This window comes from Mixophyes fleayi, chromosome 4 (assembly GCF_038048845.1).
Source record: "Mixophyes fleayi isolate aMixFle1 chromosome 4, aMixFle1.hap1, whole genome shotgun sequence".
Taxonomy (NCBI): Eukaryota; Metazoa; Chordata; class Amphibia; order Anura; family Limnodynastidae; genus Mixophyes; species Mixophyes fleayi.
The window spans coordinates 134329134-134390081 of NC_134405.1; the positions used below are offsets into that span (position 1 = coordinate 134329134).

Here is a 60948-nt window from a genome sequence, read left to right on the forward strand (position 1 = left end):
GCTATTTCTTAACATAAACTCAAAAGTAGATTTTGCTTTAGTGGCACTGAGAATTATGTTCTTATGGCTTCCACCAAGCTAGGAAATGATTCAGCTCCATCTCAAATACTTCTTTAATGAATTCCTCAATCAAACTATAACCAATGATTGGTTCAACTCTTTGTTGTATTTGCCTTTTGAAGTTAACTGAAATACCATAAAAGGAATCTCTGCTTTGTTTGCAGTCTTCTACACAAAGTTCCAAGACCCAGCAGTTCCTCTGTTGATCTTAGCCCAATGTGTGCTACAAATTGATGTATCCAGAAGTGCAATGAGTACAATTGTAAAATATATCTGATGGAAATTATTAAATATTATTTTGCATATTTCTGTGAGAAGAGAAAACCCCAGGGCATTTTGTCCTGTGGGTTATCACTATGGATTTATCCTGGGACTTAGAAAAAGTTAAATTCAAGTACCAAAATATATACCTCTTTTATTTCTACACAAGTTAAATCTGGACAATATATGTGAGATACCCATCTGGAGTGATTGTAGCATACTTTTGATATTTTAAAAGGTCATGAGCCAAAATTTAGAATTGAGCTTAGATTTGCAAGAAAGGATAAATTGTGGATGATATTAATGTCATTACCAAACTAAATCTCCAAGATTAAATGTAGCCACTACTTTTGGAAGCTTTATCAACTACTTTACAAAATTATTTAGATCTACTTCTGACCTGTGTCTTCTTTCATCTCTGGTAACCACCACCTCTCACTCGCTCCTACAAGACTTGTCCTGTGTTGGTCCCCACTTATGGAATTCCCTACCATGCACAATCAGGCTTTCACACAGCCTTCGAATCTTTAGACATTCTCTAAAAACCCATCTCTTTTTAAAATTTACCTTATCCCTGATGATCATATTCACAATAATACATCTGTCCCAATCTCCACTCTAAGTCACACTCGCTCCTTTTTGTTTCAGCTGTGCTCTTCCACTTAGAATGTAAGCTCTCTAAGGAGCAGGGTTCTCCTTACCCTTTGTTTTCATGGCTGTATTTATTTTGTTTGCCTTGTATGTCCTTGTTTTATGCATGTCCTTGTTTTATGTACGTCCTGATTTCCATACTGTACGGCGCTGTGGAACACTGTGGCGCCATACAAATCTACGATAATAATTACATAAGTTTGAGAGTGCAGTATTTCAGCAAAAAATATATGAATAAATATATCACATGAGTCCCGTTTTGATTCTGAGTTCCCAGCTCATGAGCTGGTTCAGAGTTTTAAATTCTTTAAGGGTATCTTTCGAGCCACATAAGTTTGATAAGAAAGAGTCCCATGGCTCACAAGATACCATTGTTGGCATTGGTAATGGTTGCTTCATGAAAGTTTTGCAGTTAGGCTGTTATTATCCTTAATTTATAATGCGCCAAAAGGTCACTGCAGCGCCGTACAAAATACAAACAGTAGACCATATAGGGTGAAACAGCACAGAACAATAAGCGAATAATACAAATACTCCAAAAAGCTCCAAGTATAACTAGTAGACTGAAGTTTGAGCAGAAGAATAGGTATAGAGACAGGAGGGAAGAGGGCCCTGCTCGTAAGAGCTTATATCCTAAAGAGAGGGCAAACATACAGCAGGCACGATGAGGAGTCAATGGAGGGGATATAGTGCAAGTGGAGCTAGTAGGTGGACAGGCAAAGAGAGAGGCGAGTAGATCAAGCATAGAGAGATGGTTAGGTGGATGGTGGTAGGCTTTGAGAAACAGATGAGTTTTGAGTGCCCATTTGAAGGTGCACAGATTAGGGGATAGTCATATAGAGCGTGGAAGGTCGTTCCAGTGAAGGGGGAGCCCAGGAGAAATCTTGAATTCCGGAGTGGAATGAGGTGATCAGAGTGGAGGAGAGGTGACGGTCATTGGCTGATTGTAGGGAACGGGAAGGAGTGTGAATGGAGAGGAGGTTGGAGATATAAGGGGCAATGGAGTAGAAGAGGGCCTTGTTGTATATTTGGAAGCAGCAGGATTCGGCAAGAGATTGAATGTTGGGGGCAAAAAAGAGGGACGATGCCCAGGCAGCGGAGTTGGGGAACAGATGAGATGGTGGTGTTGTTAACAGTGATACAGAGATCAAGGTGGGGTGCAGATCTAGTAGTAGAAGAGACAATGAGTTCAGTTTTGGAAATGTTAATTTGAGAAAACTTGAGGACATCCAAGAGGTGATGGCAGTAAGGCAGTCAGATACACGAGAGAGGAGGGGGGAAGATCAGGAAAAGAGATGTAGAGTTGAATGTCATCAGTGCAAAGGTGATACTGAAGACCGAACGAAGTGATGAGATCACCCAGGCTGTAATGATTGGTTGTCATTGTAGCTCAATGAATATTTTAAAACTTCTTCAAGCTAGAAGTGGAGGTTTATTGAGAAAATTAACTTTTCCCTGGGCTCTCCTTTAATGAATCAAATAACATCCCATTAAATATAATGCTTTACAGAACTTTTATGTTGCTGATGAAGGTGGGTCATTTCCATTTCACAAACTAGAACTCATTTATTAACATTTGGCCTGATTCATTAAGGAAAGTAAAGCAAAAATTACCATGTTGCAATGCAAGGGATGTAAATTAGTTTATTATTTTGCACATAAGGAAAATACTGGCTGTTTTTGTGTATAGCACACATACTTGATAGCTTTATTTGTACATTGAAAATTAAAGTTAAGCTAGGACATGCTATACCCCAACTATAAATCTATCCCTATATTTTAAATCTCCCACTCCAATGCAACATGGTCTTGCCAAGTTTCAAAGTTATTCACTTTTTCTGCTTTACTTTCCTTAATGAATCAGTCCCATTGAGTTTAAGTGACCAATTTGCACTAAACCATAGTAACCAAACAGACACCTGTTATCAAGGACTGATCCTGAGTTGAATTTATGCCAGTTTGTGTAGCGTAAAATTCCAATTTGTATTCGCATGCCCACAAAACAAGCCTCATGCATATGCGTATATGAAGTTTTACTCACATTGGACACTTGAGCCTACTTGTGACTGGAGAGACAAGACTGGGGGAGGGAAGGAATGGTTTAACTTAAGAGAAAGAGTCCATAACTGTAAACAGATGTAGGCCCGTACAGAAACCCAGGTATGCATGTCAGTAGCTGTTTCAATTTCAGGTGCCTGGGGGCAGGTGCAAATACACGTTGATGATGATGACAGCCGCCAGAACTACCTAGCTACTTCTTATTGGATGATTGCGGATTCACCTCTGAACCTGATAGGTCCTTTCTTCATTGATCGTGCATATGTTATATAGTTTTATGATCATATTTTAGCAAGAAAGTGAAGGAGAGTTATATCTGCTGTGATCGAGAGGTTTTTTTGAAATTTTATTCCAACCCAATATCAAATTTGTATTTCGCTATCAAAAGAAAAGTTTTTAAAAATTGGTTGCAAGTGTATATACTGTATCTTGCAATTGGTTGCAAGATATATACCTGATGTAAACCTGGCACATATGCAGGCCTGGCGCTCCCATTAGGCAACCTTAGGCAGTTGCCTAGGGTGCCGGGACCTGCAGGGCGCCGCTGACTAGATTTTCTAATCAAGTCAGCGGTTCAGCGGCTTGGGAACGTAGTGCAGCGGCGGCGGGGTGCCGCCGCTGGTTTTTAATGTCCGCAGCGCATCTCACACATGATCACTGACTGACGTCAGTGATCATGTGATAGTCTGTCCGGCGGCGCCTCTGAAGTATCACTGTCACTGACAGACAGTGTGAATAAAGTTGTTCCCGATGTCCCCCTCCCCTCCCCTCTCAGCATGCATCGCGAGGAGCAGCTAGAGGAAGAAAAGGTAAGCAAAAATCAAATTATTTTTTAATTTAGTGTGGTCGGGGGTCGGGGACGCGGGGGGCGCGGGGGGCGTGGCGGCGAAATTTTGCCTAGGGCGCCGCGAACCCTAGCACCGGCCCTGCACATATGCTACTGGTGCAGAGCTAAACACATCTTGTGATTAGTCCAACTTTGCTTATATATGCAATAGCGTTTTATTGTGAACACATTTTATGTCTTTGTCTTAGATGCATATGTGTTTAAACTCTGCATCATTGTCTAACTGGCACTAGACAGATACAAGCCATTGCTGATTGGTTGCTCTGATTCATTACAAGACAATGTGAAATGTGAAAGGCAATATTAGTAAATGAGCCCTAGTTTCTGAAAACCGTATGCAGTTTTACTCCTTATCATACTGTCCTTACATCTATTTTGCTGGCTGAGCAAATAAGGCAAAATGGACAGGAATGGAATCCACTTAAGGAAAGAAGATCCTCATGAACTAAGCAATCAAAATGAATCAAGTTTGGGAGTTATTCCTTATTTCTTACTATGACATGCTGATTAATATATAAATTTTGGGGACAGGGGCAATACATGTTAGAGGGGTCTTTAATCTCAGGGGGCCGTGGGTATTATTGTTAGAACTTACATTATGGAGAAAATGTTGGTAAACTTAATTGTATTAATTAGGGATTGAGATATAACAGTTTTTCAGGGAAATGTGGGCCCTGGAACAAAACATATCAGGGGCCTATAATTCTTATGGGTATTCCTGGCTTCTTCTTGTGATATGAAACCAAGGATTTGTTAATTATAGCAAGGGAAAGTACAAAGGCATCTCTGGAGATGGAAATTGTCATTTTATACTTTAGTTCCATATGAAACAAAATGGTGTTAATAACTACAGCAGTGTTTCCTAACTCCGGTACACCAGCCCCACCTTCCCCCAACAGTCCAGGTTTTAAGGATAACTAAGCTTGAGTACATGTGACCTAAATAGTCACTCAGACATTTTTATTAAACCACCTGTGCTCAAGCATGGATGGATATCCTTAAAACCTGGACTGTTGGGGGGAGAACGAGGGGATGGACCTGAGGATTAAGTTGGATGGTTTAGCCCTGTACCATTATATTGAAAAGCTACAGGATGACTCTATCCCACCCACTTTAAAGTAGTTTGCACACAGTCATTGCTTAGAAGAAAAGGTTAATACACTAGGGGCTAGATTTACTAAGCTGCGGGTTTGCAAAAGTGGGGATGTTGCCTATAGCAACCAATCAGATTCTAGCTGTCATTTTGTAGAAGGTACTAAATAAAAGAAAGCTAGAATCTGATTGGTTGCTATAGGCAACATCCCCACTTTTTCAAACCCGCAGCTTAGTAAATCTAGCCCTAGGTGCTCACACCCCAGGGATATACATCTAAAACTTTAACTGCCTGCAAATATGCTATCAAAGCTTTGTTTGTGGGAAGAGTCGTAACTTTATTTTTCTAATTTTTCTAATGCTGTTGGTGAACCAAATTGCATTGTGGACAATCAGTGAGATTTGCTTTCTTTGTTAGCGGGGGATAGCTGAAAGTTTTGTGACAACATTCATCCTTTTCTCTGATGTGAAACTTCCTGTATAAGAAACAGAATTGTTGACATCTTTGGTCTTTCTGTGCTGATTTATTAAGACTTGGCACACAGTGAGTTCAGATTTATAAAATAAACACATCCCTTATGTACAGAAGACTTTTAGGAATAACTTTATGATGTTTACAGAGTTCCCAGAAACCAGCTGTTCCCAGAATGGGAGGAAAGAGTTTGTGCATCTTACAAGCTGCAAAATGGGAAGAGAGAAAAAGTGAGAAAACGGTGGAGTAGAAAAAAATGTGAGAAAGTAAGAAACTGAATTGAACATAGAAGTGAAGTAGAGGGAAGAGCAAGACAAAGGCAAATGTTGAGGAAAAACAGAGAATGAGTGAGCATTAAGAGGAAAAGACAGAGATTGTAATCTTTTGAGCAGGGCCCTCTTTCCTCAATGTAATACCCAGTCTTGTTGTATTACTGTGCTTGTTCCCAATTGTAAAGCACTGCAATAAAAATAATAATAATAATAATAATAATAATAATAATAATAATAATAATAATAATGAAGATTATCACAATATCACATTTTGACATAAACAGGGTACAATGATACTGGGTGAAGAGATGGAAAATCATACAAATGGATGAAAATGGTTAGTACTGTGTTCTCCAGCGGAGATTCTTTGGGTGTTAGAGATTTACATCTTTTTTGTTTTTGTTTTGCCAAATGTAAAGGTTTTTGTCCATTGAGTGGTGTTAATAGGCTCAATACTAAAGTGGACTGCGGTAGAATACTTGACTAGAGGTGTGATGAAGTTAATGTGAGTCCATCTAGCACTGTGGCTGTTATGAATTTGGCTGGACAAACCTTCAGAGTAATAAGCCTGTCCACCTCTGTGTACTTTACCTATTTTTTAATATTCAGTTTTTAAAAAGTGCTATTGGACCACTGGGTCTCCTATAACCTTCATTATAAGCTCATACCCAGGTTAATTATATTTCTCAGAAATGCCTGGGGTGGAGTGACACAAACAGTATTGTTGGTCTTGACATCTCATGCTTTGTCTGCATCTGAATAGGAGTAAAAAATAAATATACATCTGACAGAAAACATGGTGAGAAGAAAGAAAGAAAACAAGAAGGAAAAAAAAAAAAGAAGACAACACTGGCAATGGAAGATGATTAAAGACGGAAGGAGATTGTTAAGAGGAACGAGTTCTGAAGTTAAAGATGAAAAAGCATATTTAAAATAAAATAATGAAATGCTAATAAATAATAACATTAGGAAATGGACAGGATGAGGAAATAAAAGAGACATGGGGGTAAATGTATCAAGCTGAGAGTTTTCCGGCGAGTTTGAAAAGTGGAGATGTTGCCTATTGGCTTTTCAAACCCGCCGGAAAACTCTCAGCTTGATACATTTACCCCATGGTGTAACTTCATCAAGCTGCAGGTTTGAAAAAGAGGAGATATTACCTACAGCAACCAATCAGATTCTAGTTATCATTTATTTAGTACATTCTACAAAATGAGAGCTAGAATCTGATTGGTTGCTATAGGCAACATCTCCACTTTTTCAAACCCGCAGCTTGATAAATTTACCTAATAGACTCAATAGTCAATATTTCCACGTGGAGCATAAAACCCACACAATGAATTTACTACAAGTGCCACCTGCCCACCACTGCTGTTGTGGTGGAGTCACTGTCAGTATGCGTACTATCCATTTCCTAATGTCTTGTAATCCAGTGTCCCAGAAACAGCTCCTATTAGCGCAGGCCGTTTTCTTAGCAGATGCCTCTGAAAGACATGGCAATAGTATGTGTCCTTTTATACCAGAACAAGCACCCAGTGGGGAAACTGACATATGAGCTCAAGCTTTAAATAGTGTTAAAGGATTTAACTATTTCTTTGCTAAATAGTCAATGAATGCTGATGTTGGCTGTCACACAACGGAATTTGTGTCCTCATTACATTGTTTTGTCTGTGTTTGTTATTAACCAAACCAAATAATTACAATCATGAGGTACTATAGTATAAACCAGTACTATATATGTTATCTTAATCTTACAATTAGTTAATATGCCGCAATTCAGTCTATTAAATATATAGACATTAACCCGTGTAATTCAATTTGGGCTGTATTTATCTGCTCCTGAATTTAGCATTGACTTTTTTCCAGAATTCCTGAAATTATTAATTGATGTAATAGTCTTGTAGCTCAGGTTAATGCAGGAAATAAGGCATAAGTTCTGCATCTGATAAATGTTACCTGGGTGACATCTCTGTAAATGTAGCAACTGTGACCATTTAATGTATATTGAACATTTTCAGATACATGAAGGGATCTTCGGCAGTGGCTGACAGTTGCTCAAAACTAGTCATGAAATGTACTTTCTACAGATTTTTGTATGATAATTTTTGGAGTTGTGCACTGAACTCTACTAAAGATGTATTTGAAACCTTGTACAGGACTAGTATAGTACATAACAGGTTAAATACTCTATATTGCACTGTAATTTGGCTGGTCATATGAACATTGGCAATGGAGACAATCTGTGGATTCTTAGCAGTATATCATGGAATAGTAAATCACAGAGCAGTATATGGTAAGAGCAGGTTATAAGAGAGGAGGAACAGAATGGGATGTCTGGGCCTCCTCAGCAGATTCAGTCTAAGTGACGTATAGCGGGGCCATGATAGTGACGTGGGAAGGATTTTAGTCACAGGGTAAAAACCATCATGGCAACATTTCCTATGTGTAAAGTTAATATTGTTTTATCTGTAGACATCATAGCATATTAAATGAACTGCCAAGCAGGACTAACCCATTGACAACCCCCATAATGAAGTAATGAATTAATACACCAAAACTCAGGTCTCTAAGGCTATTTTAAACTCCTGTTTCCTGAGCTTTTATTGAAACATATGTCATGACACACAGGGATACAGAGAGGAGCAGGTGCAACAAGCACTCTAAAAATACTCACCAGGAGAGCAGCAGCTGGGCAAGTCCATTAACCTCTTCTTCCTCATATTAGTTCAACTATTTAACCCCTTAACTAAAATGTGCACTATTCACAAAAGTGTGAAATTAGAATGCACGGTTTATAGGAAATGAGTTATACCTCCTAGAAATGCTTTTTGGGATCCAAATACCCCAACATTCCCTAAAATCAAAACCATGCTTTTTTGGTCCAATGTATGGATTTGTATAGATAAACTTGTCTGTTGCCACTTTTAGAGCTTTGCAGTTATGTATAAGTTGTGTTTAATGATAATTTATATCCAAAAGTCTGCTGAGACATGGCTATGTAGTGAGACATGGCTATGTAGTGAGACATGGCTATGTAGTGAGACATGGCTATGTAGTGAGACATGGCTATGTAGTGAGACTGCCTCGGTTGACATATCAAGAGGCATGTCAAAGATTGCTCAAGTTATCACCTACTTCTCAAGTCAGCTTCCGTATCCATTGTACAGGTTGCAAAATATTTCAACTGTCTTAAGTTGATTGTATGATAAAATCCTCTATATCATCATGTATATGGTTAGGTCAGCTAGGGTACATTTATAAAAGTGTTATTTGAAAATGAGGCCGATATAAATGTCTGTAAATGCATTATACTATATATAGATTCTGTCACACAACTCCTCCAACATGACCCCTTGCACCCAGTACAAAATGCTCTGCTCCCGAACTTCTCGCTAAATCTACTACTGCAGTTACCTGGGCTAAATCCATCGACTGATGGAATTTAACAACACCTCTCATCAAATAATTCGTACAGCCCAATCAACTGCAGTTGTAAATTAAGTGGGAAGTCTGGGAGAAAAGTCAGCCATCACTTTACGGAACACGTCCACCACTTTACTTCATAGTTACAAATAAATAAGTGACACTGTCCAGGAGCAAATGCAGGATTTCTACAGAGCTTTCCAAATGTTTGTGGAACAAAGCAAAAACAAATTTGCTGCAATAAGCCTTTGTGTCAATTTAAGTCCCTGACTGTGTATTATGCACTTGTTTAAAGGCACTGTGAAATACTCGAATAAGTGCACAATATGTAAATAGTACCTATTGAAAATCAGAGGAAAAAAAAAGTAATGAATGCCGGTAAATCTCTACTTGAGATTGATTGTACAGTATTATAATATATGACCATTTTGTATTACGATGCACACAGAGTCAGGATTACAAAATTGAGATTCCTGGTCCAAACTTTAGTTTACTGAAAAAGTACATCAATGTGAAATATACCTGTGTGTGACTATGCACATTGAGCATGCTAATGGCATGCCGGAAACCTTGAGTGCACTCAGTAATCCTACATGTACCCAAGTGCATCACTGTAATATTACATTGACAATATCTGCTCTGCATGTCTGTGACTTTCATTAACCGAACCACACTGCCCATAACTCCATCCCTACAAGACACTCACTGGTGCTACCTATGTATGTGCCATGATCCCCCCAGATAGCTGGCAGTGGTGGTTCTGGTGCTACCTATGTATGTGCCATGATCCCTCCAGATAGCTGGCAGTGGTGGTTCTGGTGCTACCTATGTATGTGCCATGATCCCCCAGATAACTGGCAGTGGTGGTTCTGGTGCTACCTATGTATGTGCCATGATCCCCCAGATAACTGGCAGTGGTGGTTCTGGTGCTACCTATGTATGTGCCATGATCCCCCAGATAACTGGCAGTGGTGGTTCTGGTGCTACCTATGTATGTGCCATGATCCCCCAGATAACTGGCAGTGGTGGTTCTGGTGCTACCTATGTATGTGCCATGATCCCCCCAGATAGCTGGCAGTGGTGGTTCTGGTGCTACCTATGTATGTGCCATGATCCCCCCAGATAGCTGTCAGTGGTGGTTCTGTGCTACCTATGTATGTGCCATGATCCCCCCTAATTACTGGCAGTGGTGGTTCTGGTGCTACCTATGTATGTGCCATGATCCCCCAGATAACTGGCAGTGGTGGTTCTGGTGCTACCTATGTATGTGCCATGATCCCCCCAGATAGCTGGCAGTGGTGGTTCTGTGCTACCTATGTATGTGCCATGATCCCCCCAGATAGCTGGCAGTGGTGGTTCTGGTGCTACCTATGTATGTGCCATGATCCCCCCAGATAGCTGGCAGTGGTGGTTCTGTGCTACCTATGTATGTGCCATGATCCCCCCTGATAACTGGCAGTGGTGGTTCTGGTGCTACCTATGTATGTGCCATGATCCCCCCAGATAGCTGGCAGTGGTGGTTCTGGTGCTACCTATGTATGTGCCATGATTTCCCCCAGATAGCTGGCAGTGGTGGTTCTGGCCCAGGTCCAGGTTCAGGCAGTGAAGTGTGTGCTGCTGTTTTTTGTGCAGTGTCTCCACAGTCCACAGTTCAAGTAACACTTCTTTCTTCCCCAGTGCAGTGTGGAAACAGGTCTCTTGTGCTGTAATCACCTTTCCTGCACACTGACTGTGCCAGGGAACCTGAATACTTCTACACAATGGTTCCCTGTCATCAATTGACGAGTACTAGGGCTGTTGGTGCCAAATCCTTGCAGTGACAGCACAGATCACATTATTAGCGCACGTGCAGGAAGGTTCTAGGAAGGAGCGTGTCTGGTGTCTTATGGATGTTACACAAGAGCTGACAATCAATGTGGTAGGGGTATAGTCACTTTCACCCACAACCTTTATACAAGTGTTCCTGGTTCCTTTCTCTCTAGATATGTCGCATTATATAGGTACAAAGTGGTACTCGCTCAACATGTTGACCCAACAGTTTCGGATATGACCCAACATGTTGACCCAACAGTTTCGGATATGACCCAACATGTTGACCCAACAGTTTCGGATATGACACGACATGTTGACCCAACATTTTTATATAGGAGGACAAAGCCTGGTTCTTAATTGTAAACTATAAAGTTATACGCATGCAAACTTACTGTGCTTTTTGATAAAGACTTATCTACAAAAAGAAAAAAATATTGTTATGGAGTTTATGCATATTATGATCAGTATTTATTTTTTAATGATTACTTGTATGTTTTTGTATATGTTAATTAGTATAGCACCAACAGTGCAAAGGCCACTGATGTCCACGGTCCTAACATCCACCGTGTCCCATCTGTATAAAATATATAAAATAACATTATTAAAACTGAAACATGTATTTTGTTTGTATTGTTTGTCAGGTTATTTAGCATAAACATGAATAGGTAAATACACAGAAAAGGGGATATGCTAGAGGGAAACTCATAACAGAAAGAATGTGGTTAAAGTATCATTACCTATAAGCAAACCATAGTGGATCATTGATGTTTTATCCAGGCTGGCCTACTTCCCACTCCAAATGTAGTTGATAGCAGCTTCCTCTCCCACTCTGAACTCCAGCTGCCAATCTAAGTCCATGATTGGATGCTATCAGAAAATAATAGAGGCTACAGTATCCAGTTTTGCTTTGCTCGAAACTCCACTGCTGGGGTTCAGTGTAGGAGAGAATACTGAGCTGCTGTCAGCCGCTAACAGCACCATTAATATCCATCAGGAATGACCCCACACCACACCATACATTCGTGTCTTTCCCATATCCCCACGTAGCCAAACCTCATTTCAAACGTATGCCTCTTTTGACCTTCAAAAATCAAGAGTTTTGGAAGGCAGGTAATCATTTCTACAATGCACATGTGCAACGTATAAATTTATACTGTTAATAAAAAAAGTATATTTCTGTTTATTATAAGTATATTGGAGTTATACTATAGTTTAAGTATAGCAAGTTTATAAAAAAAAACAATATAAAATGCACTGTGCCTCGGATTCATGGCCTGGGACTGTGGTGCCAGGGCCTGTCAGTACCCCTGCCTCTTATGTCAAATTTTAAAATAAGTGGTGGCTGCAACACTCTGTATCTATCACTCTAATTCTCAGTTTCCCCTACAAAAATGTGTTTAAATATCAATGAGCAGAAGTATTGCCAAGTCCTGACACCAGGAACTCAGAGCCAAGCACAGTACCCTAGGGGGTAAATGTATCATACCCCGGTTTTGTCAACGCCCGCGAGTTTAATTTAAGCTGCGAAGACGCCGAACTCGCGGGAGATGACAAAACCGGGGTATGATACATTTACCCATAGGTCATTTTGAAAATTGATTTTACTTAAATTATTTTGCAATTCATATTTTGTAATTTATTTGATATACCTAATCAGTTGCATGACTCCAACACCAGTATCACTATAATAAACAGATATTTCCTTTTAAGGGCCACTGCAGCCTGTTAGCTGGGTTATAGGTGTTTTCTGCTAATGTATGATAAAGATCATTTACATTATGATACATCACTGTGGTACACACTCTGAAATATTTGGCAAATTTGATATCATAGCATGTGTTTGACAGTTTTAGGGGTAGATTTACTAAAACTTCCAAAAAGGGAGAGTGGAGGTGTTACCCGTACAAGCCAATCAGATTTTAGCTATCATTTATCTAGTACATTCAAGGAATGGTAGCTAGAAACTGATTGGTTGCCATGGCAACACCTCCACTTTTTCTTTTTAGAGGTTTTAGCAAATTTACCTTTTGTAACAATAGTCTAGTCTTGTCTATGCTCAAGGTATGAGTGACTGCAAATATAGTAAATCTGCTTATAGAGCCCAGACCCTTGTTTTAGGGAATTTAGTAGTGTATGTTATCAATGTATGTTGGAAAATACTGTCTAAAGTTTCCTGTCATGTAATTGAAAATCCTTTGTTCAGTACAGAACCACCCTCTGGGAGAGAGATTAATGTGACATCTTCCCATCAGTAAAGGCTGAGGTCCTACAACTTACCTCCACAAGTCTAACATGCGCTCAATTCTATATCTGGACGTGTTTTGGTGGAAATGCGTATATTCACCCACAAAAATTGACACACGAACATCTCTATATGATGCTCAATATGTTTAGTATTATGCCCAATAAGATGTAATATGATGAATGATAATGACCAGTACCCATTATACAGAATGCTACATATGCCTAGTGATAACACATCATTATGTAAAATGTGCCGCAACATGCCCAGCAAGATGTACATAGCAATATGTTCAATAAAATGAACAGACCTAGGACCAAAGAAGATGTAATAAGCCCAGTAATAATACGCACTAACCAGGGCCAGAGGTAGAACAGCTTCCCAAGGCTTCTTCCATAGACACTGAAGTGGGAGAGGCCACACTATGTTGGTGACTCCACCCAGGTACTTTGTATCTACCCCTCCCCTCCCCCTCTCTCAGTGTCCCTGTCAGTAACATATATGTGTGGCAATATTCCCGACAAGATGTAATGTACACAATCATACCACTCAGCAGGAATAATAATCATAGCAATAAAGCACACTAAAATGTTGTATGTACAGTAATATGCTCTACAAAATGTTACATGTATGGTAAATGCCCACCAGGCATTTTGTGTATTTACCCATGATCCTCACAATCCTTTTCTGACTTCAGAAACTGCCATGCTACCTTAGTTTTGTTTGTGTAGAAACTAAAATTGGCAGCCGGCCCCAATATAACCTCATACTACAGAACTTGAGATAAGCAACAAGCAACCCAGCCCATGATGTATGCTGGCAAGCTGGATGCAAGACCATAGAGAACAGACTAATGAGTGCTGACAGAAAGGTCTCATCAGAAGGAACGTGCAGTCTCTCAATACACGTGTTTTGATCAACCAAACCCTACTTGCCTCATTCATTTTATTCTGCAATAAAATGTGAAAATATAATTTACATATATTAACATTTGAGTCTATGATCCCATCCTATGAGCCGATATCTGTCTGTATTTGTACAACAGAATGGTGGTAACCTACAAAGCAAAAAATAGTATAGTGAAGTGCATTGTGTTAAGCTCTGTTGAGACCAGATTTGTGCGTCCTTGGTCATGACCAACAAATAATACATTTCATGTTTAATGTGCTGGTTTTGCATACCAATACATAAAGTTACCAAAACATGTACATTACTGTATATCAAGACGTAAACAGGTAAGTACGGAAACAATGATTCTCATTGGAGCTTATGGTTTGAAAGGGAAGCTAAAAATTCTACAGCAGAAATTAGATTTGATATTCCAAGGTGAATGAACTGGGTAACATTTTCTTGGCTATCACTGCAGCTCTGTCTACTCAGAAAATTATATATTTGTATATTTTATATTTTTATTTAGAAGAAGTTCAGATATACAGAAAAGAAAAAATAAAATGCAATAATAATTGTTTCATACTGAAAATCAGTTTTAAATATTATCCATAAACATATATATATATATATATATATATATATATATATATACAAGTTAACCCGTGCATGATACTCATGCATTCTAGTCAAATCAAGCTACTTAAGGTGTTAAAAAGGTTCTTGTTATGCAGTTGGGCCATAGCCCAGGCCTCCTCAGGGGAAGAGCGTTACTTCCCGACGTAAGCGCCCTTTTTTAACGTGGTTTTGTCCACATGTCACCACCTCATCATTCGTCTCCATCACCTCATCCTTCATTTTCATCGCCACATCTATCCAGATGTCTATCCAGACACAGGGATCTCTCTCAGCGGTCCTGAGTATCACACTCCTCTCACTCTGTCACCCCTGGCAACCACCAACCACTCCCCACTGTCACTTCTCCTTCAAGAAATATATATATATTTTTTTAAAATCTTTATAAACACTTTTAACAATTAACATATTAAATTAACAAATTAAAAACATCTTAGTATACCAAATTTCAGCCCTTTCTGAATTTTTTTTCCCACACACACTAAGAATTTAGTAGGTCAGTGTATAACTCCGCCCAGCAGGTGGCGCTGCAGCTTGGTTTTATTTTTTACACACACACACACACACACACACACACAGACTAACACACGCCACTAGACATTTATATTATATATATATATATATATATATATATATATATATTTATTTATTATATGTGTATATATATATATATATATATATATATATATATATATTTATTATATGTGTATATATATATATATATATATATATATATTATATAGTGTTACTTTATCTTTTTGTGAACGAGGACAAGGAGGAGCGTCCATGTTTAGTCACTCTTCAAACCACATAAGGAATACAGAAATAACAAACGAAGAGAGAAAAAAAAACAAAAAAACATCTGGGCTTTCCCAAATATACATATTTCCAGCAATATTAAACAATGGGTTTTTAACACCATTTACTTTGTTGTCTTATGAAACATTATAATAGTCATAATAATAGTAGTGATGAGAATAACTATAAGAACAATAACTCCCAAAGGGAAGAATGGACAGAACATTAAAGTTTCTCCAACCCATATCATATTTGTATATTTAATCTCACTGCATGTTGACATTTTTTCAGACATGAAGCAACCCAGTAAAGTCACAGACTTATTTTACAAAGTAGACCAGAAAACAAACTAGTCTCCATACAGATCTATTCCAGCATATTGTCTATTGTCTTTTAATATCCAGTCATGACTGCTGCTTGCTAATTCCTAAATACTTTTGACAGAATAAAGTAATTGCCTAACAAAAAGCCACATATTCACCTGAAGCCATATTGCCTTGAGATAAATGCAGTCTAACCACAGCATTTTTTTTAACTGTAGGCTGCTAGGAGTCCCATAACTAAAATGTGCCCATACCGTTAGGATGCCAAATAAATGAAAACAACCATTCCCGCTTACATATTGCCCCATGATTAAAAATACAAATCAGGACAAAATAAGTCAAACCAACAATGGGACTAATTCGGAGTTAGACATAAGTCTGTTTTATTTACATAGAATTCCCATTCTGCACATGTGGACCATAAATGTGTACAAATACTGTACTTCCATGTACACATTTTTGAGAATCTATGACTTGCGTCTCCATGTGCCTGGAGAGGGAGAATGTGGGTGAGTGGAGATGGGCAAGTTTAGGCTGAGTACAGTAAGTTCCCATAGGAAATCCAGCCCAGTGCAGAACAGGCTGGGGCTGTCTCACACTATGACCCTGTGTTCTCTGTTATAGTGTGACCAGCTCAGCCTGGTGCTGGTTGCAGCTTTTTGTGGGAGGACCCCATGTTGTTTATCCCCCCCACAGTATCAGACGGGTGTTTAGCTCACTTTAACACTGCAAAGATTCACGCTGATAATCACAATCATCAGCATGGATCTTGCACCATGGGTTGAACAAACACAATAGATAACCTCCCAACACAGGGGCAAAGGCAGGATTTGTAGAGGGTGGTTTCCACACCACGCCGCCAGTGGGCAGGACCAGCATGCATGGGGGCGTAGCTATAATATTAGACAGTGCTTAGCTGCTCTCTAACTCTTCATATCCCTGTAATATACATGGGCAATGCTGCGTGCACTACTGTTAGGTCTCCCTTTTCAAGCAGAGCCGTGTGAAGCGGGGGCAGGGTCCAGACACCTCAATTATACAGTGCCTCAGGCTTGGAGGGGGGTGTCCAGGCAGTCGGACCCCCCCCTCCCTCGGTTTGCCTATGCGGCAGGCGTATTTGCGTCTACTTTCACCTCTGACTGTAAAGTAATTACATTTACATGCTCATTCTGTACTGGCCCTAGACCTGCCCACTCTTTCCCTCCCCAGTTCCGCCTTTCTAAACTCAAAGATTCATTAGTGTGAGCTGTGACCAAGCGTACATATTTTTTGTGCGCGTATACAGTACAGAAATGTGCATTTTAATCCAACTCCACATGACCTTCTATATGTTCATAGTGCACTGTGTAGATTCATCATGATGGCTTTCTATCAAAAGCACATATCTGCAGTATTTGTAGTGTATGCATATGTAACAAAATTGCACCAATGTGGTTTTTGTGGCAATACAACTAGATTGCTGCTGGACTTATGGGTCAAATTATGACTCCACACTCATGGCAATGGTTATTACTGTTAAATCTGCTTCTCCAGTTGTACAAAATCAAGGCTGATCCTATATCATTGGGCGGCATAAAGGTTCCAAATGACTTTACTAAAAAGTCTATTGTAAAGTACATCCAAAAGGAATGAAAAAAGTGCAGGATGTATTTACAAAAATGTACTGCTCTGCAAATACACTGACACAAACCAGTTTCCATTAGAGATCATACAGTTTTATTTTTGCCCACAGAAAATGTCAGGCAGTGAATTAAGCCCTAAATACCCTCAAACAAAGAAATTAGACTTAATATGGTGGTCTAAAAAATTAATTAAAGCTTGTAAAAAAAGACACCTGTAAGTGGAATTACATATTGGGAACAAATCATAGATGAATAGCAAATTCCATATTAAGAAAACAACGTCTCCAGCAAACTAATAGAACTTTTGTCAGATCCTATACAGATTATAAACCAGGAACATCCTACAACTATTCAGATGTTTATGCCTGGAAGAACTGTAGGGAAAAGGTATTTTATATGGCTTTTTTATTGTATCTTAGCTATGAAACTATCTTGGGAGACAATGCTTGATGAAGTAATATGCAATGGAACATGGAAATTAATTGTGGGTAATTTCGTAATAGGATACAGCTGTCTAAGGAATGTTAAGTAGGCATTCACAATGGTACATAGCACACATACCAGATCAGACAAACAGCATACAATTAGTAATAAAAGTCTCCCTGATTGGTTTCTGAACTGTCATTTAGTGGGTAACTTTTACCATATCTGGTGCTGTTGTCCAAAATTGCAAACCCATGTAAATAATGTTAAAAATTTGATACTTGACAGTACAAAGTATTAAAAATGTAGCTAAGGAATCAAATCATAAAATACATTCACTGGACTACTTGTAAATAAATTGCTTTAAACTTGGCATCTTACTAGTTGATTTTCTTTTTTTTAAAAAGACACATAAATAATAAGTTTGATAAAGAAAAAACATATGTACAAATAATACCATTTATAAAGGATAGCTCTACCCAAAACCTAGTTGTGGATGCAGTTCAAGGAGGAGCTAAAACATGTAAATTATACTCATCATCATCATCATCATCATCATCATCATCATCATCTATTTATACTCCACCATTCACTGAGTTTTTCCTGGGTCCGTGATGGTTGTAATAGTCCCATGATGCTTTGCTCTCTTCTCTTATTGCAAGCTAGGCAGATGTCAATGTCCTTCCCCCATAAGTTCAGTACTTTACCAATAATTTCAATGTGCATAAATACATTAGCAATAAAAGTATTCGCACCTTTTCTTATTTTATTCTCTTACATCATGGAATCAAAACGGATTTATTTGTAAATTTTCAGCACTGATGAACAGAAAATACTAATAAAAAAAATAAACTCTAAAGCTTTTTTCTTCATTTCAAGTAAAAACATACAATAGCTGATTACATAGTATATACATATTAATGTGTATTCATCCCCCTTGTTTTAAGACTTGGTATAAGCACCTTTTGCTGAAATTACACGTGCTAGTCTATTTAGGTCTCTCCCAACTTTACTCAACTGGACACTGCAAATGTTGTCCACTTCAGAATTGCTTGGATTGTGAACTGTCAAATTGTTCTATAGATTATTTATTGGATTAAGACCTGGACCACTCAAAGACACTGACATTTTTGGATTTAGGTCACTCGAGGTGGGCTTTTTCTGTAAGTTTTGGGCCATTGTGCTTTTTTATTCCATGCTGTAATAAATGTAAAACTGACAAAGGGAATGAATAATGGATATAGCCACTGTGGCTCAGTGGTTAGCACTTCTGCTTCACACCGCTGAGGTCATGAGTTCAATTCCTGACCATGGCCTTATCTGTGTGGAGTTTGTATGTTCTCCCCGTGTATGTGTGGGTTTCCTCTGGGTGCTCTGGTTTCCTCCCACACTCCAAGAACATACTTGTAGGTTAATTGGCTGCTATCAAAATTGACCCTAGTCTCTCGGTCTGTGTATATTAGGGAATTTAGACTGTAAGCTCCAATGGGGCAGGGACTGATGTGAGTGAGTTCTCTGTACAGTGCTGCAGAATCAGTGGCGCTATATAAATAAATGGTGATGACGATGATTTAAAAAAAAGAAATAAATTAAAATACTTTTCACTAGTTTGAAACGCGTTGGTGGAATCATGGTGAAAAGCAGCCTCTTGCTGAAGGTGTACATTGGAGATTTTTTTCCCGGGAAGTTACCATCCTCCTTCACCGCAACACTTACCTGGATGTTCAGTACACTTGGTGAACCCCAGTTCACCACTGGGAGCTTTATTTTAAAACTGTTTTTATGCTATAATTTGTGAGGGCAATACCTATTTGTTTTAATAAATTTGGATTAGTATTTAAGTAATACACTAGAGAAGCTTGTTTTTTCCCTTTTAATATGTAAGTGTAATTCTTTACAGTAAACATTGGCATTTGATTATACTACACTATATATATTTTAATGTGTTAAGCATCACTGATAATAAGAACCTTACCAGTAAGGGTCAATATTATAATGTTATTTTTCATTCTGAAGCCAATCTTGCACAAAAGTGTTACACCGTTCATTGCAGAATATGCATGAATCACTTTTAGTGTGTCACTGCTGGATATTTTTATTATTGTAGTGGTAAACTTATACACATGTATCTCTTCATTTTTTGGTTGGCTATACAAAACGTGAATTTCCAGATGGATACATAAAGGAATTGAAAAGATGATTTTCGCCAGAAAATAATTGGAATTTATTAGGAAGTATGATTGAGACTTGGGACCAGATTCAAATATGGAAATGCCAGCTTCCATTGCGTATCTTTCTGCTTGTTCACACTGCGCGTGCTCAGAAAGTGAACGTACACAACTGTGGATATTCTGATTAGGATTTGCCATTGCAGGGAAGATTAAAAAAAATATTATTTTTGTTCGTATCCATGTCAGGAAGTTGTTCCTGCTGTGATACTTAGGTTATTCAAGTTTAAATGATGCTTCATAGCATCTGCATTCATAACAAATAAAATAAAACATTTTTGTACAAGTTAAATGTAAGTGTCTGAGGGGTGTGTCAGTTGTCAAGTGGTCACATCTGCTATGCATTCAGATCTGGAAGCATCTTCAACGCTGCATTAGGCATACATACACAGTCACTTATGTGCAACTTTTTCAAACGCAAATTACGCTTACACTTGCGGTAACTCTGAATCAGGCCCTTGGAATTTATTGGATTTATGGGAAAAATGCAAAGATTCACTAGAAATATTTCTGACACTTTCACCTCATTAGACTCATACAATGTAGGGACTTATACTTAGTGATATTGGTTGGACATAATTTATTTTGGTGGTAGTGCCATTATTTATTCAATATTTGTTTTTATGTTTAGTGCCACAAGATAAATGCCTAGGCATATATAGAGTCATGGGCAAAAGTTTTGAGAATGACACAAATATTATTTTTCACAAAGTCTGCTGCCTCAGTTTTCAAGTTGGCAATTTGCATATACTTCAGAATGTCATGAAAAGTGATTAGATAAATTGCAATTAATTTCAAAGTCCATCTTTGCCATGACAATGAACTGTATCCCAAAAACAACATTTCCATTGCATTTCAGCCCTGCCGCAAAAGGACCAGCTGACATCAGGTCATTGATTCTCTCGTTAACACAGGTGAGAGTGTTGACGAGGACAAGGCTAGAGATCACTCTGTCATGCTGATTGAGCTAGAATAAAAAACTGGAAGCTTCAAAAGGAAGTGGTGATTGAAATCATTGTTCTTCCTAAGTTAACCATGGTTATCTGCAAGGAAACACATGCAATGATCATTGCTTTGCACAAAAAGGTCATCACAGGCAGGAAATTGCTACTAGTAAGATTGCACCTAAATCAACTATTTATTGGATCATCAAGAATTTCAAGGAGAGAGGTTCAATAGTTGTGAAAAAGGATGGCCTGGTGTCAAGAAGGTCAGCAAAGAAGTCACTTCTCTCCAGGAAAAACATCAGGGACAGACTGCTATTCTGCAAAAGGTACAGGGAATGGACTGCTGAGGACTTGGGTAAAGACATTTTCTCTGACAAATCCCCTTTCAAATTGTTTTGGGCATCTGGAAAATGCTTGTCCGGAGAAGAAAAGGTGAGCGCTACCATCAGTTCTGTGTTATGCCAACAGTAAAGCATCCTGAGACCATTCATGTGTGGGGTTGCTTCTCAGCCAAGGTAGTGGACTCGCTCACAGCTTTGCCTAAGAACACAGCCATCAATAAAGAATGGTACCAAAACATACACCAATAGCAACTTATCCCAACCATCCAAGCACTGTTTGGTGACGACCAATGCCTTTTCAAGCATGATGGAGCACCTTGCCATAAGGCAAAAGTGATAACCAAGTGGCTCGGGGATCAAAACAAATTTTGAGTCCATGGACAGGAAACTACCCAGGCCATTGAGAACTTGTGTTCAATCCTCAAGAGGCGAGTGGACAAACAAAAACCCACAAATTCCGACAAACTCCAAGCATTGATTAGGGCGCCCATCAGTCAGTATGTGGCCCAGAAGTTGATTGACAACTTGCCAGGGCGAATTGCAGAGGTCTTCAAAAAGAAGGGTCAACACTGCAAATATTGACTGTTTGCATAAACTTAATGTAATTGTCAATAAAAGCCTTTGATACTTATGAAATGCTTGCAATTTTACTTCAGTATACCATAGCAACATCTGACAAAAAGGTCTAAAAACACTGAAGCAGCAAACTTTGTGAAAACCAATAATTGTGTCATTCTCATAACTTTCGGCCATCATCATCATCACCATTTATTTATATAGTGCCACTGATTCCGCAGCGCTGTACAGAAAACTCACTCACATCAGTCCCTGCCCCATTGGAGCTTACAGTCTAAATTCCCTAACACACACACAGACAGACAGAGAGAGCAAGAGAGACTAGGGTCAATTTTGAAAGCAGCCAATTAACCTACCAGTATGTTTTTGTAGTGTGGAAGGAAACCGGAGCACCTGGAGGAAACCCACACAAACACGGGGAGAACATACAAACTCCACACAGATAAGGCCATGGTCAGGAATTGAACTCATGATCCCAGTGCTGTAAGACAGAAGTACTAACCACTTAGCCACTGTGACAGGTATATGCGGCTGTGTCCAGGTTTGGTTACTTTACACTGCCTACGATTGCCACCCCCTTCTTCTCCCATCCCGCCTCTCTAAGTGGTAGGTAAGAATAAGATGCGCCCCAATCTGCATATGGACATAGGTGAATGCATTTAGTAAAACGCATGCGGAGTACAAATATACATATTTTATGATACGCGCAGCCCCATTATCTTAATCCGCCTTTTTAACACACCACATGTTATTTTCTGGTGTAGTTGCATTTTAGAAAAGCAGTAATACATACATTTATTTTTGTGTTGCAGAACTGAAAAAATATAAAATGTAATATTTTTGTATATAGTTCCTCTTTTGTAGAGCACTATCTGTAACGCCTGTATTAATAGCTTATTATGTTTTCCTTAGTAAAGGCCTGCATAAAATATGTCATGTAAGTAAAAAAATAAAAAGGGGAAATATTTGGGCAGCCAGCCATTTTCTTTTAAAAGGTTGGCAATGCCTTAGAATAGTATCTAGTATTTGTAAATAAATACAAATAATCCATATATACACAAGCACATTTACTATGTATATAACTATTATATGTATGTACTAGTTATATTTATATAACTATGTATATTTACTATCTATATATCCTCTCACGTGCCTCCTCTTCTCCATCTCTGCCCTGATCCTGTAAGTGTTGCCCACTCTACTGGGCGCAGGCGTAGCCCCTTATTCACTCCCCCAACTCTCTCCTTCCCTTCCTATCTGTACATTGGTATTCACTTTTACCTCTTTGCCCTCTGCTGAACTGGTACTTCTTTATACATATTGCACTTCATCTATTTTTTTTGCACTTTGCTTTTGCTGCACTTTGTTTTGTACTACCTTGTATGCCTTGTATTGTATGCCATGTATTGTATGCTATGCATTGTCACCCTGTACTGTTTTTCTAACCTCTATGTACGGCGCTGCGGACCCTTTGTGGCGCCTCATAAATAAATAAATGATAATAATATAAATACATACACACATACATACACTCAGTGGCCACTTTCTTAGTTAAACTTTTCTTGTACTAGGTAGGACCTCCCTTTTTCCCCAGAACAGCCTGAATTCTTCATGACAAGGATTCAAAGGAGTGCTGGAAACATTTTTTACAGATTCTGGTCCATGTTGACATGATAGCATCACACAGTTTCTGCAGATTTGTTGGCTGCACATTCATATTGCAAATTTCCTGTTTCACCATATCCCAAAGGTTCTTTATTGCACCGAGATTTGGGGGTAAGTGTATTAAAGAGCGATATTTGCAAATCGCCGATATTTGGCGACTTTACAGCCAAATTTAAAACGGCAATGTGTTTAAAGGCAAATCTTGCCTTGAAATACATTGCCATTTTAAATTTAATTATCAAAGTCGCCGAATATCGTCGATTTGCAAAAATTGCTCCTTAATACATTTACCCCCTGGTGTCTGTGGAGGCTCTTCAGTACACTGAACTCATTGTTATGTTTGTGGAAACAGCTTGAGATGACGTGTGCTTTGTGATATGGCGCCTTATCCTGCTGGATGTAGCCATCAAAAGATTCGTAGACTGTGGCCATAAAGGGATACACACAGTGTGGGACTGGGGCATGAAGGGCCCACCGAGGGATTGCAAGGCTAGAGGCCAACCAGAGGGGGTGTGGCCAGCCATCATAGAGGCGAGACAAGACACTTAAGGGGGAGTGGTCAGCCCACGAAGGACCGCTAGCACCATAGTGTAGTATATAAAGAATGCAGTGTGTATATAAAGAGTACACAGTCTTGACCTGCCCCTTAGATGGGGGCAGAACAGTCACCAAAAATCTGGATTGTCCCACTAGACCAGGTTTAGCTAACCTGTGGCAGTCCAGGTGTTGTGAAACCACAAGCCCCAGCATGCTTTGCCAATATATAGCAGCTTATTGCTGGAAGGGTATGCTGGGACTTATAGTTTCACAACACCTGTAGTGCCACAGGTTAGCCAAGCCTGCACTAGACTCAGAACATTTGACAGACTGTCCTACCTGTTCTTGTCACTTTTACTACCTGTGGCTGCTGGTTTCTTTAGTTGCAGCTTGTCTGGATCCTGGAATGTTGAGGGTCCTATTTAGAAAAATGAATGGGTATATTTAGAAAATTCCAACCAGCCCTGGTGTTAAATCAATAGGACCCACAATTAATACTTAGGCCTTCCTCCAGCCCCAACATTAAAGTAATAGTATTCCCATTTAATAAACCTATTTACCTCCCTCCAGACAGCCCCTGCAATAAATTAATCGCATTTACGTATAATAAATATACCTGTTTTCCGCAACCATTACTGCCATTAAATAATTTATATTCACATTTAATTAATAGACCTCATGCTCCTCAAACTCAGCCCCACATTCAACTAGTAGCCCCCAAACCACCCCATCTTAAATTAATAGTCCTCACTATAAAATTAAATTGCCCCACCTTCACCCTACAAACAAAATAGCACCCATTATTTAGCCACCACCTACCACACACATTACATTGCCACAAACCCACTGTGCCATCACACACACATTACTGTGCCCCTTAATCACCATGCTGTGTCTCCTTATGATCACATTGCGCCCTGCATCCTGCTTCCCTCCCCCCCCCCCTTTTCCTGGCCCCCCTTCATCACCCTGTGCCATGCTGCTTTGGCCCCCTTCACACTCTGCCATGCTGCTTTGGCCCCCCTTCGCTCTCTGCCATGCTGCTTTGCTCCCCTTCACTCTCTGTCATGTTGCTTTGGCCCCCCCTTCACACTCTGCCATGCTGTCTTTGCCCATTTTCACTCTCTGCCATGCTGTCTGTGCTCCCCTTTCACTCTCTGACATGTTGTCTGTGCTTCTTTCTTCTCTTCTGTCTTCTTGCCAACTCCTCTCTGTGCTGATTCTCACTTAACGTCGGGCGTGATGACGTCACGCCCGACATTCAGTGCTAACAGAGCAGAGAGGAGTCGGGGAGTGCCGCGGTCTCGTATTTTTTTTTTACGTTTTCTGTTCCCCCCACCAAAGAAGAGGGGAGCGATCAGGGTTGCCCTGGAAACACATGATCGGCAGCAACACTGAAGTAGGCTGTGGCGTTTAAATGATTCTCAATTGGTATTAAAGGGCGTAATATGTGCCAAGCAATCATTCCGCACATTGCACCGCCACCAGCCAGCACCATTAACACCAGTCTGGATGGATCCTTGGTTTCATGTTGTTTATGCCAAACTCTGACCCTACCATCTGCATGTTGCAGCATAAATCAAGATTTGCCAGACCAGGTGATATTTCTTCATCCTTCAATTGTCGAGTTGTGGTGAGCCTGTGCCCACTGTAGCCTCAGTTTCCTGTTCTTAGCTGCCAGGAGTGGAAGCCGGTGTGGTCTTCTGCTAGTGTAACCTATCCACCCCACGGTTCGACATACTGTGCATTCAAAGATGCTCTTCTGCTTACCACATTTGTAACACATGGTTATAGGAGTTACTGTCACCTTCCTGTCAGCTTGAAACAGGCCACCTCTGACCTCCTTCATTAACAAAAACTTTCAACCACAGAGCTGCATCTGAAATGTTTTTTTATTTTGCTCGCATTCTCTGCCAACTCTAGATATTGTTTTGTGTGAAATTCCCAGGAGATCAGCAGTTTCTGAGATACTCAAAACTCTCCATCTGGCACCAACAATTACTCCACAGTCAAAGTCTTTTAGATCACATTTCTTCCCCATTGTGGTGTTTGGTCTGAACAACAACTGAACCCCTTGACCATGTCTGTGTGTTTTTATGCATTGAGATGCTGCCACATAATTGGCTGAAGAAGCAGTATGCAGCATCTATATGGTATTTAGTTTGGTATTTTACATGCACATATTTAATGTGTATATTATTTATATATATATATATATATATATATATATATATATATATATATATATATATATTCTACTATTATATGCTGGATCAACCAATAATTTCCTATATATCAATATTTTCTTACTGTACCATCTTTGTTGTTTCTGTGGTAGAGAATTTGACTGCAAGCTCCAATGGGGCAGGGACTGAAGTAAATGTGCAATTATTCTCTGTAAAACAATGTGTAATATGTCGGTGCCTTAACATTATTAACATTAATAATAATCATCATAATCACCAAGACCATGGATTTTGATCTGACTGCATTTATTGTTTTAAACTGGTGGTGTAAATAAAAATCATGTATGACAATTTACAACTATAAAGCAACTGTAGCTTCTTATTCACTTCTTGAATAAGAAGTATGCTTAGTATTATGCAGAGTATTGTGTTAGAGGATGTCTTGTTTCTTTGATATATTTAATTATTCTCATTTGTGAAGTGATGCAGTAGTTTTTGTGGAGAGATTGTAGGAGAATTGGGTGTTTTGATAATATGAAGTTTCGTTCCTATTGGTCCATTTTATCCCTTCATGTGGTGTATAGTCTATTTTATTTTGAACAAAGTGATATAGGATTTATTCTTGTTGCAATTTTTAATTAAAAAAAAATCAACCCTTGCAAAACTACAGCTACTTATTCAAATTGATCGAAATGTTATCTGTGCTCACTTTGACACCTGATTTCATGCCCAAAACAGTGTTGGGCCAGGTAAAAGACTAGTGGCTCGCATGTAACTGACCCCCCTTTGTTGATTCCCACTTTCAAATTGGTGGCCCAACGGCATTTAACCCTTGCAAAACTACAGCTACTTATTCAAAACGATAAAATATGGTGACTCTGCCCACTTTGCCCCCTGATTCTATGCCCAAACCCTTGTTGGGTCAGGCTAAATACTATTGCAGTTTGTATAAGTGACACCCTTTAGTGTTAATCTGATTTGAAGTCAGTGATCCAACTTGATTTAACCCTTTAAAAATAAGCTTTTCTGAATAAGATGCTGGAGCGTGAATAAGAAGTGAATAAGAAGCTAACCTCAGCCTCATACTGTCACCAGGGCCATCTTTTCCACTGGGCACGATGGGCAGGTGCCCGGGGGCCCCACGGGCAAGGGGGCCCCACAGGCAGGGCTCTTAATTAGAATAAATAATCCTGCAAAAAAAAAACCTGCAAGAAAAACCTTCAAGGGTCACTGAGCAAGTACATCTATCTATCTCTATATATCTATATCTGTATCTCTATACATCTATATCATATATATATATATATATATATATATATATATATATATATATATATATAGGGGCCCCGGTGCACTGCTTTGCCCGGGGGCCCATAATCTTCTTAAGATGGCCCTGACTGTCACCAGCAGCAGAATGAGCAGCCGAATGTCTTGCGTTATCAGGCAGTGTGTTAATAAACTTCACATAAAACATTACAATGTTTCTTCTCAGGGGTGTTTCGGTAATAAAGCAGTAGTCCAGTGTCTGCATTGAGGTGATGTGACTAGTCATGTGCTCTATATGTAAGAACAGCAATGCAAATATAGAAATATAGCATCGTCCGTATATGTGTGATTAGAAAGCAGTGTATACTGTTCTCGTTTTTAATCCCGAGACTCCTGGCAGGAACAAAATTGTTGCTTCAATGAGTTATCCTGAGACATCCCAGGCGAGAGAGACCTCCCCCCCTCCAGTCTCTTGCCTGGAGGTTTAGAAATAGGAACATGCTGCACTCCCCCAGTCTCCCCCTCCTATCCACCAAATGTATGCCTCTGCCCATCACACCCCTTATATAGTCAAATGCAGTCAAATGGTCGGCTGCAGCGAATAGAAGGAGCCATCCTTAAAAAAAGCCAGCTCTAGTACAGAAAGGCAAGGCTCCCAAAAAAGTATTGGGTGTCCTGAGGAATTTCTCTACCCCCCCTCACCCTTCCCTGGTACATATTTCTGAGGCTGGAACAGCTGAGAGTTTGCACTCCAGCCCAGGGCTCAGACTAAGAAGGACTGATCCTCTCTCTGCATCCTCTCAGGCTCTGTTCTCTGTCCCGTTTCTCTGTGTGACTGACCCCCAACCCAAACACCAGCCATGGACGCCATCAAGAAGAAGATGCAGATGCTCAAACTCGACAAGGAAAATGCCTTGGACAGAGCAGAACAGGCTGAAGCTGACAAGAAGGGAGCAGAGGACAAGAGCAAACAGGTCTGCTTGGAAAATCACTACTTCACAAGAGCCACATACCCTGTTTAACATCCCATAGAGTGCCAATGGAGGAGATCACAGGCCACCTTGGTTCTGCCTTTAGTACAAAAGAATCTATATTCAGTCATAATGTGTACAATTACTCCTATAGGTCTCAAAAAGTCCATCACTGTATAGTTATTTTAGATTGTCACTAAGTTAACCTATACTTTACTCAAACATGTTAAATTTTAGATAGATAGATAGATAGATAGATAGATAGATAGATAGATAGATAGAGATATAATTTTAAGATATAAAAGAAATTGCAGGAATGTTTTCTCTTTGTGGGTTGCTGAAACTGGCAATTTCCCAGCATATCTCAAAATAGTTAACTGTTTCATTCCCATAGAAGAGCTCAATATTACATTACTGTGGTGTAAATGCTTCTGTCAGGGCTGCTATAAGAAGAAAGTCTGTGAAGATATAGATTGCTTCTAAGGAAATTGCAGTGTTATTTGTTATCAGAAGTAATCAGGACAGCTCTTTGGTTTTGTACTGAATGTTTAATTGAAAGGCTTGTTTACAAAGTTGAATTAGAATAACAAGAATTGCCCATTTTACTTATGATTTTAAGTTGCAATGTTGCAAAGTTTTTACCACCCAGTTTGGTTTCTTTTCATTCATCTCTGTGAATGAGCCTTTAATTATTAACAGAATCAACCCACTTGTTTCTTCTACATATTAGAAAAATGCACAAGATCATAATAAAATAAAGTAATATAAAATAGGCATATAGGAGTATATATAGACACGGATGTGTATATACATATATATATATTATTTTCTTCTTAATCATTATGAAACCCATTAGTTAGAGGAAGAGATTGCCCAAATGGAAAAGCAGCTGCGGGTGACAGAGGATTTGAGAGATAAGATTTTGGATGACCTTCATCACGCTGAAGAGAGTCTCCTATCCGCAGAGGAGAATGCCACTAAGGTATATGGCTGTACCAATGACATCTGTCTAACTGACTTCTTTCTCTCTCTCTCTTTCTCTCTCTCCCTCCTTGTGGTTCCTGTCCTGTCCTGTCTCTCTGCACCTCTGTTGCCTGCTGCACCACCTTATTGCCCCCTCGTCACTGCCCTCGCCCATCCACCCACTACCCCTCCATGGCACCTGTACAACCCTGTCTCAGCTGGAGGATGAACTTGTAGCACTGCAGAAGAAACTAAAAGGTACTGAAGATGAGTTGGACAAATATTCAGAAGCCCTTAAAGATGCCCAAGAGAAGTTGGAACTTGCCGAGAAGAAAGCCACTGATGTAAGTTAAGGTTAAACGAAGTCCCTGACCACCCAAATTATTATTTTGCTTTGACACTCTAGCTTCACACTTGCGCTACTCAGATATTCTTGCCCATACTGCACTGCATGTGGCACACAGGGGCATGGAGCATTCCACACCATTTTTTTGTTCTTTTTCTTTTTTTTTTGGGGGGGGGGGGTTGTCAGTACAATCTGGATATATAAAGATGGTAGAAGGTAGATCTTAACAACATAAGGTTAACAAACTAACCCAACTTGGGGAGGGATCATTTACTTTCATCTACCTGCCCTTTCCTGGCCCAGGGGCCTATTCTATTGTCCATTGTAGATTTCTCAGCACAGTATGGGTTAAATCACAAGTAAAATACAATAGAGCACAATAATGTGGTGTGATTAATGTACTACTTGTATTACTAATGCCCATATATACTTTATGATGTCCCCAGTGTTTGTATGTTATATAAAAAGAAAACATTTACAATCACTTATCATTAGTAGCACTGACGATGTTCCCATAGAACGGGGACAGTGTGTGACAAGCCGCTACAAGCTCAAACAGTATAATTGGAGTGACATTTGATAGAAGCTCAGACAGTATAATTGGAGTGACATTTGATAGAATAGTATACCTCAAATGAAAAAAGTAACATCCTAGTGTGTTAAATACAATCAGAAATGAATTGATATTGGGAAACAATACTAGAGTATGTTCCATACTATTGTTATTTGATTTAAGGTGATTTTAGGTCATAATGATTTCATTTTTATTAGGGGAGCTATGGTGGGAGCCCTATATTGGTCTTTAAACAGTCATATAGTATTAAACAATTGCAGATTGAGGTATGCAAATTCTATTTTCGGCCGATTCAGAATATGTGGAAAATTCATTAATGTTTAGTATTACTTTTGGAAGCCGTTGCAGAATGTAATTAACCAACCCTTTAACTTTCCAATTCATAGAAACTTATTTCACAATTGCGCTGCAAAAAAAAAACTTTAGATGTTTAAATTGGTGAGATGAGTTTCTGTGGCATGAGCAGTGGTTTCTGTGGCTGTGGATAGAACTTATTGGCACATGTAAATGGTAATAGAATCAGAGATTTGAATGCTTATAGCTTGTGATGTCCTTCCATTGTTAGCTGATGAGGTCAGAGATGAGAGTCTTGGTAGATGACAGGAACCATTTAAATTTTGCAGTGACCTCTTTCGTCCATGCTGTCATATATCTGCCAAGGAGAAACCTAGCCCTTACAGTAAAGTAAGGAGGAAGCTGATACTTGCTGTCCCTGCAGAGTGCAGAGATAGGAACACACTTGGTTTATATATAACTCCAAGCTTTATATGGTATACACTCAAGACTCTCTGCCCCAGCTGTCTGCTCCCTGTCAAATGTTAAATAACTTTGTTCTGGGGTGGATCCTACCATATACAATGCCTACATGCTGAGGCTGTCTGTACACTAACCAGCATCTTCCCAATCACTAGAGCAACGTATACTTATTCAGCTAACACATATACATTACAGAGCACAGCAGGGGAAATAGTTAAGTTAATATAAATACAAATACACTAACATTTTTTTCTATTAAAAACACATGTCAACATTTACAAATTTTAGATTTAATTACATATATTGACAACAGGATGTTTTATTGTATATCATAGTTTAAATTGGTGGGGAAATGAAAATCTTTTTTTTTTTTTCTGTACTCTCAACAAAGTAACCCTAATCCTTAGAAAATAGTGTTAAAACAATATTGACTGTTTAAAGTCAGCTTTGTTCAAATGTAATGTGAGCTGTGCACAGGATTGAGGCTTGTAGGTTATGATACAATGAAACATTTTGTATTGTGGGGTGAATGAGGCTGCATATGGATTCCAGACAGATATTCCTTATAAGGAAAAGTATGTTGACTATTTAGAAATCGCTCTCCATGCAGAATCCAGACAGGGAGTGCGGATTTCATTTGTAAATTTAAACTAGGAACAGTTATTGGTGTTTGTTTAATGTTAAAACCAAGTAGAGGCTTGTCTTAATGTCTTAATGAACTGGTTAATTACAGGAAAGCCAAAGGCTAGGCAATGTAGCACACTGAATAAAATATTTCATACACATATTTTATTCTCTGTCAGAATATTACCTATAAGGGAAGTCTTGAACAGTTAGCACATGAGTATTAGCACTGTTGCAATAATAATGATCTCTGTGAGTGTATACAATATATATATATATATATATATATATATATATATATATATATATATATATATATATATATATATATATATATATTTTTATTTTTTTTTATATATCTCATATATATATATATATATGTATATATATATACACACACACACACATACATACACACACCATAAGTCTACACACACACACACACACACACATATATATATATATATATATATATATATATATATATATATATATATATATATATATATATATATATATATATATGTGTGTGTGTGTAGACTTATGGTGTGTGTATGTATATATATATATATATATATATATATATATATATATATATATATACACATACACACACATACACATATTCATACACACATACAGACATGTATTGTTCATACATACATACATACATACATACATGTACTGTACATACACACACACACAAACACTGATCCCTTACTTGCATTTTTCTAATTATAATAAAAAGTATGTTTGGCATTGCAAAATAATAGATGATAAAATACAGCTTTTAGACTACTTGTTAATTACAGGGAAAAAAAAGGTATGTTTCAGATCTGTAGATAAACTTTCTTGACCAAGTTTAGTTTAACTTAGTTTGTCTGTCTGTCTGTTCACTTTAAATTTTGTGTCTCTTGCTATAGTTGTAGTCTTCCATTTAGATGGAGTAGAGATGCTGTGTGATAAAATGCAATCCAAGGCTACTGCTTGTTCTGCTATATAGTAAGACTGTTAAAAGCCCCAAAAGAAATTATCTACAGTCAAATTGAAAGTACTGAGATGCAGCCTACTGACCAGAGATTTGCCCTATTTAACATTTTACTTTTCATGCTATTCATTTTTACTAGTTGTATCTATTGTTTTGTACATCGTAATCCCATATTAACAAAAAAAAACAAAACACAGAACTAGGCTGGACCTTACAACCAGACCTGGCAATATAGTCTATTGACATGAAACATGTGTATTAGGAGAATATCACCATAGCCTGTTCTCCCTCAGAACTGTTGCGGGCAGGTCTGATGTGTTAGGGTGTGTCACATTGGTGATTTAAGTCAGCATGTGCCATACCCCAGCACTGTGGCATTAAAACACTTTCCCTCTTCCTGTCACACAAACAGTTACTATATATACTGGAGAAACACTGCTTGCAGCATTCCTGCTAATTGGTAACTATTGGCAGCTAAAACAAAAAAGTAGTATAGTGATCAAAATGAAAATAGTTATTTTTAGTTTGCGCAAGGGATGACACAGTTTTATTTCAGCATGACGGATAAGTGCACCACTGGTCAGGGTGAGGGTGAAGCTCAAGCAAAATTAAGAGTTTTTGAAAAAAAATAAAAGGAAATCATCTTTCTTCCAAAAAGAGTTATTTTCATGATATATATTTAATACAATGTGGTACCAACTTTTATAGTTCTATTTTACTAGTTCAGTAACTAGCGCCCTCTGTTGGAATTTAGGAGTTATATAAACTGTAGAAATAATATGCCTTGCATCCTGTTATGAACTCAACAGGGGACATTAATGAAAACCGGTTCATCCTTCCAGTACACTTTAGGAAATGGAAGTAAACCTCTAACTGCTTTGGGGTAAAATGCTATTTCCCTTTGCACCAGTTTTCATAAATGTTTTGTATACTACCATTTAATGGTAGCATTGATGTTTTCAAAGTTCATTGTTTTAAAAACAGTAATGCTATAGTACAGCATAACAAAAGTGAGAGACTATAATATGATACTTGCCTACTCTCCCGGAATTCCCGGGAGGCTCCCGAATTACGGAGAGTCCTCACGGACTCCCGGAAGAGTAGGCAAAGCTCCCGCATTTGACGAAATTCACGGCAGTGAATGGAGGGTGCGGGGCTTAATAGTGTCATTAAGCTCTACCCCCTCCATTCAATGCCGTGAATTTCGGCTTTTTATTATAGTGGGGGGCGGGGCTATGGTGACGCGACAATGTCACCACACCCCCCTCCTACCCGCATGTATGTATGTATGTATAATATTAACTGGTATAAAACTAGCTAATATTATTTATGTTATTGTGTTACTTACACTGCCAGCAATTCATAGCCAAAATACACATCAAAATGAATTATCCTCATAATAATATATATTGACAACTTTATTAGGAGAATACCTTAGCAAAATAGCACTTTGCAGTGACAAACAAATGCAGTAACCATATTAATTTGCTCTTTGTGGTCTTGGAAAATGTTAATGATGCAAAGACCAATTCAGATTAGTTAAAATGTTGAGAAATCAAAGAACTATCTGGTAATGTAAAAAAAAAAAATGGTGTCTAGATGACTTTCTGCCCTGACAGTGTACACAAACAGCGGCATATTGCCTGAGTGAACAACTCCATATGACACTTCGGTCTGTAAAGAGAAGAGAAATGTTATTCACACATCGATCAGCCAATGTACCATGTATGTCAGAATCTCACCCCATTGGGTATGCTGGAACAAAACAGGCCTGATTTGTAAAGTAATTGCTATTAAATTCAAATATAGTCTGGACTATATAAAATTCCTTTGTAATATGTAATTTGTGTTTTGCTGAATGTTTTGGCAAATCATATGATGTTTAAGGCCCATTATAGATAAATTATTGAGTATAAGGTACCCCTGTCTTCCTGGTGCCTCTAGGCAAGTGCCCAATGTACTTATAGATTAAATGGATCATGAACCTAGCACAGTGTTGGCTAACCTGTGACACTCCAGGTTTTGTGAAACTACAAGTCCCAGCATACCCTTCCAGCAATAAGCTGCTATATATTGGCAAAGCATGCTGGGACTTGTAGTTTCACAACACCTGGAGTGTCACAGGTTAGCCAACACTGACCTAGCACAATGCTCATTAAAAAAACTGAAAAAAACTCCACTCGTCCACTGCCATTAACACAAACACATTAGGATTTACTGTATTTATCATGTAACTGGCTATTGATTTTAAAAATATATATTTTTATTTAAAAAACACACATGTCAAAGCAACTAGCACATAATACCTTCCCACAAGTAACAAGTAAAAAGAAAAGAGCAGCAATAAATATAGTGTATCATGCCACTTTTTTGTAGCTCCAATCATGGTAGTTCTTTATCATTTCTGTATCCTTATTTGTACACATGTATTCTCCCTATATTAATTACTTTGATTTTCTCCCTGTAGCTAGTTTTAGCTCATTGATTCATTCATTTTCTCCAGGTCTACTCTATGAGAGTTATTTGCTAATACATATGCAACAACATAGTAACTCATGATCATCTTAATTGATCAAAGCTAATCACTGATTTGTTGATTACTTCACATTTTCACTTTGTTAGTAATATCTGTTCTGCTTTTTATTTATCCCAAAACAGAATGCTTAATAACCACACAAAAATAAAGCAATCTAAGTTCCAAACTGTGAACTGGATCAAGGCATCTGAAAAAAATCTGTACTACATGTGAAAACTTCATATATCAGACTTGGGCATGCTGCTGTCACTAATAAATCCAGTTATTACAGGACCACTATATACTTGCCAGGGGATCTACTAGTGAGCACCAAGCCTAAGTGTGCCTCAGTAAATATGAAGTAAGGAATATACTTTATTTATTAAGAGAGTGCCTACATATTACACAGCACTCATTTAACATTATTTAATTAATATTTATTTCATGATATTTAAATACTCGTATCAGTACATGATAAATTTCACTTTAATACCCTCTGACCCAAAGAGAATCAATTAGACACATATACTTAACAAATATTATTGTATGCGTAAAGAATAAAATACAGTATATGTGTTATATAAATATATAACAAATGATAAATAATCACATATATTATAGGAGCAATCAACATTAGCATTACAATGGTAAAAGTGTCTAGTCAATTCAGTTGTAAAAAATATATGACATCTAAATTTGTGTCCATGCATGAAAATGTTCACAGATATACTTGTGAATGTCACAAGACATTTTCATATTAAGTCAAATTTTTTTATACTAAAATAACAAGTTGCTACAGATATTCTTACTAATCCTGCTACTATTATACTAATTTCACTTAAAATAAATTAACTTAATTATAAAGTATATTTCAATACTCCCTGAATTGTTTCATATTAGAAGTGCCCTTTAGTAAAAGCAAACTAAAATGAACTTTCCATGTACATTTCAAGTAGTACAATGAGTAAAATGTAATCTACTAAACTGCCATTAGGTGGCAGTAGCGTCCCTCATTTACCTGGATAGAGAATCATATTAGTGTCATTTACTTAGGTGTGTCCATTCCTGCAAGGGGGTTTAATGCAGTGTTAGCCCACCTCATCCTACACTCAGGGACACACGGGTTGCAGAGCACTGAACCCACCGTGAAATAGCAGCCATTCTAAGTCCGTGGACTGCTGGGTTCCTCTAATGATAGGGTTAATTGGAGGGGTTGGAACCTATGTAAGGAGGAGACTTCCTGTATGCAGGCTGAGCAAGGCAAAGAGAAAGCAATTGAGAAATAGAGGGGGCGAATCTCTCTCCTTCCAGGGTGTAGTTATAGTGTAGAGTAAAAGTAACCGGAAGTAAGTTCTCTCAGCTGTAGTGTGTAAGAGGAAGAAATGGCCGGCATGACTTCTCTGGAGGCCGTGAAGAGGAAAATCAAGAGCCTGCAAGATCAGGCAGACACGGCAGAGGAGAAGGCAGAAAGGCTGCAGAGAGAGCGGGACGTGGAGAGGAAGCTGAGAGAGGGCGTAAGAACCCGCTGACATCTGTACTGTACCTCTCACTAGTGGGGATCTTTATGCCACGACTCTTATTACTGGCAGCAGCTCTGGCTAGAATCACTGGTGGGCTTCCAGCCACACCCCAATCATTATCACTGGTGTGTGGGACTGTGCCTGTGACCGGGGTGGCCCTGGCATTAGTTACCTCTGCTGTCACCTCTTTATTAATGCGCCTCAGATTTTATTTGCAAGTTACCATTATAAGCAGAATATGGGGCTCATGTTTAGGGGGAGTTAATGGGCCGGGTCACTTTTATTTGCAAGGAAAAACTTGTGTCCTTGTATTGCTTTCATGGCCCGTTTTAGTATTGTGTTTGATTAGGAACCATCTATTAACCCTGTGAGTGTGACAAGATGGTCACGTTTATACTTGTCATATTTATTTATTTATATATATATATCTATAATATGTGTGTGTATGTATTTTTTTTTTCCTTTTGTAAAGTTAATTATATATTTATTTATTTTTAGTTACAAGTAAGTATTTTGAGAGAATGGGTATCTGTCTTTGAAGTCAGTGTGCTGTGTTTTGGGTATCTCCCTCCCAGGCAGTGAGGGAGGGGATTTAGGGGGCCTGTGAGTGACAGTAAAGGAGAATTCCAGGTGTGCAACAGGGCTCATCTGGACAACATAGTTAACTCCTTATCTCCATCTACCTGGGGTGTGGTGCTTTGTGTGTGTCCTGTTTTATGTGGTTTCCTATTTGTGTATTGGTTGTGGATAATGGTTTTTACAACAGGTGACCCAACAGTAGATATCAATCTAAGTGGTGGGGTGCCTTTATGCAAGTTATTTGTGGTAATAATACAATGGTTAAGGATGCAGGGGTTAATACTGTAACTTCACCCCAAATTTGTGGCATACACTTTATTTTTAGTGGGGTTTTTTTGTTGTTTTTTTATATTTAATGTCTGAGTACAAGTGGCTTGGATTAATACTGTACAGATGCTAGCTCTATTTGTTCACTACCCTTGCTGTCCCCTTAATGTACAAGTCTGTGGCCTTCCAGGTGTTATAAGAAAATTGAGTGCTAGGTTACTTGCCATGCTGGGAATTAACTCTCACTCCTCTAGCTTAAACAATACACAAAGTATAGATGGGTCAACATGACCTATTTTCTACTGTATAATAATATTATGCTCCTGTTTTCCCATGCTTAGGTTACAGTTGTAATGAGTGATTAGTTCATTGATCTAAAACTATATTTTAACAATTGTTACTTCTGCTCAAGTTAAGCAATTGGAATGTATGTGGGGTAAGATGGGAGCAGAGGTTTGTTACACTGTAGACATGGGTCTTATTGGCAAGTATGTAAGAGAATGATTTATAGAGGCATCTATATAATTTTATGTGCCCTGTGCACGCTGAGGTTCCTTATTTATAAACCTAAAACACCAAGGCCTGTTAAAGGTATTTATGTGAGAACTGTGCTGTCGATACTATAAAGTTGTATAGTACAACTGGGAGTTGCTGTATAACGTTCCTTGCCTTATAAGGCCACAAGACAGCTATGTCATGTTAAAGTATATACAAGTGTCCTTCCCTCCAGAGGCCACAAATGCTCCAGTGACACAACAGGAAGCACTTGCAGTTCATTCTTGCAAGACAACGTTTTTTTTAACGCACACTTTTTAACTTTTAAATATTTTTGCAGAATCGTCCACAGCTATCAGGTGCGAGTGCGCTTTTCAGATGCTAACTATGAAAATTCTTTCATTAATGGTGTCTTTCATTAATGTGCCTGTTCACACAGTTGCGTTTTAAAATTTGAATGGCGTGTTCAAAGTTTTAGAACGCGGTACAGCCAATTTTTGATAGGTTAATGCAGGCCATTAGTAGAACCCATTGTATTGGGAAAATCTTATAGAAAATGAGACATATCACTAAAATGCATCTAAAATGTGCATTGGTTTTCATATGTTTACCCATTTTCCCACAGCATATTGTGTGAATGACTCTGAAAAGTTGTTTCTCTAGCTTTTAAATGACATATTTAAATATTGTGCCATACTTGCTTCTAAAATTACACTGCATGTTAATCAGGAGTGCAGTATTTTCCAGCTAGTAGCCCACAAAAGCAATTACCTTTCATTGTATTAATTTTAAGGACCCAGCACCTTTGCCGATAACAACCCTCCCCCATTAACAAAACTGTTAGCGCTGCTGTGCTTTTTAAAATCATTGTGTTCCTGGTAATCAAATGGTTAACACTTCAGAGAAACCATAGTCAGCCCTTCAAACAATATGTAAATATTTGGCCATAAACCACCTCTGATGTATATTGACAAATTCTTCTTTTTAACCCTGCAATGCCCATTTACTGTATACTGCCAAGAAGTTTAATCTAAAGAAAACAAATGTATTTTAAATCAAAGGGATACTTAATTTTGGTACTAATCGGCTACCAGTATGTTTACAGTTTACCTTGCATATTTTAAAAATTTATCATTAATTTAATTTCAGTTTTTTCCCACAACACCCCTATCGCCTCTCATATCACAAGCGCTGTTAAACAGGTATAGCAAACTTTCTTGGGATGGGCCTCAGTCATGTAAAGTGCAATTGCTGCAGCTTAATGTTACAGATCCTGTTCCCTGGCAAGTAGAGAAGTAATAATAATACTGCAAGTATGGCCTGGGGCTGGAAGTTCTCTTATCTGTAGTGTAGTAATGGTGTGGGTGTCTTTTGTTTTTTGTTTTTTTCTGTTTAGGGTTTTGTGTACCTGGTTGTTAGTGTCTCATCAGATATGCACTTGTACAGCGCTGTTGTACAGAGGTTTGTGTATAGTGATCCTGTCAACATTGATTGTGTGTTTGACATTACGACTGATGCAAACATCACAGATCTGATCTGATATGCATACTCTTTAGTATTCTTTACCCTCTTCAACTCATTTACTTATGCAGGCTACAAACAAGATTTGTTTTTCAAATAAATAAAATACATGATTCATAGTTGTTCAACAAACGAACGCACCAGCAATAAGAAAAATACAAAATTTAATAGAAAAAAAAATAGAAAAATACATCACAATAGTATGCCCTGCCCTTTCATCAGGGATATATATGTTATATATTTTAGTGGGGGTTAATGACTTATGCATACTTCTGTATGGGGGATTTCCCCTGCTCAGTAACTCCTTTGATACTAGTGGCCAGACCTGGAGGTATTACTATGCGTGGCATGCCAATGCCATGAGATGGGTCACTGTAACTGATCATGTGGCACTTATATGTTCAACATGTAGCTAGATCTAATAAAGTAAAAGTGCTCATTTATTGAATATCCTGAGGCCGCGTTTACCACTTTGACAGTTAGGAACAGCAGACCCATCCTTGTCCTTTTTCTTGAAAGAGGAAGTTACTAAGTGTTTGTTTCTAGTTTGAGAGGTGTGTAACCACATCCTACATACATATGAGTATACACCCTCACATGCTCTGTGCATGCTGACAAATAATTGTACTGAGCCGATACAGACTAAAATAGATTAACGCTAACGTCGTACCCCACCTACTTTACACTTTTCTTACCTAAAACGTCAAACACTACTTAAGCTGGGTGTCTAAGTTCCATTATTTAGTTTAGTTCGTTTTTTCAACTTCTAGTTTAATAGCCTAGACTTGTAAGTCATGACCAGATCTATACCAGAGTATAATATATTAAATCATGGCAGCATGTCACCAACACCTATTCTAAATGGTTACATATGAGAGAATTCCGACCAAGATTATCCCACAAGTTTGCTACGGTGTTATTGACTGTATTTGAAAAAGAGCTCTTTCATGAGAGGTTTCAGGAACCAATTGTGACATCACTTGGGTAGGTGGTGAATGTAGGACAAGTACTTTATATAGAAAGCAAATTGGTGTGATTGGAGGGCATAGTGTGGATACACAGAGCATAGAAAAATATGTATACAGCCCAGAACAACATTAACCATTAGATGACATAAATAGCCAGACTTTGGCTTTATTCAACTTCATTATTTATCTAACATGTTGAGTGTGACATTAATATTTGGGCCACTTGTAGACTGGTACTAATTCCAACCTGTGCTATTGTAGAGTACAGATGTCTTGAGCTCTAGGTGGATAATGGGCAATCAGTTTAGTGGCAGTTTACCGTATTGGTCTGTAGGGACAATTTATTTGAACCTGACTGCATTATTTTTCTTTGCCCACCTAGGCTGAAGCAGATGTAGCCTCATTGAACAGGCGCATCCAGCTGGTAGAGGAGGAGTTGGATCGTGCTCAGGAGCGTTTGGCCACAGCCCTTCAGAAACTGGAGGAAGCTGAGAAGGCTGCAGATGAGAGCGAGAGGTGCGTGTTATCTCCAGGATTCTCTGTTTTTGTTTTTTCTAACTTAAAAATTGCTTTATGAGCACTTGCATGCATACATACATACATACATACATACATACATACATACATACATACATGTGCATTTTGCTGAAAGCAAGGACTACTTAATGCACTTGCCCATAGTGATTAAAGATGGATTGGACTAAAGACTCTTTAATAAAACATAGTTAACGTTAATTGTCTACTTCCATATGACTCGCAAGAATTCTCATGAATTGCTGTTTTTGATGCCACCTTGAACTTTCTGTAAAGGTGGTCACATAAGCTACACTTCATGACTCTTCTGCTGCCTTAATGCATGTTGTCTGTGGTACACTAGATATAAACCTTTTCAATATTGTAGAGCACAAGTGGTGATCAGCACAAAAGATTGTAATCCGTAAAAAGGTGACAAATTAGAAAAGGAACAAAGCGAAGGGAGGAATAGCAATGCTCAAAACCGAGGGACATCTATGTTGAAGGAAACAAATTGTAAACTCCAAAATAACAATATTTGCTCTCTATTACTATTGAAAATTCCAATATAACCTATTGTATTGTAGACACAAATATATTGTCTTATGCGACTTCAGCCAACACCTTTTCCATAGTAAAATTCAGATGGCATACAGTACAGAGTGTTTAAGGAACTTTGAGTACTGCTAGCAGCAATTTTTATCAGACCTGGGAATCAATAGCAAGGAAATTAATGGAATTGCTATGGCAAAAAGTTGACTATTTAGGATCCAGTAAATTACAAGATCCATTGCTATACGGATTTATTGAAGGGAGACTGTCAAACTAATCCAGTTGACTTTTATTGGCTGCAACTTTGTATTAGCAAGGCATTTGCTTTAGTATCCCACAAGAAGTTCATTCAAAGACAGGAAGTCTTTGGATTTGACTCAAAGATGGTGGACTGGAATAAGGTTTGCCCAGAGAACAGGAGAGTGTTGTAGTCCGTGCTGTTAGCTCAGGTTAAGGGCTGGTCACTAGTGGACTACCTCGTAGATCTGTCCTCTTTTACTTGGTGGGTCCATTAGTGATACCTGTGGTCTACAAGGGAAGGTCTGCCTTTTTGCATACGATACAAAGATTTGTAACGGGGTTGATCATCGCTACACATATAGAAGACTGGACTAACATGTGGAATTTAAATCTAGATATGTAAAATAATGCATGTGGCACAGAAATCTGAAAGCATAATACAGAATCAGTGGGGATGTAAATGTCAACAAGAGGCAAAGCGCCTTGGATTTTAGCTTCAGATAATATGAAAGCTGTGTGATAATCCAGTAGAATACTTATAGGAAAAGGTATTAGGAATTGTATATTCCCTTTATGTTGGTCACTGGGAAGACCTCTCCTTGAGTATGGTGTGCAGTCCTGGATGCCCGATCTCCAAAAAGACATTAATACAATTGTAATAGCTCAGAGAAAGTCCATTATAATGGTGTGTGTGGTCTGCGTGGCAAAACTTGCAGAAGAGACTTTGAGAACTGAACATGTGTAACTAGGAAGAGAGAAGGGACATAGGAGATATGATAGAAATATTCAAATAGATAAAACATACAGGTCAGGAAGATGGTTATATATATATATATATATATATATATATATATCTCTAAAACAAGCGGCGTACTTGAATTGGAGTGATGAATACTGAAAGGTAACATAGGAAAAATATGTATTTTTACTGAAAGTGATGGAACCAAAAATGCACAAGATAAACATGTCTACCTGTGTATTTATAAAGAAAAAATAATATACAAGAGACACAAAAAAGGGCAGACTAGATTTCTGCCATCGTATTCTGTGGTCATGACTCTCATTGCTGCATACTGTTAGTCCACTGATGGCTTTTGTGCTATGTTATCTCTCAGAGGCATGAAGGTCATTGAGAACAGAGCCCTGAAGGATGAAGAGAAGATGGAGCTGCAAGAGATCCAGCTGAAGGAAGCCAAGCACATTGCTGAGGAGGCTGACCGCAAATATGAAGAGGTGAGGCGGCTAAAATTCCTTAAGTGTATGGCTAGACAAATGCAATGTATAGAGGCTGAAGCCTCCCCACAACAAGGACCATTTCAAGAACCCTGATGTCTTTGTAAAACGTTCTTTAGTAACTCCTATGCCTTAGGAAACATGGCTTTGTCCTTCAGAATTGACTTTTTTTGGATAACTTTTCACCACCATCTGAATCCCTGATTGCTGTTCTATATGTCACGTTGTTATCATGTGATCTAAAGACCCCCTCTGTGTAATAGGTTGCCCGTAAGTTGGTGATCATTGAGGGTGACCTGGAACGTGCAGAGGAACGTGCTGAGCTGTCAGAGAGGTGAGTTTCTCTTTCCACACAGCGCATGTGATCACTGACCCCTGCATTCACCTGCACTGCAGACTCTAACCTGATGAGCACCGTTGTGTTATGCATGTAACTACAGAAGCCTACTGTACACCCTACAAAGTTGATGTTATCTGCTGTGAAAAGAGTTTGTAACCTACTCTAGAAATATTAGGTGTCACTCTCCTTAAGCTGGCTTGACACTTTATTTCACATTGTGAAAATATCTTTTTTAGCATGATTACATTTTCCAAAGTAATGAATTATATGTAAGGACTGCAAGTCCAGCTTTAAACTGCTCTTAGCTGTAGTACATCATTTTTAGTAATCATTGTTCTTTACCCATTTATTGGCTTCTTGTGACCTTCCTGCAACTTGTTTGTTTTATTACTCATATGGCGTTTAAAGTAGTTAATACGTTTGCCCTGTGAGTGATACTACTGGTGCTACTTAAGGTTTTATCACAGATTGTACTCTAGTAATCTGTTCTGTAACGTGTCCATGAATCACACTTCAGAACTGATAAACCAGCTCCTGCCAGTCACACAAGTAAAGCTTTAATAGATATTTTCTGTATTCTGTATCTCCCCACCACGTATAACAATGTGTTGTGTTTTTTTTGCATGCTCCACATATTGTGAATGGCTTATTCGCTGCTTCCTTTCATGCGCTCATTAATAGTCGCTACCGGCAGCTGGATGAGCAGCTGAGAATAATGGACCAAACGTTGAAAACACTAGTAGCTTCAGAGGAGAAGGTACTGCTGCCAGTCTGCGCCCTCTCTTTAGCCTCGGCTGCTGGGCTTCAGATATCCTCCTCCTAATTCAAGCAGTAGTCTTCTGTGCTTTCCTCTTGCTACAGTGTCTTTGTAACCAATTATTTATTTTTTTGCATTGTATGTTTCTATCTGACAAAAAAGCTGCATGGTTCACATGTAAAAGATATATTGGGCGTTTTTGGGTTTCTATGCGGAAAACCCACAATATAAGTTGGGTCAAATTGCTACTTTTTTGTGCATTCACATGACCATGTACTTTAAAAATATCAAATCTGTTCTTGTGCACAGATTTTTACCTTTTGTCTACTTAGTTTTTTCTTTTTAGATTTCTCTATTTCTGGATATCTTCCAGTCATTTACCCTGCATTATCATTTACGTTGTGACCCAGCTTTTTAGTTTAGCTCTGTAATTTTTCCTCTATTCCGGTTTGGTTTTTCATTCTTTTCTCTCCTCTTTCAATCTTCTATTTTTTGTTTCCTGTGTACTCCTGCCACCTCTGCCTTTATACCCCACCCAATCCAAATAGCAAATGTGCCGAGCTTGAGGAAGAGTTGAAAACTGTCACCAACAACCTGAAATCTCTGGAGGCCCAGGCAGAGAAGGTATGATGGTAAAATCTGCTCTGAACCATGTAAGCTGAAGGATTTCTGCCTTGCAGAGAAATACAACTGCATGTATTGCAGCGCTATACCAAGAGGGATCTCCACTTCTCAGTGCAAGGTCTAATCCTTTTTGTGGGCTATTGCAGAACCCATTGTGGTACAAAAAAAACCAATATCCCTGCCACGTCCGAGCCATAATCCCTCGGTGCCATGCCCTTATGTGGGCAGGACTACTTTTATTAGAAGACAGGCAGTGAAGTGGTTAATGAAGTACTTTACACACTCTAGCTCCTCCTCCATAGTTTTTGATGCATCCCTTACCAGTGAAAACATTGTTTAAGTATGCAAATGATTAGACAAAACCTATTGCTGACAGAAACATGGAAACGTAAAAAAATAAAACCTATTGTGTTTTTTTACGTTCAGTGTACCATTAAAAATATACTTTGTATTTGAACTCCCCACTATGTAGATGAGTAAACAGCCATACATTCTCATGGATGTGTCCCTACGATCTACTAGAGTAAAATTAAAATCTAGCGTAGTAGATTCCCTACCCCCCTCTTGTTTATGTACTTTATTTTAAGATTCTGTGCAATCCCTATGGTGTTTGTCTTAGTGATGTTTACTCTGTATTACCTATGGGACATGTGATTTTACCCTATGGGCACCAGCAATGTTACATTTATTGAAGGGATCATCCTTCTCTCCTGTTAGTTGATCAACCATCAGTTAATGTTTGTATGTTTTCTACATGAACAAGTATTAAAATATTTAATGTTTTACAACACGTGAGATATTGCAACAGACAGGAATGTCTCTAAGACAGACTTGGTGCCGTCTAAACCTGTCCTGCAAACAGTATATGACTATCCTGACCACAGGCTTGTAGTGATCCCTAGTTAAGAATTTTGGCTATTTTCACATTGGCTACAGCGTATTGAGGTTAACACTTTGACCAATATGCTAAGACTTGTCCTTTTTCTGTTTACAGTACTCCCAGAAGGAAGACAAATATGAGGAGGAAATCAAGGTTCTTACAGACAAACTGAAGGAGGCAAGTTCTATAGCATTGTGCTGTACAGTTCTGTCTCGGTAATATGTAACTACAAGACTGGTTTAACTAGTTGGAGACTCATACTGTCTGTTGTCCTTCAGGCTGAAACACGTGCTGAGTTTGCAGAGAGGACAGTAGCCAAGTTGGAAAAGACCATTGATGACTTAGAAGGTATGAGTTTTCCTTCCTATTTTGGATTGCTAAACAAATGTTTTGTTTTTTGTATTTCTCTTTTAATTTGTATGGTGATTTTTTATTTTGTGGGGAGGTAGGGGTTGTCGGAGAACTTTGAATACCTCTGGTCTATAACCCAGAGTTTATTTTCACTTGAATTATGTTTTTTGCTGCAATGGAATAAATATTTGTGCACATCTATATTTGCTAAAATTACATTGTTGTTTAATGAATAAATCTCTAACAGAAAAGATACTGCTGTGAAGCGGTGCATGCTTGTGTAAGCTTGCATTGTGGATTCCCTAGAACATGACTGGTACTCTTATCTATGGAAATATGACAACGTGCACCTTCTGAAATCTGGTTTATGTGAGGAGATAACTTATTTGTCTTGCCATAGAATAATTTCCATGGCAGTTGATGGTGTTGCCCTTTCTACTGCTAATCTGTCTCTCCCTTCTCTTTCTTATTTATTTATATACAATGTTTTTTCATGCCGGGCTCTTCACTGCTTCACCACGCTGTCTGCTTCTCCATACTGTCCCTGGATGGTGGTTTCGAACACTGGACTCCTTCCCACCCTTCTCCTTATCTTTGTGCCCCGTCTTACCATTCCTTCCCCCCCCCCCTTTTTTTTTTTTTTTTCTCCCCTCCCATTTCTTGTTTGCATCAATGTCTGTTGTTCCTCTTGTCTCTCCCTCCAATCTCTCTCCCACCTTCACTCTGAGCAGATGAACTGTATGCCCAGAAACTGAAGTACAAAGCCATCAGTGAAGAACTGGATCACGCTCTCAATGACATGACTTCAATGTAAATTCCCCTTTCTATATTTTCGCTTATGTTCGTACCCTCTCTGCCCGCTTAATAAAACTCACGTCCTACCCTCACACTTTCAATTTTTATTTTATTTGCTCACTTCTTGCTTACTTTTTCCTACTGACATTTTACCTCTGTTTAGACAACTGGCAACTCTCTTTTGAGGTTTTATTTAAATAATTTATTGAAATGTGTTAATCCTTGGATTTGCTGATTAAATTATTGAAACCATTTGAAGAGTGAGAAAGTCACATTGATTAATTGGACTGGAGGACCGACAATGCAAAGACACCGATGGGTTGTTTGATAGTTACCTCTGGAATGATGATTCTATTGCTTCCAAATTTAAAGCCAGTATGTCAAACAGATGTAATCTCTGCTTTCTACCATTATGTTAACGGTTTTGCTTTTCTTTTTTTTAATATAAACACCTCATCCTCCCTAATGCGCACTAATGTACAACAAGGCAAATATGTGTAAATTAATGCAATAATCCAAACCTCAATGGCTCCTCTCAATGCAACTTATTTTATTGTGGTCATTTATAATGGCAGTCTAATATGGTAATAGTGTGTATATAGCATACATCATATAGACATTGTACAGATAAAGCATAGTTTTGCATATCCATATGTATGGCATAGTCACAATCTAGACTCTATATAGGTTAGGCTGTATGTACAGCCAAACAATTAAACATATTCAGTGGTTGAAGTGGAAATATAGAAGTGGCAGTGTGGAAAATGTCAGTGAATGGAATTTGATAGTTTTACAATCCATGCAGTAGGGGAAGTGGCGGTATGGCATGCCACCCTATGCCAGCTCACTTCCACCACTGGTCCGATTTGTTGGGGAAAGTGACCTAAAGTAATGAAAGGAGACTATAATGGATGTTTTCAGTATTGTTTTAGGTTCAAAAAGGAAAGAACAACTCAGATTTAGTTGTAAATGGTATTTTCCAACACCAAATTTTCAATGTTTTATTTGATCACATAAACATTGTTACCAGGCACTCTTTGTACAGGAGAAAAAGAAAATATATAATTGTGAAGTATAACCTGCTAGGCCAGTAGGTCTACAGTATACCACACTAGTATGCAAGACAAAAATCAGCCATAGTGATATTAAAGTTTGTGGGAGGGGGGGGGGGGTCATATTCCATATTCTTCAGTCCACAGCTGATTAGTTATATAGTAATAGGACTTCATATATGATACATTGCCCTTCATTCGTTACTGTCTGACACATGTTCACAGCTGTAAGTATTCTTGTTTTGAAGGTAGTTTTTATTCGAGCCAAAACTTTATTCATGTTGAAAAGTCAGATTTCATTTTCAGCATGTAGCTAAGAGTAAGAAGTTGTATTCCTTTAGAGTTAGAACTTACATGCAAGCTGAGCTTCCAGTATGGTGTCACTGCTTAACCTGGGACGTTGCTAATCAAAAGTCAACCAAATGAATAGCCTGTTATAGCATTTCTGGAAATCTTACAGCTCATTTTCCAGTTTTGTTTAAAACCTGCCTTTAAAGATTAGGCGGAGCCATTGCATGTAGGATATGCTTTTTTTTTTTCCAAGGAAAACTAATTACTTACCTGTAATACATACACTTGCCTATGCACTTAAATACCATTGAGTTCACACCTTAAAATGCTATCAGTAGTTGATATGGAGGCTGTTGAATTTTTTTTTGTGCTCTGTCACTGGCAACATATTCATACTTAAAGGCTCTCTTATTTTCCCTTTTGCATCTGTAATGGAGGTATTTAGAGATAAATGCATAATATGGTTTTATAGGACATTATGACCATATAGCCAAGGGAGGATTTGGAGCCACTCATTGTATGGTGTCATGTGCGAAGGTCACCTAGCCTTCCGGTGAAGGCAAGGCAATATATTATGGATGGCTCTACAACTACTGTGAGTGCATGCCAGTTAGTGTACTTTCACAAGTCACAATTAATGAACCAAAGTCACTTTTTCTTCGTCGCCTAATCACCGTGCAATATCTTAGGCCTGTAGTAAATAGTGGCTATCGAAACATTGGGAGCAGGATGTGTTTACATCGGAGGCTTGGCCAAGCATATGACAGATTCAGCAAAGAGGTAGCAGACACAACTCCCTAAGGTTACACACAGCGATACAGAGCAATATCTTAAAACTTGTCTAGCATATAAGTATCCCTATACTAGACATAACAAAGAATTAACAATGCTTTTAGGGGAGAACTGCATTTTTCCTCTGAAGTGCGAGGACAAATGAGATTTCGGTTACCGAACATTACAGGAGGCTCCGATGGGACATCTGTGAAGAATTTATTCAACCCCTTAAAGTGCCTTTTAAAAGTCATGTTACCTTTCAGATGGGTGCTCCTCAAACTGTAGTGCCCCCAGCCTGGGGATCGGGACTTGCACCAGATAGATCCTGGAAGATGGTGCAAAGCAGCATTGTGTACTGTTGTACCCGTTCATTTACCTGCCAATACTTTATGTGCTGGGTCTTTTAAATGTAATTACATTGTTATAAGACGATGGTGGATAACCGTATGGACTGCTGCTGCAGAGGAATGTGACCCTAAGGGGAAGATTCCACCCTATATAGGTACTGCCATGGGCACTGCAGTTTAAGGAGCAAATGTCTGAAAGTCGATGTCCTTTTTAATTAATCTTTAAAAGTATCACCAATTCAAGCAGCACAATTGTGCCTGTACCGTCCCCAGTTACCTAGAAATGCAGTGAGAACACTTCCAGCATTGATTTAGAAGGCTGCAGACATGACTAGAATTGGTCCCCTTACTTTTTTGCTCTATTGAAATTCATTGGATATTCAGGATCTTTCCAGTTTCAAGTGAATAGTATGAACTTGCCAATACCTATTCCCAAAGTCTGTTAGGTGACTTGAAATTACAGATTTTGAATGAATGAAACAATACATATACATCCACACATTAGTATTTTACATTAACTTCATATTTTAAAAACCCATTTTAACTACATAGTGGAATATTTCCAACATAGTGCAGTAGATGTATATTGATTGACTGGGTGTAGATACGTTCTCCAAGGACAAGCCTTTGATAAGACTACCTAATGTTGGGCACTTTTTTTGTCTTGTTTGGATTGTGCAAATGGAGATCTTATTCTGGATAATATGGCTAACCTGATCTCGAACGAAGCACTGAAACACAGAATTTTATGGACAGAAAGATATTTCTATGTAGGAAATAGTAAGGCACGTTGCATATAGTGTAGCTTATGCAGGATCACTGAAAGTTATATGGAAGGTCACGATTGATAGTTTCGGCTTGTGTGAAAGTACACACTTTGCAAATGTGTTTTAGGAGGGTGTCCACGCCAAGTATAGTGTGTATACACATAGGTACAAAATTAAATATTTTTTTCTGCAGCAGATTACAAAACACAGAAGTGAAAAATGCTTCCACATTTGCCGTTCATTTTTGGGAACATAATGGGCCTGATTCATTAAGGAAAGTAAGGCCAAAAAAAAGTGTTCTCCTGGACAAAACCATGTTACAATACAAGGGGTACAAATTAGTTTATTATTTTGCACGTAAGATAAATACTGGCTATTTTTTTCAAGTAACACACAAATACTTGATAACTCTATTTGTACATTAAAATTTAAAGTTGATGTAGGACATACCCTGCCCCAACTATAAATCTGTCCTCACATTTTAAATTTGCCTCCCCCTCCAATGCAACATGATTTTGCCATAGTTCAAAGCTCCTCTTTTTATTTTTTTATTTTTTTTTTACTTTCCTTAATGAATCAGGCCTAATGTGTTTGGTGAAATCCTTACTGAAGACATTACCTGCTCATAAACCTCAGATTTCATATCATTTTCTCTTTTTGCTTTATGCTAGAAGTGTAGTGAAATAAAAAAACAAAACTGGGTAGTTCAACTATTCTTAGTACCCCCTTCTCACCAAGGCGTTGGGAAAAGTACAGGTGCTATAAGTAAAGTTATTTCCCACGTAATGACATGTAAAATATCTTACAGGGCATGTATAGCACAAATGATCAGTGGATAATCTGCAGCCCTCTACTCCCCGTCTGACCATGTATACAGTGGTTACACAAGTAATATCAACAAATTGACCCAATATTGTCAGCTTTTGTAGCGCCAAAATGAACATGATGCTCCAAATCAGAAGTACGCCAAATATTGAATACAATTAACATTTGATGGCTCACTATGTGGTCCTGTGATTACAGTAATAAGATAAGTGATCCAACCATTTAGCCCCGTTATCAAAAGGCTTATAAACTATATCCAATTTTGACGCCAGTTTGTGGCCAAATTAGAAAGTGATACTGGCACCAAGATGCAGAACCAGCCCTTGTATCACCAGATTAACAAACTCTTGGCTCTGTAGTGCAATAAAAAAAATATATAATTGTCAATAAGTATGTTACCATAGAGGAGCAGATTTGCTGGTGGTGTAATTAGGGGATCTCGCTAGTTTTTTGTGTCTTTCTATGGGTTTAAAAGGTGTTGTCCACTTTCCTGCAACTCCACCTCTTAAGTTAAGCACCCAGTAAGTTTTCAGTGCCCCCACCACAGAATCCCTACTATCACCAGTATTGAGCCACCATGGAACTTTATCAGATAGGAGAGTGGTATATTGCACCACTAGGAATTTGGCATGCTATAATGGTTAGAGTGTGAATGAGGCACCCGATTAGAATTGTGTGGATCATGTCAAGTCTGGTCCTGCACTTTCTAATTCTCTTCACACCTTTCTCACACTGCCTCTAAAGGTGCTAATACACACTGCCATGTTTACTGGCAGATTTATAACGGTTTTGTTTGGGGGGTTTTTAACACAAGTTGACATGTATGTCCTCAAAGATCAGATAATAGCTCTCCATAGGCTGTATAATTTTATGTCAAACTGGATAGTTGGTATATATGGTTGGAAAATAATCACATGTGACTTTTGACGTCCTCACCTGACTGCACTAATGGAGATCCATTCATGTACAAGTATGGCCAAATCTGATAAAGACCTGGCCCCTCAGCCAGTGTTTTGCAGAGAAAGAAATCTCTTTTTAGCAGCTGATTTCCATGGACTGTATTGTGCACTTAATTACATGCCAATAAATAAGGGGTGAGCTTTTTTGGCTTGAATAATCTCACAGCTGTCTGACTTGCTTGGTGCTTCCGCACCTCACTTTCAATAACTGATGGTCAGGTGGTGGTATTGGTGGGTGCTGTAACCCTTTTTAAGTTTATGTAAGGTGAACATTCTAGTTCTTAGGTTTACTTTTTAGAGCAGATAGTTATAACTGGAACTGATAAGATTGCTTGCTAACTACTTGTTAACATGATTGACTTTGAGTAGTGGTATTGTCTTCACTAAAAAAGCACCAAATGGTAAACTTTGTTTCATTGGATGGTCCTTGTCTAGAACAACAAAATATTTGTATTGGCTAGGAACATTGAATAACATTGATCATCCAGTAAGCTTGAATAACCATTACAGCTATAACATTTTTAAAACCAACATGTAATATCATTTAGTGCCTTTTATTGTTTACAATGAAACCTCTGTATAAACTTTTATTGTTGTGGTAGAGTAGAAATACTCCTAATTTGCTAGTACTCGGCTTGTGGGCCTGGTGACCAATTCCTCATGGTACAATATTGCTCTCGCATATGAAGGTTTTGCCACATTTGCCAAAGACAGGTCACTATAACTGCTTTTGAAGGTCTTGATTATGGGTGGTTTTATGTTAAGACACTGCTTCAGTGAAGTATAATATACACAATTGTTGATAATGTAGCATTTTAGTTTTCAGAGACCTGTTTACTTTTTCCGCCGCGGAAAAAGTAAACAGGTTATTACGGTAATTCTAGTCAGATTTCAGCTCACAGCTCCCTGAGCTATAACGGTATTTACGCGCACTATTACCGTACTGACGGTAATAGTGTGCGCGCCGCGAGATTTTCGCCTAGAACGCCAACAATTGAATATGCCCCTAAGCTGCACTGTATAGTGACATGGTTGCATGCATTTGTTTAGAACTCTGTATAGCTCTGAATGCCATCCTATATACATTATGATGAGGTGAGTAATCTATTAAAACGTGAGGCAGAGTTGAGGACAGACCAAGAGGTTTGTGTGTCAGTGAAAACCAGTACCCCCTCCCCTTCCAAAACTTCCTTTATAGTCGGATCAAATAGTATAATCTTATTTTCCATATCGTTCTTTTTTTTTTTTTTCTTTTTTTTTTCTCCTTGCAGATAAAATGCTTTGCTTGACATGGTCCTCTCTATCCTACCTGGGCTGGATACACGTCTCTCTGCTGTCCTATTATCCTACTCTCTTCTTGGAACTATTAAATTCGTCATTCTGTATTAACCTTCAAGTCACTTTTCTGTTGTACAGACACACTGTAAAATAAAAGACCCACTGTGTATTTTCTCTCTACTTTCTGCATTATTTATTGAATGCCTCAAATGAACCTTTAATAAAACTGCAAATCTGTACTTTTGACACTTGTAGGACATCTCTCTGTATGTGTTAAATGTATTATACATACCCATTGATTTATGATCAATTGATTCCATGGGTATTAAATGTGACAGCTAGGAGGAAGCACTTGAAGCATTTTGTGATTGCACTATTGACTGTGTATACCAGCCAGGAAAACTTGTGCACAGTAAAGATAGCTGTTTTATTTTCCAAACAACCAGACATGTGGAAGATTTGGCCACATATATGAAGCCAGCATTATCCCAAAGTGATATTTCAAGCAAACTTGGATAACTCTGTAACCACAATAAGCTACATTTCTATATGAAATAAGTGTGATCACTAAAGATAAAATACATTTGGTTTAATATTGGTTGTTTCTGTAAATAATTTGTCACAAAGCAAAATGATCATTATTGTAGATTTGTAAGGTGCCATAGCGCTCAGCAGCACCATACGGTAGGGAAAACAGTACATACATCAGGGATATACAAAGTAGACAAAATAAATAGACTTGAAAACACAGGGTATACTTGCATTCTAAGTGGAAGAGGGCACAGCTGAAACAAGAAGAGTAAATGTGGCTCAGAGTGGAGATTGACATAGATGTGAGGGTGCATTAGTGTGAATAGTGTTACAGAGGACAAGCTCCCCTCTAAAAAAGAGATGGATTTTCAAAGAGCATCTAAAGATTTGAAGGCTGTGGGAAAGTCTGAGTGTGGTAGGGAATTCCGAAAGTGGGGAGCAGCAAGAGAGAAGTCTTGTAGGCGGGAGTGAGAGGTGGTTACCAGAGTTGAGACAAGCCGAAGATCAAAGGTAGATCTAAGAGAGTGAGAAGGAGAGTATTTTGATATGAGATTTGAGATGCTTGCAGGGTTAGTGTTGTTGGGCTTTGTAGGTAAGCGTGAGTAATTTGAATTTGATTCTGGAGGACATGGGGCCAGTGTAGCGATTTGCAAAGAGGTGCAGCAGATGTGGAGTGGGGGAAGAGGAAGATCAGTCTTGCAGCAGCATTTGGGATGGATTGAAGTGTGGATGTATGTGTCAGGAATGCCAGATGGCAGAAGGTTGCAATAGTCAAGATGGGAGATCATGAGAGAATGGATAAGAGTTTTGGTAGCATGTTGAGTAAGAAAAGGGCATATTCTGGCAATGTTTTTAAGGTGGAGTCGACAGGACTAGGAGAGTCTGGATGTGAGGAATAAGGCAGCGGGCTTGGGATACAGCAAATTGTGGTGTTATTGACGGTGAGGGAGATTTTAGGGCAGGTGGTGACCCTGGTAGGAGGGAAGATGGTAAGCTCTGTTTAAGACATGTTGAGCTTTAATTAGCGTTGGAACATCCATGTGGAGATAGCAGAAAGACAGTTGGTTACACGAGATAGTACAGAGGGAGAGATTTGGGTGTCATCAGCGTGGTATTAGAGACTGAATAAGCGAATTGGTGCCCCAAGAGAAGAGATGTACAATGAAAAAAGTAAAGGGCCAAGAACAGAGCCTTGTGGGACCCCAACAGATAGTGGGAGTGGAGGGGAAGATGTACTAGGGGTATAAACACTAAAGGAGCGGTTCGATAGGTAAAAAGTGAACCAGGGAAGAACGGTCACCAAGGCCAATGGAGTGAAGGGTGTGTAGGAGAAGAGGTCGATCAACAGTATTAAAAACAGCAGAGAGGTCCAGGAGAATGAGTCTGGAGAAATTACCCTTAGATTTTGCAGTAAGTAAATCATTGAGAGCAGTGTCAGTAGAATGTTGGGGGTGGAAGCCCAATTGCAGCGAGTCGAGTTGAGCATGGAATGAGAGGAGAGAAAGTGAGACAGGCGTTTGCCTCCAAACTACTTGAGTGATTAGGGTATAAAGGGAGGAGAGAAATAGGGCGGTAGTTAGAGAGAGAGAGAGAGAGAGGCTGGATGGAAAGATGGTTTCTTTAGAATAGGTGAGAAATAAATAATTTCCTTTTGAGAGAACCGTGGCTCAATATGTAGAATCTGGACAAATCTTCCACACGTCTGTTGCTTTACTGATTAGCGTGACCACAGGACACTTTATTTTTGGGTTTGCCGTCCAGTTTGTTCTACCCTAGAAGAGGGGATGGTCTCCCAATGTGGGCAGACCTCATCTATGCTTTCAAGATCCACTTAAGAGTGAGCACTAAAAATCTACAGACAGAGCAATATTGAAGTGTGTGTGTATAAGTAGGATATAAATAGAACCTTTTGTGAATAGTTGGTCAAAATATGTCTTGGGGCCACTCCAAAAAAATACAGGGCAAGTTAGCGTGTCATCTGCCAGCTGATGTAAATAAAAATAATGAACACTCCTATGCAGATGAAAAACGGCACAAAAGGGCATTTTAATAAAGCTACAATAATAGCGTCTTGTGTCTGTGTCCGCTTTAAAAGAAAAAAGGAAAAAATGTGACACTGCAAAAACAACAAAATATTAAAAAGGATCTCCTGTTTTGACTAGCCATAGTTTGATTGAAAACGCAACATACTAGGGGATATATTTACTAAACTGCTGGTTTAGTGGAGATGTTGCCTATAGCAACCAATCAGTACATTCTACAAAATGACAGCTAGAATCTAAATAAATAACTAGAATCTGGTTGCTATAGGCAACATCTCCACAGTTTAGTAAATGTACCACTAGGCCACTCTCGGCTGAGAAACACACATTAAATATATTCTACTGTTTCCAGTGAATTGAATACATGCAAGTGTTAAAAAAACACATGGTTTTAAAAGCCTTGGGTCCTGCCAATCATGCATAAACTTGTATATCTATAGTACTATTCTAAACATGGGACACAAACAGGAGAGGATTGCTTTCATTACCGCCATGCAGCGTTCTGCTGATACCTTTACTGGCTAATTGAATAGATGTTAATTGCAAGCTCTTTGTCAACTCTTCAGTGCTACATTTATCACATTTAATTTACAGGTGTAATGGGAATAATCTAAGTTAAGGAATGATGGATGGATGAGAATGATCTCCAGTCAGCTTATACCCCTGGTTTGGGGGAAACCAGTTATCAGTGGCTGAATGTTAATCTAACAGTGAGTCAGTTCTTCTGTACAGGAACCAGATGTTACCTCTCAGCAGGCTTCTTATCTATAGTCACAGCTCCACCCAAGTCTCTGTAACCCCTTCCCTTTCCTTGTACTGCTATATGCTGTAAATAAAACAAACATCAACTATCATTTCATCTTTCAACAGGCTCATTTCACTATGTATTATTAAAGGGTTTTTTTTGTTTCAAATTTACCACTACCCCAGCATAATTTGTGATTCTAAATTACACTTGCAATATGATGTAATCAAAAAGGCATGTTTTGTGTTTACATAAAATGTTAAAGCACTTGTTTACCACAATAATAGTGTGTATGCAAAAAGTTAGTTATTACACGGGCTGATGAGAAGCAACAATAAACTCAAAGTAATTACAAGCCTTGTATAAGCACTTTGGCTTATGACAATCATTGAATAATTTAGTACCAGTCGTGATAACCTCACACCCATTGAATTCAGGGATTAACATCAATCACCCAGTGTCATTCTCTGGCTGAGAAGTTCCTACCTATACCTATATGGTCTTATTTGTGCTAGAAGGTATTGATCAGTAAGAACAGTAGCTACTGATGGAACTATATTTTGACACCACAAGGAAAATATGGGTGTCTCACTTCTCTATCCCTGACCATCATGTTGTAGATATGTTTTGACAAAATGACAAATTTGCACCTGATTTTAAGACCCAAACAATGCACTAAACCAGTGGTTCCCAAACTGTGTGCCTAGGCTCCCTGGGGTGCCTCGGCAATCTCACAGGGGTGCCTCAGCCAGAGCTTGTGGTAAGCAAGGCGGGGGACTACTTGGTAAATATTTTGGCTTAAGGGTGCCTTGAAAAAAATTCTGGAGACCTAAGGGTGCCTTGAACTAAAAAAGTTTGGGATCCACTGCACTAAACTATAACAGAATTGCACAATTTTCTGTGAAGTCCACTATTGTTTGTGTGGTAAGTGGAAGAGAGACACCTTACCTGACTGCCAAAGTCTTCCAGTACGGTTCCCAGTTGAACAAGGTATTGTATGGTGTGAAATGCTTGTATTTTAACCATAACATTTATCCTAACTTGTTCTCATATGATTGACTGTAACCTGAATGGGATGGTGTGGAAATAACTTGTACAGCATGTGTTGTTTTTTAGATGTCTGGGTGAAATATAGTTAATATTTCAAATATGACAAATGTATATCTCTATCTACTGTGATGATGAATTTCACCCATAATGTTTAATCTAAACCCATCTGTTTACTAATATGGAACCCATAATACATGTCTAATCATTGCAGTTTTCTTGTAGAGTTTTCAACTGCTTTGATATGTATCCCATTTTCTTGCATGGAGATAATTGTCTATAGCAAAATTAATTAGTGTAATTGAATTGTAATTTTGTTTTTTGTATGAATCTTAATGTTGGATCTAACCATGCGACAAATTCTTCAAAGGCTACTTGTTAATTATATGGGCACTACAGTGGAGGGTGTGCTCAATAGCAACTCTTGGGTATTATTGATGGTATAATTCAGAAGTAGCAACTGGGTACCAGAAGCAGGAGCCCCTACTCACTTCTGTCACCTTCTTGAAAATAGCCAAAATAAGTCATTGTAGAGCAAATAACAGTCCCTACAGTGATGTGGCAGAAAGTAAATAGAGCGCCAACCTCGCTGAGAAATAAAAACCAAAAACATTGGTAACTGCTGTAAGCATAATTCTTCATTCTATCTGCTCCCATTTCCTCATACATTCATGTGGACTTAACCTAAAAGTGATGTTCTCATTTCATTTTATATAAAATGGATTATTGAATGTAATTTATTAAATTGGGCATTGCATCCTTTTTTAAATAAAAAAACACACTTTTACTCCATTTATGTTTAAGTGGTAAACAGGATGTGTGTATGTATAGGGTTCTGAGTATACATACTGTGTTTAAAAACGTGCCACAGATTTGTTTTTTCTCCCTCAATTGAAAAGATGATTTGTAAAAGCACATAAGGAGAGCCAGATCTGACTGTAAAAAATAAATATATTAGTCTTCTCAGTAGATCATTTAAACTGAACAATGTTTATGTTCTATGTAAACAATTAACTCTTACTGCTCCAGAGAAGCTGAGTTTAAGAGCTCCCTCCCACACATACACCTATATTGTGGATATTAAACAGCCCTAATAATTATTATTGGGTATTGTTACATGCATGTTCTGTTTGCACTGACAGCAGTGGAAATCAGGACAAATTAAGAAGTTCTCCTTTACTTCTCTGAAACTGAAGATAACCATTCATGATTTTTACACCTGAAACAATCTGATTTACTTATTTGAATTTTACAATATTCCACTTCAGTTTTAAATATTTTTTAATTTAATGCCATAACAATTAAGGAACATACAAAAATCTATTTTGTTCTATTGAAAAGATAAAAGCCATGCAAAAGAATTGGAATGTTGATTAATTGTCCAATATAACGTGTTATGTGTACAGAATGGCAACTGCATTACCCTCATTCCACCTAAATTGTGTTGCAAGTCATTCCATGCACACAAACATTGCATGAATGGTTTTTTTTTGTTTGTTTTTGTTTTTTTGCAACAATATTGCAATATATTCATACCCATTATATATATATATATATTTTTTTTTTTATCACAGAGAAAGTCACACATGCAAAAGAGGAAAACTTAAATATGCACCAGATGTTGGACCAAACACTTTTGGAATTAAACAACATGTAAAACGATCTGCTGACTTTTACCTGTGACATCTGGTTTTCCGAAGACACTGCTTGTCAAGAAGTCCCTTTGGAAAAAAACGTAGGGCTCGGGATGGGGGTGGATATTCGTGTTTTTTGTTTTTTTTCCCCCGCTCTTCAAAATGACTAAAGATTAAACGGGGTATCTTTATGTCAACAGATATAAACTGGGAAGGAATGGTTTAGAATGCAGTTAGCCATGGTGCCAAGTATGGACAACCTGTTAATGGCCAAAATGTTTCACATGTCTGGGTTTTTTTTTGTTTGTTTGTTTTTTTGTTTTGGTTTTTTTTAACGGTTCCTTTTGGGTAGCTTCTTGCGTGCTAATTTTATTAAAACAAATATTCTTTTGTGTTCTACTTGTAAAATCCTCACCTAACGCAATATTTGGTCCATTTTTGTGTACCTCAGTTGAATTTATGGTCCTGCTTGGAGGATTTTATGGCATGAAACAGTATAGGGAGAGAGAAACCCTTTAATATCCAACACAGGTAGTGTCTATACACTAAACAACCAGCTGAATGATGGGTAACATGAATGAATCTAAAATATGGGGTTGTCATTTGTCCAAAAAACAGCATTTCTTGCAGACTTTTTTTTTTTTTTTTTTTTTATTAGTTGAGGCTATAAAGTGTTTTTTTTATTTTTGTTTTGTAAATGGTGAGGATAAAGCCAAAGATATAACACCTTGTCCATACATGGGCAATAAACCCTTTTTAGATATTAAGAAGCAATATGAAGTGTACCCAATATTTACTATATAAAAGGATGTTGGAATTTACATGGTTTTTGTTATATTGTACAACGGTTGTTTATAGAATTTAGAATATTTAAATTGTATCTAATTTAAAAAATGTGAAACTTCAGACGTTGGCGATTTATGGATTTATTATCTTGCATTTTAATACCATCAGGGTGAAAATAAGAATTACACCTTGCACTTCTGTTCTAGTTTATATTGTCTAACTGCATTCCTCCTCCCCTTTTATATATACATGTTTTTGTTTTGTTTTTTAATTCAATTGCAATGTTCTAAATATTCCAAAATAATTTAAAATTGGGAGAGATTACATATGTATCAATGTGGACCTAAATCTTGCAATGCCTCACTTCTATTTTTTTTTTTTTTACACTAGTTTTAGATTTGAACCAAAATGTAAAACCTTGTAATATGAAATAAAAAGCACACTTGAAATTTTCTATATTTTGGAGTCTTCATATGTTACTTTTTTGTATATAGTAAATTTAAAGTTGTGTAACTATGAGCTTATTACATTGAGTGACTACAGATTTCTACTAGTGGACTAATGTACTAGTCCTCTAATTGAATGCAGAAGGTGATCAATCATTAGAAATGGAATAACATCTTGATTCGAGTTTTGAAAGATATTTTTGCATTTTGTTATAATACACAAGCGAATCCTTTTGTCCATATAGTGTATATTCTCAGACGCTTGACCATTACACCAACAGGGACTGCAGTGACATTGTATTCAAATACATATACTTTAATATGAAGTTGCTTCCTCTTTTGCAGCGATAACAGCTTCCACTCTTCTTGGGAGGCTTTCCACAGGATGTTGGAGTGTTTTCTATGGGAATTTGTACCCATTTATTC

General features: G+C 38.2%; 1 protein-coding gene across 9 annotated transcripts; it reads left to right on the top strand.

Annotated features, from left to right (window-relative positions):
* Positions 1–28352: 28352 nt before the first annotated feature.
* TPM1 (tropomyosin 1) lies at positions 28353–60534 on the top strand. 9 transcript variants are annotated; one of them, XM_075208372.1, is made up of 10 exons: positions 28355–28600; positions 29454–29579; positions 29779–29904; positions 41096–41229; positions 43134–43251; positions 43515–43585; positions 44897–44972; positions 45967–46029; positions 46131–46200; positions 59231–60534. In XM_075208372.1, exons 1-10 carry the CDS (start codon positions 28487–28489, stop codon positions 59311–59313), a joined length of 981 nt encoding a protein of 326 aa, XP_075064473.1. In that variant the 5' UTR covers positions 28355–28486; the 3' UTR covers positions 59314–60534. The 9 variants fall into 9 exon arrangements, with proteins under 9 accessions (XP_075064469.1, XP_075064473.1, XP_075064468.1 ...); XM_075208367.1 differs by lacking the exons at positions 29779–29904; positions 59231–60534 and adding exons at positions 46935–47013; positions 53285–53471 and having other exon boundaries at positions 28356–28600; XM_075208374.1 differs by lacking the exon at positions 59231–60534 and adding an exon at positions 46935–47017 and having other exon boundaries at positions 28356–28600.
* The last annotated feature ends 414 nt before the right edge of the window (positions 60535–60948 follow it).

Excerpts from the sequence above, each read along its gene's own strand:
- TPM1 (XM_075208372.1), top strand. The coding sequence starts at position 28,487 with ATGGACGCCATCAAGAAGAAGATGCAGATGCTCAAACTCGACAAGGAA. Across the intron at positions 43,586-44,896 it reads CGTGCTGAGCTGTCAGAGAG|CAAATGTGCCGAGCTTGAGG; the intron begins GTGAGTTTCTCT and ends CAATCCAAATAG. Across the intron at positions 44,973-45,966 it reads TGGAGGCCCAGGCAGAGAAG|TACTCCCAGAAGGAAGACAA; the intron begins GTATGATGGTAA and ends TTCTGTTTACAG.